At 51.9% G+C, this 62,616-nt stretch overlaps 6 protein-coding genes and 1 long non-coding RNA gene across 12 annotated transcripts; 5 read left to right on the top strand and 2 right to left on the bottom strand.

Annotated features, from left to right (window-relative positions):
- The first annotated feature begins 13,638 nt into the window (after positions 1 to 13,638).
- LOC123285472 (uncharacterized) lies at positions 13,639 to 19,838 on the top strand. Its single transcript, XR_006527205.2, has 3 exons — positions 13,639 to 13,747; positions 13,833 to 14,012; positions 16,592 to 19,838. It is a non-coding gene; the product is annotated as an uncharacterized lncRNA (long non-coding RNA).
- A 1,038-nt stretch (positions 19,839 to 20,876) lies between these two features.
- Positions 20,877 to 24,038, top strand: FAM110D (family with sequence similarity 110 member D). 2 transcript variants are annotated; one of them, XM_014855001.3, is made up of 2 exons: positions 20,877 to 21,011; positions 22,808 to 24,038. In XM_014855001.3, exon 2 carries the CDS (start codon positions 22,902 to 22,904, stop codon positions 23,718 to 23,720), a length of 819 nt encoding a protein of 272 aa, XP_014710487.2. In that variant the 5' UTR covers positions 20,877 to 21,011; positions 22,808 to 22,901; the 3' UTR covers positions 23,721 to 24,038. The 2 variants fall into 2 exon arrangements, with proteins under 2 accessions (XP_014710487.2, XP_044625268.2); XM_044769333.2 differs by lacking the exon at positions 20,877 to 21,011 and adding an exon at positions 22,558 to 22,689.
- A 1,122-nt stretch (positions 24,039 to 25,160) lies between these two features.
- C5H1orf232 (chromosome 5 C1orf232 homolog) lies at positions 25,161 to 28,872 on the bottom strand. 2 transcript variants are annotated; one of them, XM_014854999.3, is made up of 4 exons: positions 28,638 to 28,872; positions 27,234 to 27,317; positions 27,039 to 27,136; positions 25,161 to 25,545 (listed from the first exon to the last, which is right to left on the bottom strand). In XM_014854999.3, the coding sequence occupies exons 1-4, from the start codon at positions 28,719 to 28,721 to the stop codon at positions 25,245 to 25,247; spliced, it is 567 nt and encodes a 188-aa protein (XP_014710485.1). In that variant the 5' UTR covers positions 28,722 to 28,872; the 3' UTR covers positions 25,161 to 25,244. The 2 variants fall into 2 exon arrangements, with proteins under 2 accessions (XP_014710485.1, XP_014710484.1); XM_014854998.3 differs by lacking the exon at positions 28,638 to 28,872 and having other exon boundaries at positions 27,234 to 27,586.
- Positions 26,195 to 31,058, top strand: ZNF593 (zinc finger protein 593). Its single transcript, XM_014855000.3, has 4 exons — positions 26,195 to 26,238; positions 28,996 to 30,382; positions 30,605 to 30,667; positions 30,762 to 31,058. The coding sequence occupies exons 2-4, from the start codon at positions 30,102 to 30,104 to the stop codon at positions 30,901 to 30,903; spliced, it is 486 nt and encodes a 161-aa protein (XP_014710486.1). The 5' UTR covers positions 26,195 to 26,238; positions 28,996 to 30,101; the 3' UTR covers positions 30,904 to 31,058.
- A 162-nt stretch (positions 31,059 to 31,220) lies between these two features.
- Positions 31,221 to 31,661, bottom strand: ZNF593OS (ZNF593 opposite strand). Its single transcript, XM_070510648.1, has one exon. The coding sequence runs from the start codon at positions 31,515 to 31,517 to the stop codon at positions 31,371 to 31,373; it is 147 nt and encodes a 48-aa protein (XP_070366749.1). The 5' UTR covers positions 31,518 to 31,661; the 3' UTR covers positions 31,221 to 31,370.
- A 3,334-nt stretch (positions 31,662 to 34,995) lies between these two features.
- Positions 34,996 to 45,026, top strand: CNKSR1 (connector enhancer of kinase suppressor of Ras 1). Its single transcript, XM_014854995.3, has 21 exons — positions 34,996 to 35,146; positions 37,674 to 37,831; positions 37,936 to 38,117; positions 38,728 to 38,812; positions 39,213 to 39,254; positions 39,336 to 39,440; positions 40,049 to 40,108; positions 40,222 to 40,290; positions 40,601 to 40,702; positions 40,784 to 40,854; positions 40,929 to 41,023; positions 41,151 to 41,257; positions 41,334 to 41,364; positions 41,758 to 41,930; positions 42,808 to 42,881; positions 43,048 to 43,119; positions 43,384 to 43,457; positions 43,603 to 43,664; positions 43,748 to 43,847; positions 43,929 to 44,110; positions 44,339 to 45,026. The coding sequence occupies exons 1-21, from the start codon at positions 35,095 to 35,097 to the stop codon at positions 44,606 to 44,608; spliced, it is 2,166 nt and encodes a 721-aa protein (XP_014710481.1). The 5' UTR covers positions 34,996 to 35,094; the 3' UTR covers positions 44,609 to 45,026.
- Positions 45,027 to 45,154: 128 nt separating this feature from the next.
- On the top strand, positions 45,155 to 59,020 carry CATSPER4 (cation channel sperm associated 4). Of its 4 annotated transcripts, XM_014854996.3 has the most exons (12): positions 45,155 to 45,293; positions 45,476 to 45,855; positions 45,983 to 46,057; positions 46,533 to 46,676; positions 49,980 to 50,081; positions 54,419 to 54,516; positions 54,687 to 54,807; positions 55,010 to 55,143; positions 56,249 to 56,423; positions 57,200 to 57,411; positions 57,751 to 57,916; positions 58,557 to 58,754. In XM_014854996.3, the coding sequence occupies exons 2-12, from the start codon at positions 45,784 to 45,786 to the stop codon at positions 58,608 to 58,610; spliced, it is 1,353 nt and encodes a 450-aa protein (XP_014710482.1). In that variant the 5' UTR covers positions 45,155 to 45,293; positions 45,476 to 45,783; the 3' UTR covers positions 58,611 to 58,754. The 4 variants fall into 4 exon arrangements, with proteins under 4 accessions (XP_014710482.1, XP_070366747.1, XP_014710483.1 ...); XM_070510646.1 differs by lacking the exon at positions 54,687 to 54,807 and having other exon boundaries at positions 56,188 to 56,423; XM_014854997.3 differs by lacking the exon at positions 58,557 to 58,754 and having other exon boundaries at positions 57,200 to 57,420; positions 57,751 to 57,890.
- Positions 59,021 to 62,616: the final 3,596 nt, after the last annotated feature.

Raw genomic sequence — 62,616 nt, 5'->3', positions numbered from 1 at the left:
TTTCTTTTCTAAGTTTTATTATGTATGCCCTCTCCAGAATAAAGAAAGTACTGAGGATACAGTACACTTAGTGGTCCAATGGAACAGCAGATGGCAAAATGGGAGACAAAAAACATTAACTCTACGTGTGATCTAGCGACAAGGAATTGCAGCTGCTTCTGACTCTGCCACCTTCTGGTATCGCCTTTGTAAACAGACCACTTTTGCTTTCTATTTAGAGATTAGTTTTTTAAGAAAATTGAATCTTAAACTATAAATATTTGTATTTCCTAGCCTTTTCATAATCCTTTGCAGTTTACAAAGCGCCTTCACGTGGTTTTTACATATCTTTTCAGCGCATTTTACTTAAAATAGGGGCTGATTTCTTGATCAGGAAATTAATAGAAATAACACCAGTTCTTGAGGTAATGGTTTTACCCTAACACAGGGTTTTAGTGCCTAATCTCTGACACCAGTTGGAGTTTTCTCTAATAACAAAGCTTTATCTTTCTCACTGAAGTAATGACCCTTGGTTGTTTTGGTCTTTTCTTTAAATTCAAATGTTGCTCTCTTGGACGACCAATCAGATATGTCCTCTAAAGTGCAGCGTAATGACAGACAGTTGGTTTGCGGTTAGATAATAACTCCTACTTGAGAAAACCTACCAGCCACACCTCTTGAGGGCAAAGTGTGTCTTTTAAGGCAGTCCTTTCCCTTTTGCAATGATTTTTCACTGGTTAGAAGGGAATTGCAAAAAAAAAAAAAAAAAAAAAAAAGATGCCTGGGCTTTTGACTTCACTCTTTCATTTCCTTTTCAGCCCTGATATTTCAAGCTTAGCTTGCTCTGAGCAGAAGTTAGGCAACTTGAGATTACTGAAGGTATCGTGGCCTAGTGGCAGAAGCACAGGCTTTGGTGTAGCAGATCTCATGTTGAATACTAGCTTTCACAAATACCTACATAATTAATGTGTGGCATTGAGCAAATCACTTCATTCTGAGCCTCAGTTCCCATATCTGTAAAATGGAGATGACAGTATTTACATTTCGCGTTTTTCATAGGGTCAGAGGTAATACACACAAAGTGCCTGGCACACTTAAGTTCTCAAATAGTAGCTGCTGTTGTTATTGTATCCTGATTTGGATGATATGCTGAATGAAGGAACGGATTCCCGATGAGCCAGTCCTCAGCTATCCCTTTGATTCTTCTCTCTTTCAGGAGAATCTGATGAAGGCACTACATCCTTTTCTCAGGAAAATGTTCGCCTGTAATTTCAGGGGATTCATGGAAGCCCACATGGACCCCAAGTTAAGGGACCTGAGCCATAGGCTCCATTAAGTACCTCTGTGCTAAAGCTCCGAAGTCAAAAGTAGGCCATAGATGAGAAGAATCCTAGGGTACTTGTTTTGTTTCTTGATCTGGGTGCTACTTAGATGGGTGTGTTTACTTTGTGAAAGTTCATCAAGCTGGACTTACAATTTGTACACTTTTCTCTAGGTATTTATACTTCAATACAAATTTTACTTAAAAAAAAGAGCATTGGGGCTGGAGTCCCGCATGACAGCTGTTGTCAGAGGCACAGAGGGAAGGGACACAGACTTTGAAATCAGACATTTTTCTGTTACTAGCTGTGTGACTTTTATGAGTTCCCTAACCTCTCAAATCCACAGTTTCCCACATATATAAAATAGAAAAAATAATACCTGACTCCGAGCCCTGTGAAGATGAAGTGAGACGATACATGTTGAAATGCATGGCACACTCAACAAGTGACTGCTTCCCACTGTCTTCAGAGGACTCACAGGGAGTGACTCCAAGCTGCCTCTACAGCTGATTTACACCCCTGATAGACAGCAGGTTTGTTTGCTTTTTACTTAATTTAGCTTATATTTTTCCACAATTATTTGAAAAATATCTTTTTTTTCCTGCTTTTTTCTCCCCAATTTCTCCCAGTACATAGTTGTGTATTTTAGTTGTGGGTCCTTCTAGTTGTGGCATGTGGGATGCCACCTCAGCATGGCTTGGTGAGCAGTGCCTTGTCCGTGCCCAGGATCCAAACTGGCGAAACCCTGGGCCACCGAAGTGGAGTGTGCGAACTTAACCACTCTGCCATGGGGCCAGTTCCCGAAAAATATCTTATATTCCATGACTATGATATCCTGCCTGGCCCTTTGCCCTGTAGCCCTCCACAGGTATAGTTCTTAACTAGTAATCTCTGTAGTCCAGTTTTCTTTCCTCTTTCTGTTTGCTGATAACATGATTAACCATAATTCAGAATGTCTGCTATCTCTCTGACATAGACTACCCTGCCTGGAAATTTGGAGTACTAATAAGTACCAAATAATGGAATGACATGCCATCTCGCCTAGCTTCAGATACAAGGTCGAGAGAGTTAGTTAACCAGTGTGATTTGAGAGACGACGGTAGAAGCATAGCTGCAAGAGAGAGGGAGAAGAACATAGCAGCAGTGTTGAAAACTCGGATAACAAGAATGGAATTAGATTGCAGAGGTTCTCAACTCTGGCTGCACAGCAGAATTTTAACCTGGGGAGGTTAAAAAAACAAACGAACTGATGACTTCTGCTTCTGGCTATTATGGAGTAGCAGGGTCCAGATTTTCCCCATCCTGCCTTAACTAAAACGCCAGACTTTAGACAACTAGCAGTGCAGGACAGTGATCCCTGGGAGAAGAGAATCAAATGAGTGAGCCTTATGATTGCCCCCACTTACTTCCTGGAGAGAATCTTTCGGCTGCCAAACAGGGAAGGGGAGTCTAAACAGAGACCAGCAGTCTTCCTGCATTGAGGTGACAGAACACAGAGTTCAGGGAGGCCAAGCCAGCTAGAATTCAGGGGGCAAAATATAAGAAAGAGAGAGAGCTAAAGAAAGAAAGAGCTCCAGACATTTTCAGAGAGTTTTCTTCAAGACATTGGCTGAGCACAGATCAGTACATGCTTGAGATGAAACGACCTGAGAGCAGGAAAGACCATCCAAAAGGATCAGGCAGAACAACCCTCAGAGATCACACAGGGCCAAGAATAATTGATATTCTCACCAACCAAAATGGAAATGTAACTGAACTCACTGGGTTCGTCTCTTGCTGAGTGTAGAGCCGAAAATCACAATCAAGGCTAAAGTAGATGAAGAAAAGTTTTTCTGCTTGCACAAGCAATGGAAGACCCTGAGGATAGCTCCCAAAGCAGTGTTCCCACGGAGATTACTGCCAGCGGAGACTTTATACACAAGAGTGCAGAGGATAAGTTACAGCTGTGCAACAGCTGTGCTCAGTCAGGGTGCATGTGCAGCAGGTAAGCAGGCCATTACATAATGAGTTCAAGGTGCATGCCATTACATAACAGGTCCCTGGTAACTTTTGGACACTTGGAGCTGGAGCAATTTGTAGGCATCTTGCTGCCACCCTGTAAGTTTCACTGTAAGATGGCAACCTCTGCAAAAACAGGGACGTCAACTTCTGAGAAACAGGACATTTAGTTTCTCCTTATCTGGAAAACATTTGACAGTCCATGTTAGTTACTGATCAGATTCTCAGTAACCCTTTTCTTTGGCCAGCTCCAGGTCACAGAAAGACCTCCTAATATGTCACAGAAGTACATACATCAGCAGGGAGGCCAAATTATTCCTAGACTAAAGGTTATTCTGGACCTGCCTAACGCAGCTTAAAACTAAGTCTTGAAATGATTAGGTTTTTTCCTAAGCAACTTAATGTGCCAGAACCAAGCTCAAAATTACTTAAAGGAGTAGCAAAAAATTCCAGCCCTCAAAAATGTAAAATTCCTAATGTCTGCCATCCAATTAAAAAGTATTAGGCATGCAAAGAAGCAGGAAAATACAACCCATGATGAAGAGAAAAATCAATAGAAACAGACCTCAGAAATTACACAAGATGACAGAATAGTATACAAGGATGTTAAATACACTTCATATGTATATTTGAAAGTAGAGGAAAGCTTGAGCATGCTAGGGAGAGAAGATGTGTTGTCCTAAACGTAGGGCAACAATAACAACCACAAACCCTAAAGACACTCCAAAATGAACTCTGAGACTTGAAAAATGTAATTGCTGAGATGAAACAGATACAGAAATTAGACACTACAGAAGAAAAGATTAGGGACCGTGAAGACATATCAATAGAAACTATACAAAATGAAACAGAGGAAAAAAAAAAAAGACTGGAAAAAAAATGAACACAGCATTAGTGAGCTGTGAGAAATAAGTGGCCTATGTATAAGTGGAGTCCCAGAAGGAGAGGAGAGAGTTATATCTGAAGCAATAATGGTCAAATTTTTTCCCAAATTTGATGAAAATTATAAACTCATAGATCCAAGAAACTCAACAAGCCCAAGAACAAGAAAACTACACCAAGGTATATCAATTACTTTAAACGAATGATAAAAGAAACTCTTAAATGGAGCCAGATGAAAAAGACACATTGCATACAGAGGTAAAAAGATTTAAAAGGATGGCAGATTTGTTGGAAATAATGCAGGCAAGAAGACAGTGGAACAACATCTTTTAAATACTTATAGGAAAAAAATAGTCAATCTAGAATTTTACACTCAGAAAAAATATCCTTCAAAAATGAGGATGAAATAAAGACTTTTTTGGAAGTACAAAGGCTGCAAGAATTCATCACCAGCAGACTAGCACTACAAGAATGTTAAAAGCAGTTCTTCAGGGAGAAGGAAAATGATGGCAAATGGATCCAGGTTGACACAAAGGAATGAAGAGCATCAGAAATGGTAAATATCTGTGAAAATATAAAATACTTTTTTCCTTTAAAATAGGTAAGATAATAACAATGTTGTGGAGTTTACAATATATGCAGAACTAAAAGTAAGACAATAACACAAAAGCCAGGAGAGAGAACTATGCTGTTCTGTTCTTAAACTACAGGTGAAGTGGTTTAATATCATTTGAAGGAGACTATAATATGTTAAAGTTACATACTATAAACCCCAAAGCAACTACCAAAAACAAAACAAAACAAAAAGGCAACATAGAGATGGAGCTGATAAGCCAATAAAGGAGATAAAATGGAATCATAAAAAATACTCAATCCGGGGCCGGTCCTGTGGCCGAGTGGTTAAGTTCGCGCGCTCCGCTGCAGGCGGCCCAGTGTTTCGTTGGTTTGAATCCTGGGCGCGGACATGGCACTGCTCATCAAACCACACTGAGGCAGTGTCCCACATGCCACAAATAGAAGGACCCACCACGAAGAATATACAACTATGTACCGGGGAGCTTTGGGGAGAAAAAGGAAAAAATAAAATCTTTAAAAAAAATGAATAATCCAAAATAAGGCAGAAAAAATACAAAATAAGACCAATATCAACACAGTAGACTTAACAATGTGATTTACAATGGAGGCTTCGGAACAAACTATATCAGTTCCAACCTGCAGAGGAACTGGAGGCTGAAGGTATTAACCTGAACCTCCAGGAGGGCCTGGAGACTAACGGTCAGCAATGCAGGCAGGATGTGATGGAGCTCCCATTCAAACTCTGGACCCCGAGGCTCAGGTGATCTTCCCTGGTTGGCAATACTCCTTGTGTCTTGTCACACTTTGACACTGGTAAGACAATGTGTCACTGCGATGACAGAAGCTTTGCATTTGGACCTTTCCCAGGCTATGTCCTAAGTGTCTCTACCTTTGCTTACATTCTAATGGGTCTGGTTCTAATTTGCATCCTTTTGCTATAATAAAACTATAATCGTTAAGTATAGCACTTTCCTGTGTTCTGTGTGTTGTTCTAGCAAATCATTGAACCTGAGGGTGGTCATGTCACGGGAACTCCTGAATCTGGGGCTAGCTCCTCTGAAGTGAGGGTGGCCCCAGGACTCTCTAAAGTTGCAGGTGGTGTCTGAAGTGAGGGCAGTCTTATGGAGTGGTCCCTCAGACTGTGCAATTTGTCTAAACTTCCTTATAACTATTAAGTGATAAAAAGGCACAAACTATTGATAAATGCATCTTTAATGATATTGTAAAAGAAGCCATCCCCCTCCCCAAAAAGTACATACTATATGATTTCATTTTATGTTAATAAAATCTAGAACAAGTATGACGGAAAGCAGATCAGTGGTTGCCTGGGGATGGAGTGGGGTAGGTGGTAGGAAGATGGACTAACAAGGAGCATGGTGAAACTTTTGGGGAAGATGAGTATGTCCATGGATTTCATACATACATCAGAATTCACCAAACTATATACTTAAATCTATGCGTTTTATTTTACATCAGTTATACTTCAATAAAGCTGTTTAAATTTTTTAAAAACTGATGCCCAGGGTCCATCTCATATTAATTAAATGAGAGTTTCAGTACATAGGGCCCTCACATTAATATTTTTTAAGTATTAGTGATTGTAATGTGAAAACAGGGTAACATATTGCAATTGAAACAGAACTGGTCAGACTGTGGGATGGGTAGAAAGGTCATAGTGTGGCATCTTTTAAATGTGCTTCCCTCCTACCAACCAGCAGCATAGGCCCCATTTCAGCACCGCCCCCTATGCCCCCCAAACTCAAGGCCCTATTGTCACCCTCAGACTCCTTCTACCTCATGTTAGAATTCAGCTGTGTTTCTGAGAAACAGAAAGAAGAGATAATGCATTAAATCACTATCAGGTATTTTAGTCTAGGGCAGCGCTTCTTAAGCAGGAATCCAACAAAGGAATCCAGGATTGTCAGTGGACCTGCTAGAATTGTAAGCAAAATTTTACACGTATATGCATTTTTCCATGGAGACAGTTCATAACTTTTAGCAGATCCTTCAAGAGGTCTAAAAGACTAAGAATCACTATTCTAGTCACATGAGGAATCATCGCAGGAGAGCTTTGGGTGCAGGGTTAATGAGGTGGATATGGAAAGGAAAAGAATGGACACCAAAGGGACTGGGAAGCCAAGTCACAGATTAGCCCCAGGCAGTCTGGAGTTTACTGGCTGTCTCCTGAGAGGCAACCATTCTTGTCCAGGTCTACATGTCAGAACACCACACCACTACCTGTGTCTCTGGTGTTCTCCAGCTTGGCTCACAAACTAACTAGCCTGCCCCAGAGGCTGGATTGGGCCCTGCCTTTCCCAGTTAAGCAGACAGGATTTCCTGGGGCTAATGACATCTGGTGGACCCTCACCCCTCTGCTCTAATCATATCAATACCAGTGGCTGGGGGAGGACACTTGGTTCTTCCAGTCTTTCCCAAAGGAACGTCAGTGCCTGAGGGCTACAATGGGCTCTGGAGAAGAAAGTATTATTTGGGGTTAAATTATGTGTTTATCTATGCCTACCTTTCAGCCTAGGCCCAGTCCTTAGAGAAGGAACTTCCTGACTTCAGGATTTCTTTTAAGGACATAGCACCAAAAGGGTTCAACAGAGTGGTGTCATTGGCCTTCATAATAGTCACCTTCAGCACTAACTAGGTATAATTTCTAAGAGCCCTTCCAACTCTAAAATTCAACGATTCTACCCATGATGGAAAATTACTAATGAAAGGATTGTGAAAGTTACAAAGGAATGTCACACACCCCTGCACTTTTTTTTTTAAAGATTTTATTTTTCTTTTTTCTCCCCAAAGCCCCTCCATACATAGTTGTGTATTTTTAGTCGTGGGTCCTTCTAGTTGTGGCATGTGGGATGCCGCTTCAGCATGGCCTGATGAGCAGTGCCATGTCCACGCCCAGGATTCGAACCGGCGAAACCCTGGGCCACCGAAGCAGAGTGCGTGAACTTAACCACTCGGCCATAGGGCTGGCCCCTGCACTTTTGTTTTTGTTTGAAAAAACAAAACACACAATGTGACACCATAAATTTGCTCCAAGACACCAAGGTATAAGAAACATCACATTTCTTTATCCTTTTCAAACAGCCAAGATTAGAAGGAACTTCTCCAGAATCATCCATAAGACTTGGAGAGAGGCCTCTGGTCTTCACTCTGTCCACTGAGATGCTTATGGACCAAGTCCACATGGTCCAGCATTTCCTGTTCACAGAGTCCTCTTCACGCCCCATTCAAACCCTGTGACCTTAATCACATTCCATTCCTTCAGAAGTCTTGCTGCTGGGGGAGGGTGGGGGGGCGGAGTGTCACTGCTTGAGCTTAGTTCTCACAGAATCAGCCACCTGTCCATTCCTTCAGCCTCAGGAGATACTACCCTGGTTGAGGTGGGTAGGGTTGCTCATTCCCCCGTCTTTCGACACTCTGAGCCATTCCATTGCCCTTGAGACTTGGAAAGCATCGCTAGAGATAAAGAGTGTCACTACATATAATGATAGAGTTCAAGTCACCAGAGAGAGAGAGAGAACATTTCCAAATGGTATGCATCTAATAACGTAGCCTCAAAATGCGACAGAGAGAAATGGACAAATCCGCCATCCCATCGCAGGATTTTAACATACCTCTCTTAGTAATTGATAGAGCAAGTAAACAAACAAAAATTCAGTAGGACACGGGAGATTCAAACCATATATTTCATAAGCTCTGTATGTTATCTCTTCGTTTATCCCTACCGGCAGTACTCCACTGTCTTAATTACTGTAGAATTAAATAAATTAACCCTTAACATCATCCTTGGCACATAGCAATACTGCAGCAGAGTAACTTACTATGTGACCTCACTAAGTGGGGCCACTTCACCACTGAGTCCCAGTTAGTTACCCATTCTAAAAAGTGGCCATAAATAAATTATTTTTCCAAGTTGCTTTGCAAGCCAAATGAGAATAATGTATGCGAAGATATTTCATAAACTACAAGGAAAAATATAAATGAAGGAATTACTACTCTTACCGGCGAACTGGTATTACAAAGCACCGAGTGTGAAGGTCAATAACCATCAGAGTGGTCACCGAGTGGAACAGCAGCACTAAGGATGTCCAGGGAGCGCACAGTGACGCCAGGCAGCAGTACCCGCCCTTGGGCTATTGGAGCTCAGAAAAGAGAGCCCGCCGGCGAAGGCGAATCAGGAAGGCTTCTTGAAGGGTGAAGACTGCCCCCTGGTGGATGGATACCTTGCTCAGACAATCAGATTGGCGCTCTCCGCCGTCCTGGGGTAAACCACTCCCCAGTCTGCTCTCTACATCCCCACGGACTTGCTTCCTGTGGACGTTGTAGGGTAGGGTGGGGAAATTTGGAAATAAAATTATCGTGGTGGCCTATGCCTCGCAGGGCCAAGCTCACCTAATCTCAGTCTTGTTAGGCGTGGTCTCTAAGGGGTAAGCAACTGACCACAGATCCCACAGTGCCTCCCCAAACAACAGTTGGCCTAGGCTCCTATCTCCCTGTGACCAGTCTAGCGCTGGCAAGGTACTGGTTGGAACCCATGACTAAGGATCTAGGCCCTTTAGGACACAAAGATTTATTCCCACTCTCTCCTGAAGGCATTTACAAGTTATGAAGGCTCTGGAACCAGCGGGTGCTTAATATTGTTTGTTGAACAAATGCTGAAGGGAGGAGGTGGGAAACAGCATCTAAATTTCAAAGAGTAGAAAGAGATGTGTTGGAGGAACAGCTCAGAACCCCCTTCAGACAGCCGTGCTATCTCTGCAGGGAAGCTGGAACAGGAGGAATTGTTCCTGGGGGCTGAGCATGTCCAGAGAGTGACACGTTGCTGGTGTCACAGCTGGGTTCTCTGAAAGCAGACACTGAGACCGAGTTTGGGGCTCAAGCTGTTTATTAGAAAACAACTCGTATGAAAGAAGGGGCAAGGACCCAGGCTCAAGCAGAGGAAGAGGTTGAAGTACGACACAGACCTGGAGAATCTCCGCTCTACCACCCTGGCCTGGAGCTCTGGAGTGAGAATTGTCAGCCGGTGTCCTCCACTAGGCTGGAACAGCCAGACCTTTGTACACCACTGGAGGAGGCTCCAGTCACCAGAGACAGGCTGCCCTGGGGAGGGTGTGACTTCGGGTGAGGGGGCTCAGCCGCAGGCTGTCGGCACTTGCCACAGATGGGCAGGAAGCCCTGCCTTGAAAGTTGGTGTCTACCACAGAGCACCCTGGAGGGCTCAAATCCACTTCCCCACTCAAGCAGCAGCTCGTTCAGGAGTCCACTGGCCCTCCTCCTGAGGAGAAACTTAGGATATTAGTGGGAGGAACGATAGCCCCGCCCTGCAGCTGGTCTCAGGGCTGCCGTCAACACTCCTCGTCTCCCTCCTCCTTTATCCGTTCTAGACTCCCCGCACCCTCAGCTGCCACTGCTGCTGATCTCGGTGGCTCACGTGGTGGCATGATCCAGACCCTCATCCTCCAGGAGCCTGAGCTCTGGTCACCATGCCCTTCTCAGGCCAGGGTGGGATCACCTGATCATTTACAGTTACAACTGGGTCAGAGAGTACCAAGAAGCACCCAAGTAGATCACCTGGGATCCACACGTATTTCTCCTTGTCCCCGTCTTGTAACAGCAGCCTTATTTATAATCAGGGTCAAACTCCCCTGCTAGGACAGTGCCCCTCTTCTTGACTGCTAGTCCCTGGATACAAGGAGCTCCGAGCACCCAGGAGGCAGATGTAGCTTATGATTCAGTGCAACTCTTTTCGGCAAATATGGGCCCCTTTGAGGACCAGGACCTCTAACCCTGCAGAGCCCAGAGTGGCAGGGCTGGGAAGGACACGGTCTCCAGGGGTTATCAGAGTAGTGGGAAGTGGGGTCACGCCTGCTTCCACCCCTTGATTCCCATACTCCTCTATTCTTCCTCATGGGGACACCGTGCCACATAAAGGTCTTTGAGTCAGCCAGTGCATTGGAGGAAGTATTGCCCAGTAGACTCCCACTTTGTGTCAAAAGGCCAGACCTCTATACTCTCACCTCCCTCAATCACTAGATGTGGGCCACCCTGAGAAGAGCTTGACCTTGGGTAAGGGGCTCTCAGCAGGTGAGGCAGACCCTGAAGGAGGTAATGGCCATAGGCAGTGGGCTGACTGCACTGCCCACAGATGGGGGCAGCAAGCCCTCCCGTGAAGGTGCATTATGAGGAAAGGACCCAGATTACCCACATGCCCTGTGCTCGCCCAGGCCTTTTTTCTTAAACTTACTCTCCTCATGGTCCCAAGATGACCAGAATAGTTCTAAGAATCACTTCTAGACAGCTCATCTGGAGGAGGAAAGGGGCTGTTTCTTCCTGTGTCTCCTTGAGAGCAACGAAACATTTCCTAGGGCACCACAGCAGATTTCCCTCATGTTTCACTGGCCGGAAAAGGAAACTTATGGTCCTGGAAGGCCTTCTGGGGCCCGAAGTTTGTATCACTCTGGTCCAGGACCCACTCTCTCAGGAGACCCTCTCTAGCCCCCTCCGCAGTCTCCAGGGTCTCTTCAAAATTCACTCATGAAACAAATATACTGAGCACCCGCTAAGCACAGGGTGCTGTTCCAGGGACTTGGGATATATTTGTGAACAGAACAAAGATCCCTGCCTTCACTGAACTCACGTTCTAGCAGGGGACACATCTATGAGTGTAAATAAGTAAATTACTTAGTGCGTTAGAACTGATAAGCTAAAAAATCAGGAAGATGCAAAGAAAAAGTAGAGCAGGGTAAAAAGTTTCAGGAATGCTGCAGAAAGGGGCTGGCAGAATTAATAAATACAGCAGTCAGGGTAGATCTCATCAGGATGAGATCTGAACAGAGTCTTAAAGGAGGTGAAGGAGTTAGCAAAGCAGAGAACTAGAGGAAAGACATTGCAGGCAGAGGGTCAAAGGCCCTGAGGTGGAGCATGGTCAGTGTGTTCAAGGAACAGGCAAGGAGGCCAAATGTATTTGGGGCAAAGTGGGTGAGAAGAAGGATAGGGGATAAGATCAGACAGCTAACAGAGCCGGTCACGTAAAGCCTTGCAAGCCACTGAGGACTTTGGCTTTTACTTGAGTGAAACAGGGAGCCTTTTTCAGGGTTTTGAGCAGAGAAGTGATATGATTGACATATTTTTTTTTTTTTTTTTTTTTTTTTAAAAGATTTTATTTTTTCCTTTTTCTCCCCAAAGCCCCCCGGTACATAGTTGTGTATTCTTCGTTGTGGGTTCTTCTAGTTGTGGCATGTGGGACGCTGCCTCAGCGTGGTCTGACGAGCAGTGCCATGTCCGCGCCCAGGATTCGAACCAACGAAACACTGGGCCGCGTGCAGCGGAGCGCGCGAACTTAACCGCTCGGCCACGGGGCCAGCCCCATGATTGACATATTTTTAATGGATTGATCTAGCTGTTGTGTTGAGAATAGACTATCGGGGGATGAGGTTAGAAGAAGGAAGACTTATCTGAGATGGTTACAGTAATCCAGCGGAGAGATTCTCATGGTTTGGACCAGGGTGATAGGAATGGAGTGGAAGAGAAGTGATCTAAACCTGGATGTGTTCTGAAGACAGAGCCAACAGACATTGCTGATGGGTTAGAATGTGGAATGTGAAAGAGTGAGTCAAAGATTATTCCAAGGTTTTGGCCTGAGCAACTGGAAGGATGCTGAGATGAAGAAGGGGGTGAGAAAGGCCATGGTGGAAGGGATTCTGGGGGTCAGGAGATCAATCAGCAGTTTGGTTTCCGACATGCTGAATCTTGGGTTTCCAGATATTAGCATCGATTCAAAGCTAATGTCTAGTAATTCCTAAAAGGTCTGGGTTTTCTCCTCCCCCTTCCTTGGAGGAAGATTTACAGTATATGTTTGTGGCAGTGCTACAAGCTCCTCTCTTAAGGGGCCAGCCCAGTGGTGCAGGGGTTAAGTGTGCACATTCCGCTTCTTGGCGGCCCTGGGGTTCGCCGGTTCGGATCCCGGGTGCGGACATGGCACCACTTGGCAAAAAGCCATGCTGTGGTAGGTGTCCCACGTATAAAGTAGAGGAAGATGGGCATGGATGTTAGCTCAGGGGCAGTCTTCCTCAGCGAAAAGAGGAGGACTGGCGGTGGTTAGCTCAGGGCTGATCTTCCTCCAAAAAAAAAAAAAAAGTTCCTCTCCTAAGGAACCTGGCCTCCTATTCATGTCTGTGAACTGACTTAGATCTAGAAATTAGCCAAAAGGCTGAGATGCTCCACTGTAACAACAATTCATCTTAGGCTTCTGGCCATAAGATTTGGAGGTTTTTCTGTTATCTAACTCAATAATATTTAATAAGCTGCTCATCTATTTCATTCCTAGGGACACTCTGATCAAAGATCCCTCTAAGTTAAGACGTTCTGATTGTCACTGCAGCCCGCTGCACGTTACAGTGAAGGCCCCACCTTGACACTGGCAGTTCAGCCCTGCGCTTGGCCTCTCCTTCTCTAGGACCCTGTCGTCCCCAGTGAAGTCAGGGAGCCCATCTCAGTGCTCTCTCCTCCAATATACCCAAGCTCCAGAGGACATCCGCCATAAAGTTATGGTATGCTGATGCTATGTCTCAGTAATGCCAACACCTAGGGGAAGAACCACCCTCTGAGCCCTCTTGGAGAATGCACTCAGTGGGACTAGGGAGTATATACAATTTCATGTGATAACTCTTCCCCAACATTCCCATCTTCTTAGATGCTGGACACATTAACCAGGGAAACACTGACATCTCTACCTCACTGAATACAGGTCATGTTGAGTACTAGCTTCAGTCAACTGAACAAGTAAACTATTAGAGCTACTTTGAGCTAAAAGAGGTAACACATTAACTCTAGAATCTCTAGTACAGGCACTCATATCAATAAAATCAGTCTGATCCAGTGTTGTCTTCTTTCCTCCTTGACTCCACCTCAGATCTGCTAAATGAGCTTCTTCAAGGGTAGACGCTTGGCCCCTGTCTGGTTAACAAGCGCCCCAGGTAAATTTTATGCAGCCAACTGGAATCCATCCAGGGAAAGACATTTGGGAACTGCTGGTCTAATCTACTTTTCTCCTTTTAACAGATCAGAATCTAAAGCTGGAGAGAGAAAGTGACTTGCTCCAGACCGAGAATGAGTTTACGGCAAAGTAAGGACCAGGACTTTGGTCTCTCGACTCTTTATGGGAACTTCTCCTGCCCTTCCAGGCCTTCTGTGCAGCAGACTGACGCACTTGGTCAGCACACCTGAGAAATGAGTGCGGAGGTGAGTTGGGACGGTGAACAAACTGAGGCTGCACATGTTCAATGCTACAGACACTGTGATGCAGGTGGCCCCAGTTTTGGAGAGAACAATGTATTTCCTTCTGGTTTATTGTGGTTGTGATTGAAAAATCAACCCAATAAGGTCAAGCCAAAAGGAAATGTATGGGCTTACCCGGCTATAAAGACCACATATAGGGGCCAGCCCCGTGGCCGAGTGGTTAAGTTCACGCACTCCACTTCCGGCCCAGGGTTTCGCCGGTTCGGCTCCTGGGCGCGGACATGGCGCTGCTCATCAGGCCATGCTGAGGTGGCATCCCACACACCACAACTAGAAGGACCCACGACTAAAAATATACAACTATGTACTGGGGGGATTTGGGGAGAAAAAAGAAGAAGAAGAAAAAAAGAAGATTGGCAACAGTTGTTAGCTCGGGTGCCAATCTTTAAAAAAAAAAAAAGACCACATACAGGTTTGCTTCAGTCATGACTAGACACGGAGGCTCCGCTCATCAAGCCTCGTTGTCACTGTCTCCACTGTCTGTTGACTCAGGCCTCAGGCTGGCTCTGCGTTCCCAGGGTCTCGCACAGCGGGGAAGAGAGAGAAGCTTTGTCTCAGCAGTCCTAGGAAAAGTCACATTGGCTATAACTGAGTTACATGTCCATCTTTAAATGAAGTACTGGGGCCAGAGAAATGTGACAGGCTTTCTGACCCAGGCCTAGGTCAAATGCCCCACCCTGAGCCAGGCTCCCCACTCTGGGAGCCCAGGGATGGAGTGTGGGAGAAAGGGGGCCAAGACCAGGGCAAGACTGCCGAAAGAAAGACGAGTAATTGCTGAATGGCAAACCCCCAGAGGCTCACAGTGCTCAGAACGATGGGGAACTTGATGACAGCAGAGAACGTAACAAGTATAATCCAGTGGTAAGATTAAGGTGTTAGTTAAAATGCTATGGTGATATTAGGGATGGTGGTTACAATACCTACTTTTTGGGGTATCTGCCCAGCCCTCAACTTCCACCTTCTCTGGGAATTGCTTTCCTCACACACGAAAGGGTAGATCCCCACGGTCGGGTATGTTCAATGTGACATAACACCTCTGTGGCCATAGTTCAGTGCCTTAGAATTGGCTAGAGGGGTCCCTACACTTTAAAGGGTCTCCATATCAAAAGCACCCAAAAAGCCATTGATTGAAGCCCACACCGGCATCTCTCACTCGGGACCCACTGCTCAACACTGTACAGCGTAAGCCGTAACCCTCCACATCTGCTCTCAGACCTAACGCCATTCAGCCCCAGGGAAACAATTGCTTCTCCACACCTCTTGCCCTGTGTCCTTGAGACAAAAGGCCACTGCATTCACACGCCATGAAGGTTTGCGCTGCCGCTGACACTGCAGACAGCTTCTGTTTGGGGTGTGAAGAGACTTATGCACAAGGAAGTATTGTTTCCCAGCAAGTGCTGAGCATCCAATTTCTCATTGCACTTCATGTTCCAATGTGTAGTATGGCATCTGCAACAGTAGCAAATGATGGCTGAGGAAGCTTCTGCACTATTAAACCATGCATTTACTCTGAAATTTGTAAATCAAGGCTAGGCATAATATGCAAGAAGCATGGTGCCAATTCTTTACTGCCATGAACCTAGACATTGCTTTATGAGACAGGGAAAATAAGGGGCGGGGGGCGAAGCGGTTAAGTGCGCACATTCCACTTCAGCGGCCAGGGGTTCACCGGTTCGGATCCTGGGTACAGACATGGCACCACTTGGCAAAGCCATGCTGTGGTAGGCGTCCTGCTTATAAAGTAGAGGAAGATGGGCACGGATGTTAACTCAGGGCCAGTCTTCCTCAGCAAAAAGAAGAAGATTGGCAGCAGATGCTAGCTCAGGGCTAATCTTCCTCTAAAAAAAAAAAATGGGGAAAATGGTGATATAAGAGATAGAAATTTGTATGATGCCACTAAAATATACTGTAATATTATCTGTGTTAATGATAATTTATCATATATACCGCATTTAAATGTTTGAGCATGTTATATAACATCCACAGTTCATCTCTAAATTTATGTATTGCTGTAAAAATTTCATTTCCAATCCTATTTGCTACTACCTCAGCAGAGCAAAGTTTCACCAAATTGAAATATTAAAAAACTTAAAAAAAAGACTGAAGAAAGATTGTCTAGTTAGGCATTACTGTCAGTAGAATACAAATTATATGGAACTTTTAATTATAGCAACACAATTAGTAATGTTGCTGAAATCAAGGCAAGAAAATTAGGTTTTATGGAATAAAGATATAATTTATGAAATATTCACATCTTTGTTTCCTTACTCATTCAACATTGCCAGCCCTTTAACAAAAAACCCAAACTTGCTCAATGACAATTAAATTCAGTCGTCTTTGATATTTTGATGACTTTGTGTAAAAAAATCAAAACATATTGTTCAACACATCATTAGGAAGCTGTATTTGTCGAGGTAAGAGGATAGATTTCTGGCCACCACATGAGAAGCCTCTGTTTCTTTTCCGTGTGTCACCCTGTTTTACTTAGTCTACATTGGATGCTTTTTGTTCTTTGTACTCAGTCTAAAGCCACCTTGATGAAGACAATGGAGGAAGGTGGAGATGTGGATGACAGAGATTGGAGGGAGGAGTGCCATCGGGGCTGCCCTCACTCCAGCCCTTGCTTCGCTCCAGAAGACGAAATTCAGAGAGCCAGCGGCAAGCGAGGCAGGAAGGCCAGCGGGCGGTGAGGGCAGACTTGCTCTAGCCTGCCTGCGGTAGGATCCAGGCCGGCAGCGCTGCACAGTGGCTAGGAGCCCGCTCTGGAGTCCCAGCTCTTCCATCCGCAAGCTGTGTGCCGGGGGCTGAGTTACTTTGCCTCTCTCTGCCTGTTTCTTCACCCACTTCACAAAGGGTTTTGTACGAAGTAAGTGGGGTACCGAGCATAAAGCACTTAGCATAGTGCCTAGCACTTGGTAACACTCAGTAAATGTAGTCGGTTTTGTTATTCTAACACTAGGCTGTAAACTCTGTGAGAGCAGAAATCCTTTCTCTTATCCTCATTGTTCATTAGCAACATGGAGGTGCTCAGGAAAAAAGTTTCATGACACCTTTCTCTCCACGACCCCACCTCCTGCTCCTCACTCTGGCCACCCCCGCCCCTCCCCGCAGTGAGTCCTGGGTAGTGGGTGCCGGGCGCCTGGTTCCGCCCGGAGGCCACGCCCCTCAGAGGGTGAGCGGGAGCCAGGCTATTGTTGCGGCTGAGACTCTTTCCGAAATGGGAAGCCCTGAATTAGAGGACGGCTGCTCTAATCTCTGTGGGGGCTCACAGGCCTCGGAGCGGGCCCTCCCCCTGACGCCAGCGCTGAGCTCCCTCCCTCTCTCCTCCTCTCCTCCTCTCGCTGAACCCCAGACCCCTCACTGAGCCCCTGTCTCTTCTCTGAGCCTCCTTGAGCCCCATTCTCTCATCTGAGCCTGCCTTTTCTCAGGGTCCCCATCACCTCACTGAACTCGTCTCCTCACAGCACCCCTCCCTTCTCTGCACCCCATCTTCTCTCTCATGGCTCCCGAGCCTCTCTCTCCCTCTCTCTCTCCCTCTCCTTCTTTCCCTCTCCCTCTCTCTCCCTCCCTCTCTCTCTCTCTCTTGCCCACTCCCCCTCCACTCAGCAGCCCTTGCCCTAGCCTCTTGCCCTCACTGAGACCCTGGCTCCTGCTGTCCTCTTGGCCTATTGCGCTCACCATCCCTCCCCCAACACCCCCACCTTATCCCCTCCAACCTCCCACCCCCCACCTCCCATCCCACCCCCATCAGAAATCCCTTCCAGGCTCAGGTACCCCGTCCTCTTTGAAAGCTTCCCACCCAACCCCAGGCAGGACAGATGCCTCCACGTCCCCTGCTCTGTCCTGGCTGTCGCAGCAGCACTGCTCTCGTGTGAGTTGGGACCAGTGCTTCATGCCTCACTGCACCGCCCTCCCCGCCCCCAGCAGGCTGAGCTCCCTGAGACCAAAAACCAAGTCTGACCATCTGCTGACCCCATGGCACAGAGCAGAGTTCAAAATGACTTGTTGACGGCAGCTGAGAGTAAAACTGTGGGATTAGAAAGAAAAAAGATTTCGGGTAGAGGTGTCAGGAAGGTGTTGGTGGAGGCTGAGAGCCAAGAGGCAGATTCATCTAGCATGTATGAGCACCTTGGGGGACCAGCGCTTTCTCAGCCAGCACATCTTTCTGCCACACAAGAGCTGGGTCATATCATTCCCATTTTATACAGAAGGAACCTCAGAGAGGTTATGTTCTTGCTCGAGGCCACACAGCCAGCGAGTGGTAGACCAGGACTAGAATCAAAGGTGGGGCAAGGTGTGGCTGGCTGTGGTGGTGGGGTTGTAGCTGACTGGTAAGGGGGGGTGACACATTTTTCCTCTGTGACAACATGGTCTGCAGTCTGAGTCTGGATGTGAAGGGCCTCCTTGACCCGTCTCATTATTCCGGACACTGACCAGAGCTGTTCCCCCATCCTCCCACCACTGTCTCCTGGAAGGAGCTGGTTCTGACTCAGGCCCATTCCGATCGATCCTCAAGGTGATCCGGGAATGAGCTCAGAAATAGGAAGGAAACGTCTCTCAGATTTAGCCTCCCCCCTGCCTGAGGTCCTGGTTCTGAGGCCGGAAAGAACCACTTTAAAGATCTCCCTGGGGACATGACCAGAAAGACAGATGATCCGGTTCACAGCAAGTGTGGCCGAGAGACAGGCGGGGCAGGCCCCTGTAGCCCCACTTCATTACCTCCCCCAGCTCCTGCTGGCTCTTTCAGGGCGCTCTCACCCAGAAAGCCAATCCCATTTGACCTCTCCTCCCTGACCTTCTCTGCCGGTATGGTAGGGGTCTGTGTCCATTGGCATCGTGGGACAGGGTACTGTCACCCTTCAGACTGGGAGCTCCTGAGAGGAAGGCTCTTGGCCACCCCCCACTTCAGACTCCTAAGGGCAGAGCTGTGTCTCTCCCCTCTGACTTGGGGGCTCCCAGGGCTGGAGGCTGGGGCTGTGTCTCCCCCCTCTGACCCAGTGCTGCTCCTTCGGGGAGGTGGGGTCACTTCTAGTCACTCTCATCAGAGCAGGGGTGCCGCAGGCCAGCACCTGCGTTCCACTCTGAATCCACTTTTTCTGTGGCCCAGCATCTGTCCTTGGTCCCTAGAAAAGAGCCGAGAAGGGGGCCCCTGCCTGTCCTTCCACTCAACCTGGATGCTCCTTTAAGACCAAAGGGATGGGGGTTGTATGAAGAGTCAGACACAACAGCCCCATCCTCCCCCTCCTTCACAGGCCAGGTTTCCTGCCATTGACAGCATCCCAGCTGGGCCCTGCCCAGCCTCTGTGCTTAACCCCTTCGTGACCAGATCTCAGGCCTACCGGCCTGCACCCCCAATCTTCATCTAAAAAATTAGGAGAATGAAAGTACCTATTTCATTGCATTGTTTGAGGATTAAAAGTACTACTCATTGTGTAAAGTACTCAGAACAGCACTTTGCATCTATCAGTCTCTCAATAAAAGTTAGCTCTTGTTCCTAATTGTGTGAGCTTGGATCAGTCATTTCACCTCTCTGAGCCTCAGTCTCTTCAGCTGTCAAATGGGGAAAATAATAAAACCTAGTCCCCAAAGGTCATCCTGGGGACGAATTGTGGTAATATACATGAAAGCGTTTTGTAAAGTGCTGTAACAACACAAGAGGGAACTATCATGGGAAAAAAAAATGTTCCGTTTAACTAGGTAATAAAAATCTCTTACCAGGAGACAGGCCTTCTGATTTTCAAACTCGTTATCTTACTCGACAGGCAAACGGTGCAGGGGAAAGAGCGGATTTGGAGTCGGACTGTGGCAAGTCTTCCCCTGTCTGATTCTGTTTCCTTACCCATCGAGGGGGAGGGTCACCCCTGCTGGGCCCCCTGTCCAGGGTCCTTGGGAGGGACAAAGGAGATCTGAAAGCACAGATGTGAATGTGCTTTGCAAACGTTAAAAACTGCTAGAAGGGAGGGGAAGGGATTTGTGGAAGTGGCCAGCTAGTCGGGGGGGCAGGGACCCCTTGGCAGGGGCATTGGCCTTTGAGCTCTGGATGCTGTAGAGTTTACCTGCTGAGCAGCGGGGAGGAGTGCTCCCAATGCCAGCCCTGTGGGGCCAGGGCTCCCCCATGAGACATGAGGTATCCAAAAAATGCTGTGCCAGCTCTAGAAGCCCCCAAGTTGGAGCAGACGAGGAAGGAGGCCAGAGGACCCAGGCTGGGTCCCAGAATCATTCCTTCATCATCCTCTTCGCAGCCAATCCCATTTGCCGTCAGAGGACGTCGGGCAAAGGCACCTCCAATGGGCTCCCGGGTGACCCTCGTGCAGAGACATGCTGGGGCAGGCTCACCCTGCACATCTGCAGCACCACTGCCCCCACCCACCCTTAGGCTGCAGATTCCTGGCCTCACCCCTAGGGAGAAGAGGCTTGACACCATCCACACACCCAGACCACGACAGGTCTAAACCTGCCCTAGAGGGAAAAAAAGCACCGCAGCCAAGACCCTGCTCTGCCCTCCCATTGGAACCAAGAGGAGTCGCCCAGGCCCAGCAGAGGGGGCTGACCCCGGGGAAGAGCACATCTTCACCCCAAGCCTCTGGAGGAAACCTGGGAAACAGGAGACCTCGTTTGGGGTCCTGGCTGTGCCCCAAGCTCACTGTGCCTCCATGCAAATCACTTAGCCTGTCAGGGCCTGTGTGACCATCTGTAAGGTAGAGGAGCTGGACCTGGTGCGTAGGTCCTCGCCAGCGCTGAGACTGACCAGGAAGGAGTTAACGGAGGCCGGGCTCCGGGTCAGGAAGGTGAGGGTTAATCTGGGGGGTGGAGGCTCTCACAGCTTTTCCTGTGGAGAGTGAGGTTTGGCTGCCACCAAAGTTACTTCCAGTCCCTGCTGTCCCTCCTGCCCTTAGTCTGGCCCTGCCCCGGGACCCCTACATTCAGCCTCTCCACACAGAGGTGAGTACATCCTGAGCCCAGGGCTGGGGTGGGAGGGCACCCAGGGACAAAAGGGCAGGGAGCTGACACCAAGCCAGTAAGCACAGTCCCCCAGCCCAGTCCAGAGCCTTAGCCACAGTTTGGACCACTGACCCCAGGACTGGGAGAAGGGGTGGCAAGGGGAGGATGGAGGGTACAAGGATGTCTGCCAGGCTTCTAGGGTGCAACGTCTGTGGTTAGGCATCAAGGCCAGCCGAGAAGGCAAGGAAGAGGCAGTGGATGGCAGACTATTTTGGTCCCTGTGTTTAGGGACTTTTTATAGTCTCACTGCTCATGACTGAGAAGAGGAGGAGGGGACGGGAGGGTACTCATGAGGTCAGACAAGCACAGTGCCCTCCTGGGACCTTGGAATCTGACCCATCACCTGGTCTAGTCATTGGGAGCCAGGAAGGAGGGCACTGCCAGGCTCTCCGTAATGCCTGGGCTCCCAGTGACCAACTACCTCCAGGCTGACTTACTAGACACTAGATGGAGGGGTATGCATGTGTGTGTGTGTGTGTCTAAAGCTGAACTGGTTGCACTGGGGTAGGTAAGTTGGCAAGGTCTCTGCCCCAAGCCCTCATCATCGGGGCTTCCCTGACCCCATTCCTAGAAAATTCTGTTCCTTTGTTGCCTCCAGATCCGAAGTCTCCGAGGTCCCTGCAGCCCCCAGAACTGATGTGTCACTCTCAGCTGAATAGAGGATGGGGGGAGAAGGGGAAAGGGGTGGGTGGGGCATGCTGAGCCATGTGGGTGGCCCATCCTGTTACTGCCAAGGGAACTGTCAGCTCTTGATTTACAACCCCTCCTGGCCCCCTTCCCCAGCAGAAGGGAGGTGGAGGAGAAGGGTCACAGGGTCTTAGGATGAGAAGGGGGCAGGGACCCTGAGGGCAGATTTCTAGGAGTGTAGGTTACCAGGAAGAATTAGTGGAAGGAACTTTTTAGTGAGGCAAGGGGCCCATCTCTAATGGAAATTGCTTGGTTTTATAGCAGCAGGAATAGAGGCAAAACACCAGAGAAAGTTCTGATAGGCAAGCAAGAGATCCAATGTGAACTAGTTCTGGCCTGCAAGGCAAGAAACCCGGGTTCCAGTCCAGGCCCCTAACTCTCAGTAAGCCCTGGGCAGGCCCCCTCCTCTCTGGGCCAGTTTTCTCTTCTATGAAATGGAAAAGCAGAAGCAGACAAGGTGATGTTGACAGTGGGCAATCTGGAATTCCCTTGGCAGGGGCACAGAGGCGGGTGGCGGGCAGCTGGCTGACGTGACCTGGTGACCACCTCCCTCTCCTTCCCTGATGGCCCTGCTGGGCATGGGCAGGGCAGTTGGCTGCAATTACTGGAGGCTCCTACCCTGTGGTTATATCCCTGACCTCTGTGCTTGGGGGCGGGAAGGGTGGGCCCTGCTGGAGCCAGCCTGTGGCTGGGAAGCCTCCTTGTCTTGGACTCAAAGTTGCTGGGTTGGGAAGAGGTATTTTTTCCGGTTGAGGCCACTGTCGGGAATCGGGCCGGGACCAGCCCCATTTCCTTTTCCAAGTCCCCTGCTCTCTGATGCCTACTTGGCATGGCCCTTTGGCCAGATTGTGGCACCCTCAAAGGAGCATACGTTTCTGGGTGGCCAGGGAGCCCCTGTTGAATGTCTTTGAGGGATGAGGGGAAGGGCATGGTACCGGCTGACTTGGATGGGGGAGGGGTGGCTGGCTGATCCTATTCCCAGGAATGCCTGCATGAGAGGGGCAGGGACATCTCCTACTCTCCCCCTGACCATTCCTCTTTCCCTGCAGGCCCCAGGGAGCTCCAGCCAATTGCTCTCCACTCCTCAACTAGCTGCCTACCTCCAGTGGCTTATGGGGCACTGTCCTGACCAACTCTGCTAAGATGCTCCAGGCCTCTCCCTCCACCCCGTCCAGGGGACGGACCCCCAGCGCAGTGGAGAGGCTAGAGGCCGACAAAGCCAAGTATGTCAAGACGCATCAGGTGATAGCGCGACGCCAGGAGCCAGCTCTGCGCGGGGGTCCCGGGCCGCTTACGCCGCACCCCTGCAATGAGCTGGGGCCCCCTGAATCGCCCCGGACGCCCAGACCCGCCCGCCGAGGCAGCGGCAGGCGACTGCCAAGGCCTGACTCTCTCATCTTCTATCGCCAGAAGCGGGACTGCAAGGCTTCTGTGAACAAAGAGAACGCCAAGGGCCAGGGGCTGGTGCGGCGCCTCTTCCTAGGAGCCCCCCGAGACGCCGCCTCGAGCAGCCCGGCCCCACTGGAAAGACCTGCGGCTCCTGGGGGTTGGTCTGCGCCCCAAGATGCCCCGGAAGCGGCGGGAAAGAGGGCGCTGTGCCCCACGTGCTCGCTGCCCCTATCGGAGAAGGAGCGTTTCTTCAACTACTGCGGCCTGGAGCGCGCGCTGGTGGAGATGCTGGGCGCCGAGCGCTTCTCTCCGCAGAGTTGGGGGGCCGACGCCAGCCCCCAGCCTGGATCGTCGCTGCCGCCCGGATCCGGGGACACCAGCGACTGGACGTCCAGCGACGGCGGCACGGATCGCCCGAACGGTGCGGACGGCGGCGGCGGGGGCTCGGAAGCGGCGGGCTCGGCGCGGGATGGGCGCCCGCCTGTGTCGGTGGTGGAGCGCAACGCGCGCGTCATCCAGTGGTTGTATGGCTGCCAGCGCGCCCGCGGCCCGCCCCGCGAGTCCGAAGTGTGACATCGGCCGCTCCGGAGCGGGGTCCCGGGGAGTCCGGGGTCCGGGAAGGGGCAAGGGGTGAGCGCGGGACTGAACCTGGGCACACGCAGGGATACCCCGCCTTTGAAGCGCAAGGTGCCTTTAGGCAAGCCCTTCACTCTGGATCGCGGCTTCCCGAAGTGAACCGTGGGGGTATGGGACAAAATCTCGGAGGCCCTTCTCACCGCAGAACGCGGAAGGGGAGGTGGCCGCCTCGTGGCCCCTGTGGAGGCCGGGTCTGGGGATCGAAGACTGGGGTGGGAGATCAAAGAATCTGCTGAATAAAGCCAAAACTTTATTTAAAGGAGTCGTGAGGTTGGATTAGAGAGAAGTTGAGGAAGGGGGCGGGGCGGGTTTGCGTGGTTACACGCGAGGGTTTTGGAGTGTGGTTTCAGGCTGTGACCCTGGGCAAGCACTCAACCTCTCGGGACCGCAGCTGCACCTCTCGGCGATCAAAGTATTTTTGAAATGGTCGTAAAGCGCATGGCAAAAGTGTCCAGCATATAACGAGTGCTCAATAACCAATAGCTGCTAGGACCACTATCAAATTAGTACTCTCATTATTATGATCATCTCCTCCATCGACCCCCAGGTCGGTCCAAACCAGAGCTGGCGGCCCGGAATAGCGCGTTTGGGGAGTTCGGGTAGAGATCTGCTCCAGAAATTAGGGTCCACTGGTCCCTAAAAGGCCCCCATTCCTGGAGATTTGCTGCCCCCTTTTGGTTACTAGGTATGAAGGGCCTGAGACATGGAGGACCCAGAACTGAGGACAGTAAAAGAAGGGACCCTTCAAACCAGGATTTTGCCCATCCGTACCCTCAGTGCTCGCTTCGGCAGCACATATACCAACCCACACCCTCACATCCTGCCACTCTCTTCCTTTCCCTCAAAGACACACAAGGCCACCTGTCGTCCTCACATCATCGCACCTTTAAGTCTGTTCACGGTCCTCCTCCCTAGCCTGGGTGACCTTCCCTTTTCTCTCCACTCATCTTTCTAAGATTATGCACATTCATTCTCCCTCAGGAATTCCCGAATTCCCCAGTCGGGCTCACCTCCTCTGAGCCCCCAAATACAGCCCTATTTTTGTGCCTCAGCTTGTCGCCTTGTGTGGGACCTGCTGGTAGTCTGAGTTCTCTCGTTAGTCTCTGCCCTTCCCCTAGTACACCGACGGCGCAAGCGGCAGGACCCCAGGCAACGTCTGTCGAATTAAAAGAGGCTGGACAGGACGACGGGGCCAGTCCTCTGGGGTTCCCCAGGTGTGTGGAAAGTTGCACCTTACATCTAACAGTCTATCCTGACACCCGGGCTGTCTCTGGTCACTGTCTCCCTGTACGTTTGTGGGGGAAGGGAGGGAGGACCCCTCCAGATGGGCCCCGCCCTGAGTATGCCCACCCAAAAGCAGTCTTCCCCGCTGTCCACACAAAAGCACGCGGTCACACGGGGTGTCGGGCCAGGGTTTTTATGAGCGGAGGGGAGGAGCGGGCACGCAGTTCAGCCGGCCTGCTAGTCGCCCTTGGGCGCAGCCTTCACCCTCATCTCGGCCAGTTTGTGGGTGAGGAAGCCCCACTTGAAGCCGGTCGCAGCGTCGGCCTCCGGCGACTCGGGGCGTTCGGTGGCCTCCTCCGCGGCCTCGTTCGCAGCTTCGGGGTCCGGCTCCGGGGTGGGTTCGGCGCCGCGCAGCATGGACGCCGCCGCGGCCTGCTGCTGCTGCCACCTGCTGGCGAACGCGTCCCAAAAGCCGGGCCCGCGCGGCTCCGCCTCCACCGCCGCCGCAGCCTGCGAGGAGGGCCGCGCAGCCAGCGGGCTGCGGGAGAGTGGCGAGGTCAAGGGCCGGCCGAAAGGCCCCAGAGAGGACGAAGGAGAGGAGGCGGGGCCAAGGGACCAGTAGTAGGGCCAGGGGAGTCAAGGCGAGGTCAGGTGACCAGAGGGGCCCGGGAGAGAGGGGGCAGGGCCGGCCCTGGAGGCAACGTGAGGGCTCTGAGGCACTGGGAAAGGGGGCTGGGTGGGGCAGGGGATTAGGTGAGGGATCTGGGAAGAGGGGGCCGGGATCAGGATCCCTGGGGAGAGAGCTGGGGTCAGGGAAGGGACTCGGAGAGAAGGATGAGGCCAGAGGAGGGAAGCCTGAGACGCCAGGTCGGGAATCTAGGGGAGAAGCCCTGAAAGGGGCGGGGCCCAAGGATGCGTGGGAGGAGTAGGACACCAAGGGTGGGGGGGGGGATAGACCCCGGAGGGGGCGGGGTCAGGCTCTGGAGGCGGGGGTCCGGAAGAGAAGGCAAGCGTGGAGCCCTGGGGAAAGAGGCGGAGCACGGACGGGGATCAGGTTCTGGGATGGAGGACTAGGGGGACCAGAAAAATGGGGGAACACTCGGAAGAACGGTGGAGTGACCCCGAGGGAAGAAGGAGGGCCTGGATCAGAGGCTTAGGGGAGGGGGGCACTGGGGAGGAAGCAGGAAGATGTGGGGAGAACGGCAATCAAGGAGCGGTGAGGAGGCTTGAGGTAGGAGGTTTGAGGTGGGAGCCTTAGGGCTGAGGGAGAGTCCTTGGAGAGCTGGGAGGGAGCGGGGAATGGACGCCGGGAGAGAGAAAGGAAACCCTGGGGCAGGATCTGGATGGGTCAGGGGGGCCCTTGGGGAGAAGGAAACAGGGGAGTGTCAAAAAGGGGATGTGACTAGGCTGGAGGAAAGGGCAGAGATGGAGTGTGTGCCAGAGATAGAGCTAGGAGGAAAACTGAGGTCCTGGGTCCCACCCGCCAATCCCCCAGCATCAAAGACCTTCTAAGACAGTGTCCTAAACTACTGTGCCTTGGGTCTGGAGGGTGCTTGCTGAAAATATCGAGCCCACGTCTCAGCCCACACCTGCTGAATTAGAGTCTTTGAAGGAGAGTCTGGAAATGTGTGTTTGTCACAAGCTCCCTGGGAGGGTGAGGATTTAGACCAATATTTGGGAGCCACTGATCTGGACCACCCTCTGTTCCAGACACCTAAGGGTTCTCTCCTGGGCTCCCTGGTTCCCTGATTCTAGGGAGATGACCCCTCCCTCATGGATGGGGAGAGAGAGCCCATAATACCTTCTAGCACCTCAATCCCAACAGCTGGTAAATTCCTCCTGAGATCTAACATAATCTCCCAGATATGCTGATTTGGCCTCTTTCCTGCTGAGAGAAACAGAAACAGCCCGGGGGCTGGCCCTCCCTAACTCTCTGTGGTCAGAAAGACAGACAAATAGACCAGATGGAAAGGACATGGGAGAAGGGGGACCCCAGGCCCATCCCAGAACCCTCCACACACACATACATACTGGTCAGCACAGGGCTCCGGTGGTAGCAGTTTGTCCTCATCTTCTTTGTTAAACAGAGATGACATTGTCAGCCAACCTTTTACCCCGACCCCCTGAACCTGTGAGGGAGGGGCTTGGAGTGAGAGAGGGGCCCCAGCACCCCCAGCTGCCTCTGCCACGCTTCCCAGGGCTGGGGTGGAAGAAGGGAGAACTTACCCGGCGGGCCAGCTGTGACATGGGACTGAAGGCCTCTTCAGTGGGTTCCGCTGTCTCAGACTCCACTAAGGCTGGGTTCTCCCTCTGGGACACAAGACCCCCACCCAGCATGAGAGAGACCCCAGAGGAATGGGACCTCCCTCTCCTACTGCTAGCCTGGTACATACAGACCAGGCACCCCAAACCCCACAGAACTAAGCACATATCTAGTCCCCTTGCACTCTCCACAAACGCATACAGGTATTCCTCTACACAAAGCTACTAGCCACATCCATCACCCACATAGTAAATCCCTGCAGATGGCCTTAAGCACACATACCTGCCCACCCACAGACACCTCCAGATACACCCAATAACATGTGGACCAGGGCATGCACGCTGATGTAGGCACACACCTGTACATGACCATGCCTCCCCATGGCTACTGCTCTTCACCTGTACATCGAGGTTCATACTATGAGGAAACTACACAACGACACAGACACATACCATTCACACCTGTGCACTTACACAACTGCAGACAGCTGCACAGAGGCCCACCCATGGCACACAAAACCTCTTGACACATCCACAGACACCAAGAGACAGATGTGTACACACCCAAACACATGCACCATACAAACATAACACCTGCAAATGCCTGCACAGAGGTATGCTGGCATAGACTCCCGCCCAAAATGTACACACCTGAAAACACCTATACCCAGCTCACAGCTGCACACACACCTTCACGGAGATTCCACAGTCCTAATACTGACCCACAAGTACGTCTACACAAGCCCGGCCCTGGACACCCACCTGTCTAGACACACTTATTCACACACACGCCACAGAAGGACTTCCTGCCCCTGCCGCATCTATTTGCACAACTGCCACTTATCACGGCCTCCAGACCTAAGGCTGTTTCAGAGCCTTTTCAATCCTTTTGATGTCAGGACAAACACGGTCCAAGGATGGCTCTGATCTGATGGTGCTACAGTGACCCTCAGAGTACAAGGGCCACGTCCTCTACTTTGAATACTAGGGAGCTCACTTCCTCTCAAGGCAAGCCATCCTGCTTCTGCTCAGCTCTGCCCATTAAAAAGTTGTGTTGAGCTAAGTGTGCCACGTGTGGCTACTGCACACTGGTCCTAGAAGGATCTCTTCCATGTGGCAGCCCTTGAGATCTCTGGAGACAGCAACCACTCCTCTGGTGCCCTCAGGTCTTCTTTTCTTCCTCAGTGTTCTTGAATGTCCTGGCTTTCTGACACTGCACCATGCCATTTGTCATCCCTCAATGTGCCAATTGCTTCTGCACAAATGTGCCCTCTCTCTCTCTGAGCCTGTCCCTTGCCCTTCTTTGTACCTTACACTCATGCTGCCCCTCTGCCCAGGCCCCACTCAGCAAGCATGGTTGGTACCCACCTCCTCTGCCAGGTCCTCCTCAGAGTCCCCACTCAGGGTCTGTAGCACTTTGGACTTGTAAGCTTTCCAGAAGGCCTGGTTCATGGCTGTAGGGGAAACAGGCCTGGCATACAGGCATGTGAAGGCTGTGGCTCAGTGGGCACCCTGTGGTCTGGCTCCAGGAACTTGGTGAGGCCAAGAACTTGTCCCAGGATCGGGTGACTTCATTAAAGATGCACCAGCATCCCTAGCTGGCAGGGTGCCCAGCAAGTGAACCTGATCCAAAGGGGTCTGGGGTGGGGGTGGGACAGAGTAGGCTTCTGCTGCCTCAGCCCCTTGTCATATTGGCCAAGAATAACGAAGACATCTCTCTCCACAGAGGCCTCCTTCCTGGGCCTAGGAGTACTTGAATTTAATCTCTTGGAATGGCTTCAGAAAAATTCTCTTCCATTCACAAAGTCTATTTACAAAGTCCTTGTGACTGTAGCCAATACCAGCTGTGCCCTCAGCAGGGCCCCATCCTATGTCCCCACTCAGCCTCTAGGAACTGGAACAGGAAGTTCCCAAGGACCCCAGTCGGTGCCCCCGGCTTACATTTCACTGCTTTGTCGGGGCTGGAAACTGATTCCTCTCCCCAGGGACGCACGTGCCTGCCTCCTTCTTTCCTGGCAATAGATCCCAAAGAGCTGGAGCCCCTGAATTATTGCTGAGCTCCTCTGGAAGGCTCGAGGCTCTGGTAAATGGGGAATGGCTCACTGGTCCTCTCCCTACTCTGAGCACACAACACCCAGGCTGTATCTCTGCCTTTGTTGCCAGCCCATGCCTGAGAGTCCAGAACTCAGAGAAAGGGGACAAAGATGGGAGGTCCTTCGATGAGCACTTCCTCTTCTTGTGAGAGGAGCTGACCCCTCTTCTGTCTGGCAGAACGCCTGAGCACTGTCATCTTTGGGAGGAACACTGTTCCTCACAGATTTGGCCGGGCTCGGATAGACGATGGAGACCCGAGGGAATAACTGGGGAGCTGGGAGAAGTGGTGAGGGCTTTGTTAGGGATTTGGAGGTATCTTGGGAAGCCCTCTCCGGGACCAGGATCCCAAGCTGATTCACTCTCATTCATTTATTAATTGATTCACATCACAGGCATTTTTCAGTGCCTCCCAGAGATGCTTAAAGCATTCCCCCTCCGCCGTGGAGTGTGAGGTCTGGGAACGAGGAAGGGGTGACAGGGTCAGAGGATGGCGCTGAGATAGGCTGGGCCAGGCAGAGGGGGCAGGGCCACGGAACTAGCCGGAATACCCCCAGAGCAGCCACCACCCGGCCGCTCCTCAGAGGCGGCCTCACGCAGAAGGGTGAGGACGCCTCGACAGACCCCGCCCGAAACCCCGTCACTGACGTCAGCGGCCGCCTGGGGGCGCTCAAGGCGCGGCCCGCGCTAGTGACGTCATCAGAGGCGGTCTGCGGAGCCTGCTGTGCTGCCGGGTGTCGCATGACGTCACTGAGCAGTCCGGAAGCACCCGCACGTGTGCTCGCAGCTCGGCTCTGGGTCCTGGCGCCGCTGTCACCGGCCATGGGTCGTTCCCGCCGGACGGGCGCGCACCGAACGCACTCCCTGGCCCGCCAGATGAAGGCGAAGCGGCGGCGGCCGGACCTGGATGAGATTCACCGCGAGCTGCGGCCCCAGGTTTCCGCACGGCCCCGGCCAGACCCCGGCGCCGAGCCTGACCCCGACCTGCCAGGGGGCGGCCTGCATCGCTGTCTGGCCTGCGCGTGAGTCCTGGCCGGACCCGGCCTGAGGAGGAAAAGGGTCCGCGGTATGGGCGGAGGGTGTGAGTTCGGGCCCCGGGGCGCGCGGGATCTCCTCTCTTGGGACCCGTGGGTCTGCTGGCCTTCAGACCCGGAGCCTGGTGTCAGGGAACGAGCTAGGGTCAGGAGATAGGCGTACCTGAGAGGCATCACCTCCTCACTCTCCTCTTACCCCCATCCCTACAGGAGGTACTTCATCGATTCCGCCACCTTGAAGACCCACTTCCGATCCAAAGACCACAAGAAAAGGTATGAAGGAGTAAGGAGAGGATTGAGGGATGGGTGTCAGGCAGACAGGGCTCGCATCTGGTCGGCCCCCAACTCCTACTTTTCTTTCTCCCAGGCTAAAGCAGCTGAGCGTGGAGCCTTACAGTCAGGAAGAGGCCGAGAGGGCAGCGGGTATGGGCTCCTATGTGCCCCCCCAGCGGCTGGCAGTGCCCACAGAAGTGTCCACAGAGGTGCCTGAGATGGACACATCTACCTGACATGGCCTGAGGATGCAAAGCAGAGGAGCTGCCCATGGACAGTGGTGCAAGCGCTAGGCTGGAGAGACTGTGCCATCCGCTTTTGGCTCTGGGTTTGAGGAGTGGATGGCCCACTCTGGGTCCCCTCCCCCCAATAAAGGAACTGGATGAAGGGGGCTTGCCTCTGACTCTAACCTCCAGGCCACTCCCCCAAACTCTGCCCTGCGGGGGTTTCTTTACTATTCCTGTGTAAGGGGCCTAGGGTGTTTATTCCTCACTTGGCCTAGCTTTGGAACATGCATCCTTGCCTTTTCTTAGGGGTCCTGACATCTGAACTGGAGGCCCCAGACAGAGCCCAGGTGTGGGGCGGGGGGAGTAGGGTCAGGTTTATACTGTCCTGCTTCCCATGAGGGCAGGGATTGACCCCCAGAAAAGAAGTAGGCTCCTGAGATTGCAGCCCCCTCTGAGTCACCTACCCCTAGGGCCTGTTATGGGGCCTGTGGCGGCCGCTGCTGCCTCACCATCTTCCAGACAGCATAGCAGGAGCCGCCCAGCCCGAGGACAGCCAGCAGTGTAGCCACAACCCCAGCCAGTGGACTCCGGGGCTCTGCCTTTAGCTTCCCGGCCACCTGCATCTGGACGTGCAAGGAGAGTAGCACCTAAGGGGTCAGTCAAGACTTCTAGGAAGGTGGGGGGTGGGGGAAGGGGCCGAGAAAGTACAGCTGGGTGAAGGAGATACCAATGCCATTGCTGCCCCAGGGAGATTCCACCCCAATCCCTCTCGCTTCACTGCCCATCTGGGCCTTGGCCGCTCAGGCGGCAGGGAACGTGACGGCCTGGCTTTTGGGGTGTCAACCCAGCCATGGTAGGGAGATTAAGGGGTCGATGCCAAAAGCCATTGGTTAGGGGTACTTACCTGTAGCACCCGGAAGTAGCCAGGGGTCAGGCGTCGAAATTGCATGGTGGGCGTCGCTGGTCTCCCTAGCGGCCTTCGGGGTGGAAGCAGGAATGAAGACCAGTGGTGTTCATGGTACCAAGCAACGGAAATCAGCGCATAGAGGGTCCTGACCTCTCTTATGCGCTCAGAGGATGCTCACCAGCGTGTGCCCTCTCATCTGGCAGGGGGTGGGGCAACTGGATCTTTAAATCTGTCCCTCCCCCCGCCCGGCTGCCCGCCCTGCCAGCCTTAGGAGCAGCTGTCAGGAGAGATCAGCATCAGGCCTGAGCAGCACCTCCCCCACCCACCGGGGAGGCCAGGCTGGGTAGGCAGGAGAGGGCCTGCCTAGAAGCTCTCAGGAGTCTCAGGCCTGGACCAGGTACTGGGAGGGCCTCCCCAGCGCTGGTCCCAGCTGTATCCCCACCTCAGATGATTAGATGTTACCAATCAGCTCTCTGCAAAGGAGGGGGAGTGTGCTTTTTTCACTTGGTTTCTGTTACATCAACCACCCTTACCTTGGGGGAGGGCACATTTCACCCCTTTCCACAAGACGGAGTTCCTGCAGGGACTTCCTTACCCTCAGCTTGGGGACAATAATAAAAAGATTTGCATATACTGATTAAGAAGGCTGTCTCTGGTGTGCTAAAAAATAGTAGCTGACTGTGCTGGGCATTATTCTAAGCACTTTACGTGTATTATTTTATTTGGTATTGATTAGCTCATAAAAATGAAAAAAAAGCGTATTTGCAGAATAGTATGTACAGTATCCGCATATTTAAAAAATGGAAAAACACCCAGAAAACTTGCCGGATGCCGCCACTGGGGGATGGAACAAGGATATGCTGGGAAAAGGGCATGCCCTCCTTTCACTTAGTGACCTACTGTTGCCTTTGAAATTTTTACAGCAAATATGTAGAAAGAACTTTTGGAACTCATAAAACTACCTTTAAAATAGAAGCTGCCATTTACTGTCCCCCTACGTGGCTAGCTCTGCCAGGTGCGAGAGGCACAGAGTAAAGGCGCGGTTGTGCTTGTTAGGCCCCCGTCCTTTTAGGGCAGTAGCTGAGTACAAGTGGTGAGTTCTGGTCTGTTTCTCCTCTACAGGCTGGTGAATTCAGAGAGTGGCTGGCTGTCTTCTCACCTCTGTATCTTGTGCCAGCTCAGGGTATTTGTTTGATGAAATCAGGATGGCGGAGACAGATCTGTTTATTGGGCTTTCCCAGAGTGCCACAGGGAGGCTGTTGTAGGAAGAGGCAAAAACATTATAGGAGGCTGCAGCACGGAGGAGCGTTGGAGGGTCACACACAGTGCAGTGTGTGAGGACGTGAGGCAAAGGATGGAGCCAGAGAGGTGAGGGCCACGTTGCAAATTTGGAGCCTACTGGTTCACAAACAAAGGAGCAAGGCCTGCAGGGACCTGGTGAGCTGGAGTCCCCCTGAAGGAAGTAGCCTTCGATCTGCACTTGTGTTTGATGCCACGTGTGAAGGTGGGAGGGGGTCAGCAGAGCTGGCTGAATTCCAGAGAACTCAGTTTGTAGGTGAAGTTATTAAATGATGACAACTAAAACACATGCACTGCGCTGGCCATCTGTGGGCCAAATTCAGAATGTGGGTCTCTGGGTTAGAGGCAAGATTGTGACAGGCTTTGAAGACTGAGTATTGGGGTGCTGGTAGAGATTCTGAATTAGGTGACCGGGTCGGAGGTGCAGGCTCTGGAAAAGTCTCCTGGGCCCCTTCTCACAGAATTAAAGCAATAATAATTCAGATCTACCCCATGTTACAGATGTCAAAATGCTTAAAGGACCTCCTCACAGCACTAAGGTCTAGGTGTTCCTCTTTTAGAGAGGAAGAAACAGGTTCAGAAAGGTGTAGGGGTTGGGCTCAGTCACACAGCAAGTGGAACTGATTCTGTCCAGTTCCAAAGTCCTGGGAGTCCCCTGGCCTGGGATGATGATGACGAAGATAAAACACTTGGTGTGTTTCAGATATTGTCCTAAGAGGAAGGCTCTTAACCTGGGCCTCAGAATTCAGGGACCCGTAAACTTGGATGGGAAAAAATATATATATATATATTTACTTTCACTAACATCTAATGAAAATTTACCATTTCCTTTTTTATGGATTGAAGTATTAGCAGTATCTGTGGCTTTCTCACCAATAGGAATCACAGATATTTTTATATCAAATTGTAGTTATTGCAAGTACCTCAAAATATTATCTATACTCATAACTATTTCAAAATCGTGATAGTTATTAACCCACCACTACATCACACAGAGTTTCAGACACTTCTGCAACATAACTGCCTTCGATCGGGCACCTCCGTGTCCAGTAGAGAGTCAGTGACCAAATGGTGAATCCGCCTGTTCTCATGCAGTGACCCAGGCTTCTCCATTACTCGCCTGCATTTCCAATCTTCAGCTGTTTGCTGATCAATGTGTGAGAAGAGGTGATTCAAAGACCACCCCACAGTTCACTGTTCTTATTCAAGTTGCGTGACAATACACTGATGTCTCTAGAAAAGGAAAACTTAACTTTAACTTGCCAGTCTTGTTACATATTACTATATCATAAATTTTGTTTTTTAAAATATATTTTGATAATAATTGTCCCTTCTTGTAATCTTTGACATTTTGTTTTATGCTTTTAAAAGCACTATTCTGAGAAAGGGTCCATAGGTTTCACCAGACTGCCAGAAGGGTCTGTGCAAAAAAAGAAGGGCCTAAAAACCCCTGTTCTAAAGGTTTTAAAGCTACAGAGTCAAGTACTCTGCACAGCAGCCCATTTTACAGACAGGGAAACTGATGCACTGTGGGTAGGGTGAGCCCCTGGTCATACAGCTAAGAGCTGCACAGCTGGGATTTGCACCCAGCCTTCTGGCTCCCTGACCTCTGGGCTTTGCGGCTGTGCTCACTGCTCACCTTTGGGCCCCTTTGCAGGGAGCCTGAAGGTCAAGGTCTGGCCCTGAGATTTGAGGCCAGTTTGAGGCGGGATCTCAGACTGGTTCTGAGGTCACCTGGGTCACACACCAGTGGCACCGCCCTCAGAGTCAGGCTGCCCAACTGCCTAGGATGCCTGAAGACCAAGGTAGGAGGCGGACCAGCGGTGGGCCAATGGCTGTCCCAGCGCCTCACCTGGCCAGCCACATGGGTCCAGGTATGCCGGTGGCTCCGCCCAGGGCCCAGCCCAGCCCCTCCCCAGGCCTGGTCTCCGGGAGCGGAAATTCCTGCGCTGGCGGGAGGAGCGGGCGTCGATCCAAGCGGGCCGATCTCGGCTATGGAGCCTGTAGCGACCTGGACCCCTGGAAAGGTGGCAGCTTGGCTGAGAGGTGGGTAGGGCTGGGGCAGAGCTGGGCTTGAGGGGTACTGGGACGGGGAGAGGAAAAGGAAAAAGGACTTGCCGAGACTGTCAGTTGGTTAGTCAGTCAACAAGTATTTATAAACCTGGTACCGTGCTAGGCAGAAAGATCGACGAAATGACTCCGGCGGGGCTGAGGACCCAGAAGGGGTCTCCCATCGCCCCAGCATCCCAAGAGGCTGCGGGGAGGCGGTGGTTGTGTAAAGAAAACAGCGGTGGGGAGGGGGCGGGGGCCCACGCCCACTTTATCTCCTCCATCTTCCCTCCGCCCTAGGGTGCAGTGGGCTGTTATTAAACCCATTTTTCAGAAGCGGAAACTGGCGCACTGAGCCAGCAAGTGATTTGCTCAGGCTTTGCAGTAGGGCCGGCCCTGGTGTCTTTTCCCTTCTCCCCATCCTGAGGCTCCCAGTGAGAGAAGACAAGCCCCAGCCAGACTGAAGGAGTTGGCACAGCCCTACCCTAGGGGCCTCCAGGGTAGATGCTCCCCAGGCTCGGTGAGCCTAGAGGGGTGGCAAAGGCCCAGACTGCTGACAGACTCAAAGAAATGAGGACCTTCTGACAAGCAGCTGGGAGGGGGGAGGTGAGTCAGGACATCCCTCCTGGAGAGGGGAGCTGGAGTGGAGGGGGCAGCAGGAGTACACCGCCGGCAGGCTCAGGGTGACCACCCCCAGTAAAAGCAGCGATTCAGGGCTGGAGTCAGACTCCCAGGCTGGCTTCCAGGTCCAGCCCGTCCCCTCACCAGCTCTGTGACCATGGGTCTCAGTTTCCCTATCCACAATGAGAAAAGCAACTCTGAGCTTTTTTTTTTTTTTTTTTTTTTGAGGAAGATCAGTTCTGAGCTAACTGTTCCCAATCCTCTTCTTTTTGCTGAGGAAGCCTGGCCCTGAGCTAACATCCGTGCCCATCTTCCTCTACTTTATATGTGGGACACCTACCACAGCATGGCTTGCCAAGCAGTGCTGTGTCCACACCCGGGATCTGAACCGGCGAACCCCGGGCCGCCAAAGCAGAACGTGCGCACTTAACCGCTGTGCCACCGGGCCAGCCCAACTCTGAGCTCTTGAGGTGGACAAAATGAGACACTTGTGACAAGTGCCAGCATGTGTGGCTCAGTGTCAGGGTCTGTTGGGAGGGACGCAGCACAGCACTTTCACTGTAGGTGGAAAGGGAGTTGCTTGAGGGCCCGTAGCCATGGAGTGACAGGTTCATGAACTCCTAGTCCAGTGCTCTTAATGTCACACAGCGAATGAGGGAGAGCTACTGATCACACGCACATACCCCATGGAGGAACTTGGCCTGGAATGGGAGGAATTTCTTCAGAGTGAGCAAGCGAACTATTAATCTCTATTTGTATCAGTTTGCCCATCTGCAAAATGGGAATAACAGTGGTCTCTCCCTCCTAGATTTGGTGAGGATCAAACGTGTTAATATGTATGAAGCCCTTAAAATTCTGCCTAGCACATAGTAAGCATTCAATAGATATTTTTCTTGTTTTTGAGTGTCTCCCTTGTGCTGGGCATGGGCTGGCCTTAGAGATGAAGTTATTTCAGGCCCAGCCCTTGGAGAGCTCGTGAGCAAGTGGGAGAGGCGGAGGCCCAGGTGCAAGGGTTTGTGGAGGCAGAGGGTGCAGTGGGAGCAGGAGAGGCCTCCGACCTAGGCTGGGGAGTTGTGGAAGCCTTCCTGGAGGGAGCTGGATGAAAAAGGGAGTGAAGGAGCTGGAAGAGCAGTCCAGGCAGAAGGAATAGCGCATGTGAGGACCCTGAGGCAAAAGAGCCTTCCAGATGCTACAGGGAGTTAGTGCTCTGGATCTGAAGTGCTGAGTCTGGGGCCTGGGCCAAGAGAGGAGTCTGGACAGGCAGGCGGTGGCCTGATCATTCGGGGCCTTGTAGATGATGGTAAAGAGTCTGGCGATAATCATATGGTGGTTGTTGACGGACTACCATGAGCCAGGGAATGGGCCAAGTGCTTGATATGTGTCATGTCATTTAACACACAGATGATTAGAAGGTCGGTGCTTTTATTATCCCCATTTTACAGGTAAGGAAACTGAGGACAATTAAGTTACTTGCTCAAGTGCTAGCACTCCAGTCTCCCTGACTGCAAAGCCCCATGCTCTTATGCCCTGTATCGGTACTTCTCAGACTTCAGCAAGCATCAAATGCCTGCAGGATTTGTTAAAACAAACTGCTGGGCCCTTCCCCTGAGTTCTGATCCAGCAGGCATGGCATGGGGCCCAGAAGTTGTATTTCTAACAAGTTCTCCAGGGAGGTTGCTGCTGCTGCAGGTCTGGGCACCATCCTTTGAGAGCCACTGCCCTACACTCTCCTACATCTCAACTCAGTAGCCTCATCTGTGAAATGGGCAGAACACAGCCCGGGTCTCAGGGTTGTCATTAGTAACAAATGGGAGGGAAAAGGGCTTTGTGGGAGTGAAGAACTGGCCAAAAAGGCCATGACATTCCCTGGCTGCCCCTGTGCCAACGCCTCCTCTCCCTCCAGGCCTCGATGATTCCCTGCAGGACTATTACTTTGAAGACTGGGAGCTGCCTGGCAAGTACCTGCTCCAGCTCTGTCCCCGCAGCCTTGAGGCTCTAACTGTGTGGCCTCTGGGCCACCAGGAGCTCATCCTGGAAGGGGTGGAGCAGCTCCGGGCCCTGGTAAGTGAATGGTGGCCACACTGGCTGCAGCTTCCACCCCCTGGGGGTTGCTGATGGGGGGCTGGCCACTGGCAGGGAGGTGACCTGCCCCCTCTCTGGCACAGAGCTCCGGCCTACAGACAGAGAACCTGCAGAGCCTGACAGAGGGGCTGCTGGAGGGGACCCATGCCTTCCGGAGCTTAGTCCAAGGCCACCTGGGGGGCTGTGCCGAGCCCCCTGCCGATGTCCTCAGTGCAGCTGTGGACCTGGTACATGAGGCGCGTACCCTCCTCTTCTGGCTCAACAGGTACCTCAGGCTCCTCCCAGGGTCCAGGTGACGAGTGAGGGCACCCTTCTCATCCTTAGCCTTCTTCAGGGTCTGGGAGAGAAAAACAGAGCTTGGCTCTTGTTCAGATATGGCGGAGCAGGGCAAGGAGGGTAGCTGGTCTGTGCAGCTGCACTGGGATGCCTGGGTTCCCACCCCACCCCCAGCACATCATCATAACAGTCATATCAACAACACTGCATGGAGAGCTTCTCCACCCCCTTCACTGGCTGCTGCTGGTCCCACGGGTCCCAGCTCAAATGTCACCTCCTCAGGGAAGCCTTCCCTTTACACACTCTCAGAGCTCCTGACACTTCAGAGCAGTTGAAGTCAAATCATTATTGATGTAATTATGTGTTTGATGTCTGTCTCCTTACTGCCTAGGACAGGGCCTGGCTTGTATTAGCTGCTTGACAAATAAGTCCTGTGCTAAGCTCCTGAGAGGTGTCAATCATCTCCTTTACCCCAAAATAAAACCCATCAGAGCAGGTGTTATCCCCAAGTCTCAGATGAATAGTCAGCCCCAAGTGGTCCTGTGACTTGACTGTTAAGCACAGTCCCCTAACCACTGCTCCATCCTTCCCCCTGCCAGGTACCTCTTCTCCCACTTAAATGACTTCTCGGCCTGCCAGGAGATTGGGCAGTTGTGCGGGGAGCTGGGCCAGGCCTTGCAGGAGGTAGGAGAACCAGGGGCCGGGCTTGGCCCAGGCCGCAGAGACCAAGTCAGGCTAGAGCTTTTTATAACCTGTGAATCAGCACAGGATCGGGTGTGAGGGCAGGAAGAGGCAAGGGCAGGAAGAGAGGTGGCCCAGCCACTGGGTAGGGGGCAATGGGGGCAAGGGGTCTCCCGGTTGGCAGGGGAGCTCAGGAAGCTTGACTCTCAGGAGGGAGTGGAGCAGGGGAGGGCGTGTGTGGTGACTTCTGGGGGCCTGGTGTCAGGGGGACGAGACCTTGGGGCCAAATTCTTAGGCCATGGAGTTCTGGGAAGGGGGCCAGGGTACAGGAATCCCACCCTGCCGTCGGGAGAAGGCAGTACCCGGTACTCAGGGTAGGTCCCTGCTCTCTCTCTGCTTCCAGGACTGTGCAGCGGCTGAGAAGGAGAGCAAAGTCCTGAGGATTGTGAGTCTGTGGGGTGAGCAGGGAGTGGGGATGGAGGGTGGGATGGGGCTCAGGCTAGACGTCCTGCTCCCCCTCCCCCAGTGCAGCCATGTGGCTGGAATCTGCCACAACATCCTGAGCTACAGCCCCAAGGAGCTGCTGGAGCAGAGGGCCGTGCTAGAGCGAGTACAGCTGGACAATCCTTTGGTGAGCCTTGACTTCTCATCTCTCACCTCTGACCCCCCGGCAGCCTCTCCGGGGCCCTGAAATCTGGTTCTGGGATCCCACAGACTGCTGTACTGTTATGGCTGGAAAGCCCTTTTTGTACAAATGTTAAAGGTCCAGAGGACTTTCCTGGGGTCTCACCGTCATGAGACAGTGAGGAATGGAGCACCTCCTCCATTCCTGAGGGGCTGCCACTGGTATGGTCTCAGGTGACACATTCTAGCCCTGGGACACAGACCTGGCAGATTGGGGGAGATGGGAGGGGACATGAACTTTTCTGCTTTAACCTTTGCTCAGTTGGGAAGACCAGAGCCCCCAGCCCTGTGCCTGTCCCGGCCCTGTCCCTGCTCATCCCTTGGGGAGAGTTGCTGACAATCTCATACCTCAGAAGTCAGCAACCCCAGCTTCCCTCTGGCCCTTATCAGAGAGGAGTAGCAAACCCAAAGTCACACAGCAAGCTGGGCAATGCCAACTTGGGGCCAGCTCTGTTCCCAGTTCTGCCCGCCCAAGAATCCTGGTGCCCAGCAGGGGTGTGCCCACTCGCCCTGTTGCCCCCACACCCTCAGTGACTGCAGCCTCTGCCTTGGCAGGACCTGGAAATCCACACCACCACCAACTGCCTGCACTTTGTGTCTCAAGTGGGCACTCAGGTGAGGGCCCCACACCCTTTTCAGCCGCCCACCCCCAAGACCCTCTTGCCTGCCAGCCAAGCCAGCTTCAGGCCCAGGAGGGCGCACCCTCTGAGCCTCACTCCCCACACCAGGTCCCCACCGACTCCCAGCTGCAGATCCTGCCTGGAGACGAGATTGTCCAGATCAATGAGCAGGTGGTGGTGAGTGAGGAGGAGACGGACATGGTGGGAGTGAAGAGGGTGCTGAGTAGAACCCCGGGCCAGTGGGTAGGGAGGGCCCCTTGGGGAGACCAGGTTGTGGGTGCTGCCTTCTGTGAGATGAACGAGCTCACACGGGTCAGAGCAGCCTTGGTAGAGCCAAGGCAGAGGGGCTCATGGAGGCTTCCCGGAGGAGGAGGAGGTGAGGCAGAGCGGGAGGCTGAGAGAGGACTCCAAAGGCGAGAGCTCTTGGGTTGCTTCAGAGCCTCCTGCCCAGCTTGATCCAGCCCGGTGTCCCTGACCTATCCCCAAGGTGGGGTGGCCCCATAAGAATGTGGTGAGAGAGCTACTGCAGAAGTCGGCTGGAGTCACCTTAGTGCTGAAGAAGGTCCCCGTGCCGGAGACCCCCCCACAGGTACTGCCCCCCGACCCTGCCCGAACCTGCTTTCAGACCCCTGTCATCAGCTGCATCACCCTGTTTCTGGTTGTTCCCCAGACCTCTCCTCAAGCCCTGGGCTCCCCACAGCTGAGGATCTCATCGCTGGCTCTGGCCCCACTGTCTCCTAGGTAACAGGCTCTGTACTGGGTGCATCTTGGTGGGGGAGCCATGGGCTCATCTCATCTCCCTTTGCTCTCCCCAGGACCCCGTCCGAAGACGTCTTTGCCTTCAACTTGACCTCAGATCCAAGTCCTGGACCCAGCCCTGCCTGGACAGGCAGTTTCCAAGCCCCACCAGGTGGCGGGTTACCCGGGCAAAGCATGTGGGGTGCCTGGCTCTGACCCTCAGATGCTGACCCCCTCACTGACCTCTGGGCCTGGGGCTGGCCTCATGGGACCTCCTTTCTCTCCTCCCTCCCTGACAGACTCTTCCTCCCTTGACTCTGAGCCCCTGCTCATCCCCCCTGCATCCCCAGCCACACTCCTAGCAGGGGTTGCAGAGACTCCGAAGCCCCCAGAAGACCCTGACGAGGTAAGCTCAGGGCCTCAGCAAGGAGGAGTATGTGGCTCTCGACCCAGGCCTTCTCTAACCTCTGTGGTCCTTTCAGAGTCCTGTCCCTGGTCAGAAGAAATCAAAAGGTATGAGATGCATCTGACTGGTGAGGGTCCCCCAATATGAGGAGCTCTTAGAAGTCTTTAGAGTGCTGGGCAAGACCACCCCACACACACTTCATCCACAGCCTCTCCTGGAAACAGCTCTGTTTCTGGGGTCAGACAGATCTGTGCTCCCACCCTGAGCCTCTCTCTAGCTATGTGACTTGCGCAAACAGCTCATCCTCTGATCTTCCACTTCTTCATCTCTAAAATGGGAAGAATCATCGCCCTCAGAGATGATACTTGTAACATTCTGAGCACAAAGTATGAGTTCAAAACACCGGCTTGGAGATGCTCCTGAGGGGCACGGGAGCGAGGCTGGGGGTCTGGGACGCCTTGCCAGCCCCTCACCAACTGGGCCATGCTGTGCTGCTGCAGGTGTGGCGACGCGGCTGAGCCGCCGGCGGGTGTCATGCCGGGAGCTGGGCCAGCCAGACTGCGACGGCTGGCTCCTGCTGCGCAAGGTACCCGGCGGCTTCATGGGCCCACGCTGGCGCCGCTGCTGGTTTGTGCTTAAGGGACACAAGCTCTACTGGTACCGACAGCCCCAGGTGAGACCCCGTACACAAACACAGGTAAGCAAGTGAGTCAGAGCCACGGTTCTTGTCCCTCTTCCACCATCCACTCCCATCTGTGGTCACAGGCCCTCCTGAGCCCCAGTGTTCCCATCTGTAAAATGAGGGCACTCTTCAGAGAGGAATGAGCTAAAAGGTGTGTAAAAGCAGTCTGGAAAAGGTATCAGAGGCCATGTAGAGAGAATCAATTTTATTCTGCCCACCTTTCCTTCCTTTTCTGTCCATCCTGGTGATGGGACATTTGTTCAACTGTTTATTCATTCAACAAACATTCAGGTGCCTACTCTGTACTCAACTCCGGGCTGGGCACTGGGGATACCAGGAAGACTTGGACAGTTCTTGCTACTCCAGGCTGGTAGGGGACAGGATGAATACACACTTGTAGACAGTGTGAGCAACACGTGCTAGGATGAAGGAAAAGCCCAGGGGGTGGGTGGGAGCCCAGCAGAGGTGGCCAGTCCAGCCTGAGGAGTCACAAAGGCTTCCTGAGAAATCACTGCCTTGGGGTTAGTCAAATAGAAAAGGGAAGCAAGACGAGGAAGGGCAAGTGTTTGCAAAGCTCAGTGGTGTGAAGCAGCTTCATCTGTGTCTGTTGATGGAACAAATGCAGAGCAGGCTTCTCTTTTGTGGCTGTTTCTCTGGATATCTTTGGCTCCCCTTTCCTGGCTCAAAGGTACCCCTCGGTTACACCCTCTGCCCCAACCCCAGATTCCTGCCCTGAGCTCTGGGCACTGAGAGATTTCTGGCTAGAGAGCCCAGGAGATGCCCTCTTCCCGCCCCTGCCCTCAGGAGCCTGACCAGGCCTCGAGGCTTTTGGGGCCTCATGCTGACCTCCACACTGTGATTCCCCCAGGATGAGAAGGCTGAGGGCCTCATCAACGTCTCCAACTACAGTCTGGAAAGTGGACAGGATCAGAAGAAGAAATAGTTAAGTCCGGGAGTGTGACAGGCTAGGGGGCAGGGAGAGAAAGGGAGAGGTAAGGTGACAGGAGGGGCGGGGTGGGGGCAGCAGGTGGCTGGGATTCCCAGGCTAGCCTCTCTGCGTTCTGGATGGGCACACCCAGGCTGAGTGAGGCCCTCTGTTCCCTGGCAGTGTGTTCCAGCTCACCCATGACGTGTACAAACCCTTCATCTTCGCTGCTGATACCCTGGCAGATCTGAGCATGTGAGTGCCACCCCCCACCTCCCAGCTCCCACGTGAGTGCTTGGGAGCCTGGGCTCAGGAGCCTGGGTTCAAATCCCAGCTCTCTGATAGTGGTTTGTCAAGGCATTCACTTCTCTAAGCCTCAGTTTCATCATCTATAAAATGGGCTAATAAGAGTTCCTACCTCTCAGAGTTGCTCTGAGGATTGTTAGAAGATGATATAGGTGGAAAGTCCCTGGCAGACAGTAGATGGAAACTCTCTGAGACCCATCTGCCCCTCCACAGGTGGGTACGCCATCTCATTACCTGCATTTCCAAGTACCAGTCTCCAGGCCGGGCCCCCCTACCCCAAGAGGAAGGTGAGTGTCTCACAGGGCGGGATCTCACCTGAGCCTCTGCCTTTCCTGAGGTGGGAGCTGGGCACTCAAATGCCCTAGCCCACTCCTTGGCCTCCCAAAACCCCATGAAGCTTAGTGAGTTCCCCAACTGCTCCTGTAACCCCAGACTGCTACAGTGAGACAGAAGCAGAAGACCCTGACGACGAGGCTGGGTCCCGCTCAGCCTCGGTGAGTAGGGGACTGGTGGGGGGGTGAGCAGCAGAGCTTGGAGCTCAGACTGATACCCTCTTCTCCTTCCACCCTGCCTGCAGCCCAGCCTGGCCCACACTTGCAGTCCACTCCATGGAGACACATCACCTGCAGCCACCCCCACGCGGGGCAGCCCACGGACCTCCCTTGGCTCCCTGACAGGTGCTGTGCTGGGCTTGGGAGCTGTGATGGGGGGCTGCTGGCTGGGGCGGTACACCTTCATCCTGCTCCCCCCTCCCACAGACAGCAGTGAAGGGGCACTGGAAGGAATGGTACGGGGGCTGAGGCAGGGTGGCGTGTCCCTCCTGGGCCGGCTACAGCCCCTCACTCATGAACAATGGCGGAGCTCTTTCATGCGGCGCAACCGAGACCCCCAGCTCAATGAGCGAGTACACCGGGTGCGGGCGCTCCAGAGCACACTCAAGGTCAGCCGGAGGGCACTGGGCATGGCAAGGGACTGGCCCTCACCTCTGGGCTCAGCTGTGGACTGGGCCAAGTTCTGGGTTCCCAGAGCCAGGCTCTGGATCTAAAGATCAGGGCTGGACTGGGCCAGGTGCTGGGGTTCTAGGCACTGAACTCCAGAGTTAGCTCTTGGCTCAGGCTCCACCCTCTCCCCAGGTGATCATGGTCCCTTAGCCCTATTCCTCTCACAGGCAAAGCTGCAGGAGCTGCAGGCCCTGGAGGAAGTGCTAGGCGACCCCGAGCTGACTGGAGAGAAGTTCCGACAGTGGAAGGAACAGAACCAGGAGCTCTACTCAGAGGGCCTGGAGGCCTGGGGAGTGGTGCAGGCTGAGGGCAGCTCCCCAGTCCTGACCTCTGACTCCAGAGAACAGTCTTCCCACCCCCTGCCCTCTGACCCTGAGGAGCACTCCCATCTCTGCCCCCTGACCCCAGAGAGCAACCTCCAACCTCCTGACCTCTGACCCTGGCCAGTACCCTAGCTCTTGACCTCTGGTCTTGAGGACCACCTCAGTCCCCAGCCTCTGACATGTCTAGGGCAGAGCATCCCTGGATTCTGCTCAAGGTTGAAATAGTGCTAGTCCATGTCACCCCAAGCTGATCCCCTCTGCCCGCGCTGCCACCATTTCTGCTCCTCTCTCCCTGGAGTGGGGCGAAGTGAAGTGAGCTTTGTGCCACCCTTTCCTCCCTCGCCAAGGAAGGAGCAGGAGGCTGGGCTGAAAGAAACTCTCTCCCACCCCATCCTCTGACCCATGGGAGCACAGACCTGCCGCCCTCAGTCCCTTGGCACTTCTCCCTTCCCCAAACCAGTCTGTACAGGCATTCTTCACTTTACACAAGAGACACTTTTCAACCAAATAAAGTCAGTTTCTCTAACATGAATCTACGCGTGCCTTTGATTCCCATATTAGAATCAGGAATCTGCTCCCCAGGGGGACTGGGATGAAAAGCTGTCAGATGGGAGTGAACGCTCTCGATAATCAGCCCACTGCGAGGTCCATTGGCCTGGGCCCTGCACCTGAAGCTCCACGCCTGCCAGGATGATGGATGCTGATCCATGGCTAGTGAGGGCTTCTATTCATGCACATCTCTCCCCAGCCCTTTGGAGACCAGAGGATGCTCTCCTGCCCCATGCCCAGGGGGAACAAAGTAAGAAATAGAGACCAGCCTTTCACTTTATAGATGGGTAACATACCTTGCATGGAAGGGCAGGGTGAGCAGCCCTGGAGACTGGGGTGGTGGGATGGGGCAGTCGGTAGGGTGGGTACAGGTTGTGATCTGCCAGGAGGAGGGGCTTGGAAGGAAACACCTTTCTCCTCTTCCCTCCTTAGCCTTGTCTCACCTTCAACTCCTGGACCCAGAGCAGAGACACGCTCCTGTGTCTCCATCCATGCTGCACAGGAGACGACCTGCTCCCATCAGCCTCTGACTTCTGACCCCAGCCCAGCCCTTTCCTGTCCCTAGCTTCCTCTGTGGGGTGCAGAAGGGGGTCAGTGGGAGGAGCTTTTCTTGGGATTGGAATTCCTTGGTGGAATGCAGACAGTTTAAGGTCACAGAGGCCTCTATGATATCACCACGAGAGGGAGCAAGACCGCTTGGAATGAAGTTTCTTTGAAAAGTGGTAGGAGACTGAGCAACGATGACCGAGAACCAGAAGATCTGGTGGCAGTATTGGACTGACATCACCAATATCAAGCCTTTGAATGTCATGGTAGGTGGCCCCTGCCTGGTATCACCACTCGAGCTGAGCATCCCAGAGTGTGGGGAGGCACAGGAGGACTGTACTGGGTCTGGAGGGGCACTGGCTGCATTGCTGGACCCTCTGCTCACCCTTGCAGAGGGTCCCTCACGAGCCCTACGTACGACCAGAGGAGCAGGTGCTCATCAACCGCCGAGACATCACTCCTACGAAGGTAAGAATGAGGTGGGGCTACAGGGATCCTCGCCCCACAGTGACCCTTCTGCTGCTGTGCCCATGGGGCAACAGGCCCTCATAATCACTCTGCCCCTTCTGACTTCTAAACGTCCCCCAACAGGACCCTCCCCAGCAGTGAGCCCTGCAGTGACTCCCTGTGATATGTTACTAACCGCCTGGCAGAGCCCCCCACAGGAACCCCTATATAATGACACTCACCAGCAGAGACTCCAAAAGTCTCCCTTGCAAAGAGCCCCACAAAGATCCCCCAGCAGTGATGCACTTTTAGTGGCCATTTAGGTAGTGACCTCTACACTGATGCCCCATTCCATGATTCCCTCTCAGGCAACTTCTCCACCCAGAGTGCCCCCCTCCCCCCAGGGATGGGACCCCCATTCACCAAGAGCAAACATCCAGGCAGAGGCCTCGTACAGTGACACCTGCCTAAAGGACGATCCCCCGCCCTCCCCTAGGATGCCTGGGACATGCAGGAGTTCATCACGCGCATGTATATCAAGCAGCTGCTCCGACACCCGGCCTTCCAGCTGCTGCTGGCCACGCTGCTGCTGGTCAACGCCATCACCATTGCGCTCCGCACCAACTCCTTCCTTGGCCAGGTGGGACATCAGCCTGACCTCTGCCCCCACTGATCGAAGTCGAGGGCCTTGGGCAAGGTACTTCCCTCTCTGGGCCTCAGGCTCCTCATCTGTCCATGATGGTTGGATTGGATGCTCTTCAAGGGCCTATCAGCTCTGACCTTCCAGGGGTCTAGAGATCATGGAAGACTTCATGGTGGAAGGGCCCAGCTTTGAGGAATGCATTGGATTTGTAGAGGACGGGCAGGAGAAAAATGGTGTGAGCAGAGGCAGGCAAATGGGCACCTCGTGGGGAAGGTATTCCATTTTACCCAGTAGTTGCTAGGCAAGAATCACACTGGGCCAGGTACCGTGTTCAGTGCCAGGCGTCCAGGTATGAACACAACAGACCAAGTTCTGTCTCAGCCAGACACAAACATGTCATTACAAATGCCTGTGTGTCACACAGAGTACATGGGAGCTCCAAGGAGGCATTGAACCTAATCTGGGTGGTCAGGGCGGACTTCCTGGAGAAAGGGACACTGAAGCTGAGAGAAAAGAATGAGTAGGAGTTGGCCAGGCACAGAGAGGTGGGGAAGAGTATTTTGGGCAGACGAACAGCATTTGAGTGAGTTCTGTATGTCCAACTTGAAGTCTAGTATGACTTTGGTCTTATCCTTGATGTTGTCTCTCATAAGGAGTAAACTACATACATGAATTGTGCTATTTAAAATCAATATTTTAAAAACGTCTGGGATGGCGGCTGATGCATTCAGAGAGGTGGTCAGCAGCCAGATCACACGGGGTCTTTAAGTTATGTTAAGGAGGATGGCCTTTATCCTATGTCATTGGAAATCCAGGGAAAGGTTTAAAGTATGGAAGTGACAAGACTGGACACATGTTTTAGAAAACTTAAACTGCATGTAAGACAGAGGCCAAGAGTAGGGGAAGAGTGGCCAGGCAGGGCCATGTTGCGCACGCTCAGGTAAAAGATGATCAGACTTGGACCAGGACGATGGCAGTGGGTGAAAAGAGGTCACATTCACTTGAAGCTCTCTAGAGTCAGATCCATAGCCTTCTTGAGTGATTCTCTTTATAGTGAACACTCAGTAATCACTTATTGTGTGCTCCATTGTTTAATATACGTCATCATCTCACGCATGTAGAGAAAGGGAGAACAAGAAGTTACGTTTCTGGCTTGAGCAACTGTGTGGAGATGGTGCTGTTGTAGGGACATGGGGATGAAGGAGGAAGAGCAGGTTTAGGGGGATGATGAGGTCAGTTTGAGTTGTGTAGTGTTTGATGTGCCCATGCAGTATCCACATAGCGATGTCAAGTGGGGAGTTGGCGGTCAAATCTGAAATGTTGCAGAGAGCTCTGAGATGGAGATGGCCCTGTGAGAGTTGCCAGCATCTAGGTGGTTGGTTGCTGAAGCTAAAGGAATGGATGAGGTTGCCTGGGGAGAGAACACTGAGTGAGAAGAGAAGAGGACCAAGACAGAACTCTGAGGAGAGCCTTCAAGTAAAGGGCGGGAAACAGAGGAGGAGATGCAAAGTGAGACTGAGGAGGCATGTCAGAGGAGTGGGAGGGAACCGAGAAGAGTGTCTTATCAAGGGAGCAGGCACAGGATCAGATGTAGCCAAGAGATGAGGCAGGATAAGGACATTGAAGCATCCTCTGGATTTTTAGAATCGGCATTTCAGCCACCTTTGTATGAGAGGTTCCCGGTTCGCCGTAAGAGCACTGTGGAAAGCGAGTTCTTTCTCAGTTTCCTAAAGAGCTGGAAGCAAAACGGTTTGTGGCTTGTGTCCCCATTGAGGGATGGAGGCATCTCGTGACTTGACAAGAGCTGCCTCCGATGTGGTGGAGGCAGAAGCCCAATCGCCAAGGTTTGCAGAATGAGTAGACTGCAGGGCACACTGCAACCCAACAATGGACCATGAAATTAGTTCAGAGTGCAGATACCAGCATTTTGATATGAAAAAAGAGTGAAATAGAAATAGTGTGTGTGTGCATATGTGTGTGTGAGAGAGAGAGGGGAGAAATAACATTATGGTATAAAATAAAATATAAAATATATTTCTTACTATGGGTCCCAGTCAAAATGCTAAAAGCCCCGGTATAGGATATATGTCCATGAAGGTCAAACCCTAGAGGCCTGTGAATGCCAGACTGGTTTTAAACCTTACCCTGCAGGCCATAGGGAGCCATGGAAGGCTTGTGGGTGGGGAAGGCAACTCTGGTTTAGCCACAGATGCCCATGAATTGGAGAAGGCAGGAGACTATTTAGGAAGCTCTTTGAAAATAGTGAAGAGGGCCTGTTGCCTCCAGTGGCCATCAGGGCACAGCTGAGGGGACAGATGAGGGGAAAGAAAGCTCTTTCTTATTATAAGCAGACATCCCTGGTCCAATGACAGCCCTCTGGGAATTTAGAATGAGCAGGGATCTCATAAACCTTAACTTCCCACCTGGGTTTAAGAAGCTCTGCCCAGCCTCACATAGGCTGGTGGCTGGGGTGGTGGCAAGGTGTGGGTAGCAAGAGGCCCCCATGTATGGCAGCGAGCCTTGGGGCACTGAGTCTATTGTCCATGCAGTTGAAGAAAGGCAGGAGTCAAGGTGACTTCAGTAACTGCCAGGTTGGAGTCGGGGGGCCGAGAGATGCTAATGGGGTCACAGACTATAGCAGTGTCACAGCTTAATGGAAGCTAAGGGAGTACCATCTAGGTTAGGTGAAATTGAGTTGGGTTTTGGGCAGATTCAAGTCATTCATCTGTCAATCCATCCACCCAAAGTCCATGTCCTGGAGCCATGAATGGGGAGATAACCAGGGGTCTGGTCAGGCCTGACCGGGGGGATTCAGAGAGCTGGAGCAGCAGGAGTGGTTGGGACCCTCAGAGAAGACAGGCTGGAGCTTGGTGTCCTCCATCTCAGGGGCCACGGCTTTTCCTCCCAGTCCTGGAGCTTGTTCTACCCCTCCCCCACCTCCTTTTTCCAAATATCCCTATTCTAGAGGTTAGGAGCCAAGGTTTGTAGTCAGACAACAGTCTTTATCAACTAACTGTCTGACCGTGGGCACCCCTCTGATTCTTCATCTATAAAATAGGAGTAAAACCTATTTTGTAGGACAGTGGTGATGGTAGGATGAAATGGTGCGTGTGTGGTGTTAGCCCAGTGCCTGGCATGTACATGGCAGGTGTGCTCTAAGGGAGCAACAGAGATGCTGAAGATGAAGAACAGCGGGAATATGGGCCTTCCCTCCCTGGCACACGTCCTCTCTCCCTGGCCTCGCCCGGGCCCTGCTCCACTGACCTCTCTGTCCCTCTCTTTTCTCTGTCTTCCATGTAGAAACACTATGAGTTGTTCTCTACCATAGATGACATTGTGCTGACCATCCTTATCTGTGAGCTTTTCCTCGGCTGGTTAAATGGCTTCTGGATTTTCTGGAAGGTGAGATCTTGGGCCCTCCCCACCACGGCCCCTACTCCTCCTTAGGGACTGCACCCCATCCAGTCCCCGCCCTTGTGCTCTTGGCCTTGCAAACTGAGGGGTTTGTGTGTGCACGTGTGTGTGCGCGTAGAGATAGAGACTGACTACTTCTGAGATGTCTGTGATGCAACAGAACGTAACTGGTACTCGAAGTGCAGCCTCCCTGGTTCCAGTTCCTGCTCCAGCCTTCCCCACTTCTGTGATCTTGGGAAAACCTTGATTTCTTTATCTGAAAAATGGGATTGAGAGTATCTACCTTAATTTATTGGGTTCAAGAGCAGGGGGTCTACAAATTTTTTCTGTAAAGGGCCAGAATATTATTTTAAGCTTTGTGGGCCATACAGTCTCCATTGCAGACACTCACCTCCGCTGTGGGAGCACAAAAGCAGCTGTAGATAGCACACAGACGAATGAGCATGGCTGTGTTCCAAATAAACTGTATTCATGGACATTGAAATTTGAACCTCATGTAATTTTCATGTCACAAAAATATTCTTCTTCTTTTGATTTATTCCCTACAATCTTTTTTTTTTTAGATTGGCACCTGAGCTAACATCTTTTTTTCTTCTTCTTCTCCCCAAAGCCCCAAGCCCCTCCCCCCGCCCCCATCCTGTGCATAGTTGTACCTTCTAGTTGTAGGTCCTTCTGGCTCTGCTGTGGGGGACGCAGCCTCAGCATGGCTCAATGAACAGCACTAGGTCTGCCCAGGATCTGAACCTGCAAAACTCTGGGACGCTGAAGCAGAGCGCATGAACTTAACCACTCGACCACCGGGCCAGCCCCCTACAACCTTATAAAAATATAAAAATCATTCCTAGTCTGAGGGTCCTACAAAAAAAAAGGGCTGCTGGCCAGATCTGGCCCCCAGGCTGTAGTGTGCTGACCCCTGTTCTGGAGAGTATCAAAGAGTTGTTTGGGTGGGAATGGGTCTTAAAGTTACATTAAATGAGACAAAGACTAAAACTCTTTGTTTGAATAGGACTTCTGGAGTCAAGGGATTTATTTTGTACAAGAAGAGGCTTTGAAAAAAAAAAAAATCTATTAAAAAAAAACCTGGGCCGGCGCGGTGGCACAGCGGTTGAGTGCACACGTTCCACTTCAGTGGCCCGGGGTTTACCAGTTTGGATCCCGGATGCAGACATGGCACTGCTTGGCAAGCCATGCTGTGGTAGGCGTCCCACATAGAAAGTAGAGGAAGATGGGCACGGATGTTAGCTCAGGGCAAGTCTTCCTCAGCAAAAAGAGGAGGATTGGTAGCAGATGTTAGCTCAGGGCTAATCTTCCTCAAAAACAAACAACAAGAACCACAACAAACCTTCATAAAAACAAAGTATTATTTAAATACCATTACCAGGACAACCGATTAGAGTTACAAGCTTTCCAGGGGTTACAGGTTTCACTTCATAGAACAAAGAATGTAGAACCTAGAACAAAAATTCTGAGATCTGGATGTCTTAAAAACTGCTTTGTGCAGACAACACTTGCAAGGATGTTTATTAACAAATTAGACTGGGATGGTGCATATTTACATGTCTCCACACTCAAGAAGAAAGTAGGTACCATGATTTTTATGAACATTTCAATATACCACTTTATCAGAACTAGCTCCAGGATGCCAGCAGACATCTGTTCCCTAAGAAGGAACATTCCTCCTTCATATCTTCCTGAGATTCCTTTCAGCAGCAGTTAGAAGGGCCTGCATTTTCAAGGGACCTGCACTTTCAAGGTTAAGCCCCAGAGTTCCTTTAGCACAACAGAACTGAAGCAAGCCTAAGAATCTCGTGTTCCTCCAAGGCACTCTGCTTGTCCGCTAAACCAGGGTTTCTCAACCTTAACACTTGACATTTTGGCCTGGATAATCTTTTGTTGTGGGGGACTGTCCTTCGAATTGTAGGATGTTTAGCAGCATTCCTGGCCTCTACCCACTAGATTCCATTAGGACCTTCATAGTTGTGACAACCAAGAGTGTCCCCAGACATTGCCAAATGTCCCCTGGAGGGCAAAATTACCCCTGGCTGAGCACTAATGTCCCAAAACCTAACCTTCATGTGGGGCCAGGCTCCCAAGGCCAAAAGCCGGGGCTTATTAGAGGCTGCTTCTGCCTCCTCCTCCCCCACCCCCATCCCTTCCCCAGTCCTGGGGCACAAAGCCTGCTCTTTGTTGAATGGATGTGGGGGAGGGGAGGGGACGGAAAGGGAAAATGCTGAGAAGGGAGGAAAGTCTGTAAATTAATACCTTAAATATTACCCAGCCACACAGAGATCCCCGAAGTTTTGTGCTCAGCTCTCCCTTTTCTACTGCCCTCACGTGGCTCCACCCTCCTCCTCATCTCCACAGCCTATTTATCACTATTTCACCACCTAAATATTTCTCAAATTTCTTGCCGCCTCTGCATCTCTGCCACCCCTGTTCTAGCTCTTGCTGTGTCTTCTCTCACCAGGATGTTTATATGGCTTCCTGTGTCCCCCACCTGCCATCAAAGTAACCTTCCCCAGGCACAAGACAATGCATCCTTAAAAAACTCCAGTGGCTCCCTGTTGTTTATAGGATTAGGTCTAAATGCCTTATTGTGCTTAACTAAGGCCTTCCATGATGTGATCCTTGCTTATTTTTGCAGCCTCATCACTCCTGGCCTTACCCTTTGTGTTCCAGCTACACCAAACAGCTTGTAGTTGCATTCACACACACACACACGCACGCACGCACGCACGCACGCACTGCTGTTCTCACCTCTATACCCTCGACCATGCTGACCCCTAGTCTACTCTAGCTGCCTGCCACTTATTCACTTGCTTTAGTTCTCTTTGCAGCTTAAGACTCATTCAGATGTCTTCTCTTCCAGGAAGTCTTCCTGTCTCTCCCGGGCTCCGTTAGGTGTTGCTCTGTGTCTCCCTAATACTGTGTGCTTCTCTCTCTCATGTGCAGTTAAAGTTCACTGTTTATCCACCTCCCTCAAAATAGTCTGTGAGCCCAGCAGGGCAGAAATCCTGTATCCTCAGGATCCAGTTCAGGATCTGGCATACAGTAGGAGCTTAGTACTGGCTGGATAGAGAGACGGATCTGCAGACAGGCAGACTCATATCCCCGTGTGTATGTGTAGACACAGACTCTCTGAAGTGGGGCACCAGGAGGGCTTGTGTTTATTGGACTGCCCAACAAATTTAAGAACACTTTTTCCATTAAAAAGTTTCCTTTTTAAGTATTTAATTGCAGGTACATATTGGTCAAAACTATATTGAAAGGTACACACAGAATTCTTGCTTCCACTCCTGTCGCCTTCATCCCTTCCCCTCCCCCTACTCTCTCTAGGTAATCTTTGTGTATTTATAGTCTCTTGTTTATCCTCCTAGTGTTTATTTTGCAATCATAAGCAAATATGTATATATTTTTAGTCCTCCCTTTCCTAACAGTGGCTTCCTACAACCACTGTTCTGCACTTTGCTTTTGTCACTTAATGGATGCTGGCAACCTTTCTGTGTCGCTGCATGGAGGTCTTTCTCATTTTCCTTTTTAAGGCTACACAATACTCTATTGAATGAATGTGCCGTAGTTTATTCAACCAGTGTCCAATTGCTCCACACTTGGTTGCTTTCAACCTTAAACAAATGTCATTTTGTACTTGCACCAGAGTTTCTGTGGGTCAGATTTCTAGAAGTAGGCTCACTGGTCAAAAAGTCAATGCATCTATTGTTTCTTAGATAGAGTAAATTCCCCTCTTTAGTGGTTATGCTTCAATTTATCATACATGTGAGCTTCCTTCCCCCATCCCAACTCCTATATGAGTTTGTCTTATTGGACAAAGGGCCTGTAAAAATTTGCCTGTCTCTCTCTCTTGTACAGTATGAGCTTGTTCACCTCTGAGCTGGCTACTTAAGCAGTGTTCCTTAATGTTTTCATTAGTATTTTCATTTTATTATTATTTGTAGTGTGTATCACACAAAGGCTGGAGCATCCAAACACTCTCAGACCACCTAACTGTAGGGCAAGGCCATTATCAGCAGTGCATTAGCCAAGGTAGGCCCCGGCTTAGGAACTAGCTGAGTATATGTGGGAGTCTCCACTGTGTGTCTGCAAGACTGCACTTGGCTGTTGACACATGTATGAGACAGCGAGTGCATGTGTGTTTGGTGGCATGTTTAGGTGGGCAGCAGGATGAGTAACAGCAGGGGATGGCAGATGACTGGCCGTGCTCTGAGAGGAATATTGAGCCCCCATCCCTGGGGTGTGGGGAGGGCAGACCCAGGATGTTCCCATGGGCTGGGCCTGACAGACCCTGCTGGGGCTGGCCCACCCCCCAGGACGGCTGGAACATCCTCAACTTCATTATCATCTTTATCTTGCTCGTGGGGTTCTTCATTAATAAACTCAGTGTCATCGCTGTCACCTACACCCTCAGGTGAGCTGGGGACTCTGGAGAAAAGAGGGGGACCTGTCTGGACCCTGGGAAAGAGATGGAGGGATTGTTACTGGGTGGGGATCAGCTCTGCCTATCTGGGCAGGTGAGGGGGCAGTGAGGAGGAGGATCTGGGAAGGGCTGAGGGGCACCCCTGAGAGGCTCTGCCACAGGGTGCTTCGTCTGGTGCATGTGTGCATGGCGGTGGAGCCCCTGGCCCGGATCATCCGCGTCATCCTGCAGTCGGTACCCGACATGGCCAATATCATGGCTCTCATCCTCTTCTTCATGCTGGTCAGTGCCCCCCCTCACCCTCACAGGCCCCTTCCCTGAACAGGCCCCTGGGTGACTGGGGATACAAGAGTGTCTGGAGAAGAGAAGCCTATGGGCCTGAATCCCTGTGATTCCCTTGGCAGCGTTCATTTGCGTGGTATTTGCATGTCCTGTCTCCAAGGCCCTTGCGTGAAGTCCGGGTGGTCTTCGGTCTCTCTGGCAGGTCTTCTCTGTGTTTGGGGTCACTCTCTTCGGTGCTTTCGTGCCTATGCATTTCCAGAACATGCAGGTTGCCCTGTACACCCTCTTCATCTGCATCACCCAGGATGGCTGGGTGGACATCTACAATAACTTTCAGTGAGTGCCTGTGGGACTTCCAGGCCCCCAGACTGGCCCAGCCCAGCAGGGCAGCGGCTTGGGTTCCCACGGGGCAAGACACTGACTGGGGAGGGAGAAGGGCTCTCAGCGGGAGTTCGGCTCCAGGGCTTGGGATGAGGATGGCTCAGCAGGAGGGGGGTGCCCGGGGCTTTAAACTGGGGGAGAAGGAGACCCCTGGGGCTGGGGCCTCTGGGTTTGTGGTCTGCTTGAAGCCTTGTCCTCCTTGAAACTCCACTCTTCAAAGTCCATCCCCCCACCCCCCGCAGGCCTGTTCATGATTTCTCCCATCATGCTAAACAGCTGGGTAATGAGGCCTTGGGCAAGGGAGCCGGTCTGCAGTTGCACCTGGGTTCCAGGGCAACCTCCCAGCCCACACTGGAGCTCACCAAACTGCCTGGACTCCTGGGAACTTAGGGTCTCATTTAATTCATTCTTAGACCCACTGCCCAAGGTCATTTTTTACCTCTTTCCCATTAAGTCTAAAGCCTATTTGTTTCTAGTCCATTCCAGGGAGTGGATCCCCCTGACTGATTATTTTTAATCCCCTTCATGTGAGAGTAGAGAGATTTCTTTTTATTCCCTTCGTGCCAGATGGTAAAGGGCTTCTGCAGTCATTATCCATCATGATGTAGGCAGTGGAAAAATCATAAAGTGTGCAATAAAGGTGGGCTGCGCTTTCAAGTCTGCTCCACTACACTAGCCATGCAACCTTGGGCAAGTTACTTCATCTCTCTTCCGAGCCTCACAACTAGAATATACAACTATGTACTCAGGGCGAATCTTTCCTAGCAAAAAAAAAGAAAAACATGAATAAAGAGTATCACCAATAGATTAAACTTCATAATGCTGATGTACAAATCCCCACCTTGAGGGCTGGCTTGAGGACTGCCACTGCTGGCAGTACAGCAGGTGCTCAGGAAAGAGCAGCTGCTGTGACAGTTAGGAGTTAGGTATTAGATCTGCACAACAGCAGGGAAGAGCAGAAGTCCCAGTAGGCCTTGAGATAATTTCCCCATTTCATAGATGAGGAAACTGAGGCCCAAAGGGCCAGGGAGGTGATGGGACCCCTGCCTGCCATCTCCAGGATGGAGACGAGGGAGTACGCAATGGAGATTGGGGGTGCCATCTACTTTGCCATCTTCATCACAATTGGTGCCTTCATTGGTGTCAACCTCTTGGTTGTCGTGGTGACCACCAATCTGGAGCAAATGATGAAGGCAGGAGAGCTGGGCCAACAGCATCAAGTAACTTTCAGTAAGGTGAGTGGGATGGGGAGGGCAGAAGGGAGGAGAGGGAGTGTGTGCATGAGTGCTGACTTGAGCATATGTGTATGTGTGTGTGTGCTTGCACACTCAAGGGCCTGGAGAAAGCCAAGCCTGAGACCGGGAGGCAGCATCCCCCACCTTGAGTGCCAACTCACCAATTGGAGCTTCTGAGGGAGGGTGGATTTCCTAGATGTCTTGTTTCTATGGCAACTCAAAGCTGAGCAGCTGGGTGACCACAGGGCATGTAACCTATCGAAGCCTCAATTTCTTCTTCCGTAAAATGAGAATAATAATAGCACTTACCTCAAAGGGCTATTATGAGAATTACACGGGTAAATGAACCATCCTGGCACATACTAAGAACAACAAATGTTAGCTACAGTACCATTCATTGGGGGTAGAACTTCCAAAAGAGTAGGGGTGGGGAGGGAGGAGTACTTCCCAAAGTGTTGAGGGCTGTGGGCTGTGACTTGAGAGTAGACAGAGCTTTAGAAGCTTGCTGGATAGGAGTTATCAGGAGTGAAATGAGGGGAGGAGGGGCTGAGTTTTGAAAAGGACTGAGAATTTCCAAAGAGGTGGGAGAAGGGCTTGTGCATTTGAAGTTGAGCTCCCACAGCAAGGTAGAGAGGCTAAGATTGGTTGGAGTTAAATGAGGGGCATTAGAACCCCGGTGTCCTAAGACATTCATCCTCCCTGAAGCCAAGCAGGAAGCGGCTGGAGGAGGGGTGCCGGCTGAGCTGTCCATCCCCTCTCTGTGTCCCCATTCCCAGACAGGCGACGAGGAGAAGGACGGGAATAACGAGCTGCCACTGGTGCACTGTGTGGTCGCCCGTTTGGAAATGTCTGGCCTCCCCCAGGAGCCGCTTATGGGGGGCCCCCTGCCGAACCTCTCGGAAAACACATGTGATAACTTTTGCTTGGTGCTCGAGGCAATACAGGAGAACTTGATGCAGTACAAGGAGATCCGAGAGGAGCTCAACACGTAGGGCGGGTACTGGGGGTACCGCCGAGTCCCGTGAGTCAGGGCTGAGCGGAGCCTCAGATTCTTCTGGCCTCACACCCTCACCATTTTATAATGCGGGGCCCAGACAGGTTAAGTGACTCGCTCAAGGTCCCCCAGCCTGTTGGTGGAGGAGCTGGAATCCAGACCTCCCGGGTCTTCCCATCTCACACTACGGAGCGCACAGCTCAGCCTGGGTCTCTAGTACAGTCAAGCGGGAGGGTGAAGAGGGGCGGACAGCAGGGAAGAGGTGGGAGGGCTACCCCATTCCCCTCCCCCTGTGCCCCGTCCCCTGGAACGCACTCACCCCTCCGCCTTCAGGATAGTGGACGAAGTACGCTCCATCCGCTTCAACCAGGAGCAGGAGGAGGAGCTGCTGCAAAAGCACTTGTCGCTGAGCCTGTCCATGGACAGCGGGTCCTCCCTGGACATCCGTGAAGTGACTTTCCAGCAAGACTTGATCACCGCACTCGTCACCAGGGAAAAGGTGCAGCTTCCGTCTCCTACCCAATCAGTGCTCACTCCGCCACCCAGCCTACCCCAGCCCGGCCTAGCTTCCGCCGCATTCGTCAAGGTTTCTGTCAATTCCGAGATCTGGTCCGACCCCTAGATTCCCACGCACCCCAGCGGTCGCGGCCAATGCGGTTAGGTTCCACCATTTCCTTCTCCGAGAGGCCCCGCCCCCTCCTGTCAGGTTCCGCCCATTGAGTCGCTTCTGTTTCTGGCTCTCTCAAACCTACGCTTTCTCAGTGTGGCGTGAGCCAGCTCAGTTCCTGTTTAGTGGCAGATACTTAGGCTCACTGGTGGCAGAAGACCCCTGGGTCCTGTCTAGGGTGCATAAGAGCAGCCTCCTCCTGAGGGAGGAAGCTTCTAAGGAGAAAAATGCACGCTCACATTCGTGTCTGCTTCCCACACCATCTGACCGGAGTAGAATGACCCGGAGCCTTGTGAATGTCCACAGCCTGGGCTCCCAAACTCTGGAGGATACTATGCAGACTAAAGTTAGACATATGAAGGTCTTCCCCGAGAGGCCTGGATAGGCAGCTGTTGAAGCTGGAGGAGGGCAGTAAGGGAGAGTCTGCCATGTCAGGGTAGGCGGATTGACAAGAAGACCTCTTGGTTTGCAGGTTCAGGAATCCAACACAAATGTACTCCTTAACAAACACAAGGCCAGCCGCTGAAAGGGCAGGATGGGAGCCAAGGGACCTGTGCACACACACGCAGCCGCTGCATCTTCCTGCATCCCTAGCATGACTTGGCACAGCCTGGCCTGAGCCTGTCCTCTCCCTTATGCCTGGGCAGATGCCTGGGGCTGTGAAGCGGAAGGCCTCTCTAGGGCTTGTGCCTGCAAGGTCCAGAAGAGCCAGGATGGAGAAGGATGCTGGATGAGTGTGGGAGCCCTGCAGCAAGGATGAGCACAGAAGTGGGGTACTGGCCAAGGCAGCGAGGATTTGTCCTAAGGATGGGCATTCCTGGCCTCCTGCTCTAGGCCAGAGCTAGAAGGGGCCTAAGTGGGCCCAAGCACCAAGAGGAGAAAGGTGAGGCCAGTGGGGCCGGGCATCTGTGTGTTGATAATAAAGTTTTGTGTTGAGATCAATGTGTCTGACTGGTGCATCTCCAGACCCTTGGGGCAACCTTGCCCCAGGTCTGATAGGCAAGACTGATCTTGCGCCTCAAAAGCCTGTTTGTCTTGGAAAGTCAGTGACTGTTCTCCAGGGCTTCCAGTCTAATGGGAGAGAGAATCTGCACCCTGAAAATTTCTGTCTTAATGGTAGAGATATAATTCCTGTCCTTAGGGTCCTAAATTTTGGGGGTGAAAGTCTGGTCCTCATAGTTGGGATCCCCTGTCTGATGAAGGAGATAGCCCTACCCTCTCCTCTCTCTCTCTCTCTGAAGGTGGAGGAGACTGGTCCTAATTCTGAGGAGCCCTAGTCTGATGGGCTTGATTGACCAAGTCATGCAGTTACAGGCAGCTCCATCCGGGCAATGGAGAATGAGTGGGCAAAGGGTGGGTCCTGGCAGGCTCTCTGGAGGAGAGGTGCACTGGAAGAAGCTTGCTGGAAGACAGCAGGAGGAGTTTGTGGGTCAGGTGAATGAAATCTGGTGGGGAACTTGAGACCTGGGAGGACTCTTTGGGACCCTCACACCAAAGGCCATTGAGAGCCACAGAAGGTTCCTGAGCTAGGCAATGCAGAATATGAGAAAGCTATGGCAGTCAAGGGCAATAGGAAGAGCCTCCTTGGAGGACAGGAGACCTGGATTCTCATCCTTGGGCAAGTCACTGGACCTCATTTTCCCCATCAGTGCGATGGAGAGATGATAAGATTGATCTCCAGCTCTAAAATAACATGGCCAGCTCTCAGGCCGGGAGCTGGGAGACAGATGAGATCAGCCATGTTGCTGAGACTCAGGTTCCCTGGTGTTGGGTGGGAAAGGCTGGAAGGTGCAGAGTTCTGCCCAGCAGTTCAGCAAAGGCTAGAAAGTAGGGTCCTTGGGGATATTCACCAGTTGGAACGGGAATCCCCAGAGGCCCACTGATTGCAGCTGATGGGAAACTCCACCCTCCATCCTCCTCCCGTCAGCATTGGTTCCAGCCCTGAAAAGCCCCCTGGGGCCTGCTAGGAACGAACCTGGACAACGGGGGACAAGGTGGTATACTCAGCGGGCAAGTGAGAGGTGACACCAGTGCTAGCAGCGCCTCACTGTCTTCAGCTGCTGTCTGTTCCCCTGTTCTGGCCAGGACTCCTTCCCACTGCCCTCCAGGACCATCAACTAGCCGAGCTATGGGCAGCCAGTGGCTTTTGCTGCTGCTATTTGTTGGGGATGGAGCCCTCAATCTGCCTGGTGAGTAGCCACATATACCTTTCCCATCTATCCTTCTCTGGAGGCTCTCATAGCCCCACTTCTGGCTGGTCAGAGAGGGGAGGAAGGGGGTAGAAGATTAGATAGTGTCCCCAGGAAGATCTGATAACATGAGCACAGCCATCGCCCACCCCACCCCTAAATTGTCTGAAAGGCTTGGGGCACCAATAAGTTTGGAGGTAGGAGCATGACAGATGACCTCCAAGGGACTTCAGGCTTTGCCCATCCGTACTCTTCCGGGATGCTCTTTGTCTGTCTACTCCCTCCATTTTGTCTGTCATCTCAGCTGTCTCCGCCTTTCTGTCTGTCCTTTCCATCTGGGCCAGGCCAACAGCTTAGGGTTTCAACAGGCTAGTTCCCACCCAAGGTGGCCCAGAACTGAGGGCCCAAGGGCTTGGACCTCCGCTGTCCTCCTCTCCCCTACTCCAGCAAAGAGCAACCGCCACCTCTAATGCCTCACTGAGCCTGAAGTCAGAGTGCAGTGCTGGATCCTGAGCTCCTAGGAGAGTATGGGGGAAGATACTGGGAGATGGCAAGAAATTGCCTGTCTCATCTCTCCCATAAGTCCATGACTTTTTCCAGGGACAGAAGTTTCCTTGGCAAAGCACCCAGGAAGCAGATACCAATTTTGATGAGAGAAGCAGAAGGGGATAATCATTACCAAGAGCAGATTCTACTTATTGAGCACCTACTATATGCTAAGCCCTGTGCTAAGTGCTTCACGTGCATTATCTCATTTAATCCTCATGACCATCTGTGAAGTGGGTACTATCATCATCCCCGTTTTACAGTTGAGGAAGCTGAGGCTCAGAGTCATGAAGTGCTTTGTCCCCCATCACAGAGCTGGGATTCTATCTCAGATCTGACTTCAGAGCCCAGGCCACACACCTCATTGCTTCTGAAAGGAGCTGTTGTGTCCAGAATATCTCAATATCATAAAAATATCAAATTCTCACCAAATCTGTAATTGTGGCACACTTTTCAATCAAAATCCCAATAGGATATTTTGTAGAACTTGATAAATGGGTTCCAATATATGTAAGGAAGAACAAAAGGCCAACAATAGCCAAAATAATTTTGAAGAGCAAGATGGGAGACTCACCCTAACAAATACTGAGATTTACATTAAAGTAAATCTGGTGTTGGTGCAGAGAAGTGAACCAATGGAATGGAAAAGCATGGAAATTGGTCTGGATACATAATGACAGGTAGCATGATGAATCAGTGGGGAAAGGATGGACTTTTCCATAAGGGGGCAGGGACAACTGGTTAACTACATGGAAAAAACACAAAATCACATCCAATGGAAACATCTCTCCTTGCAAATAAAAATTTGAGATGCTGTAACAAGACATCTGTTCATTTCAGCCGGTACTTTTGTTGCAAACCCACCCATGTATCACCAGAGTTTAGAGGACTCCTGGGATATTGAGCCCAAGTCCCTCACTGTGCTGAGGGGGACATGGAGGCACCGAGAGAGGTGGGGCCTCTCTCCTGGACAGCTCTCCTGCCCTACTGTGACCCCTTAACTCTGCCCAAGGCTAGAAGAAAGTAGCATATGGAAGGAGCAGGTGCCAGACAGGGGCAGGGGTAGGGACAAAGGTCAGTGCCTCTTCAGAGCTAGCTTATGGGAAGGAGGAGCTCACCACCTGGGCTGGGTCACCTTGAGTTTCCTGAATTAGTTCTTTGATAACTGCCAAAAATGCAAGGACAGGGCATCAGGTGATGGACCTATTTCTGCCCATTGCCCAGGGGAAAGAGAAAGATTTCCAGGATCCAGCTCAGTGTACCTGATTTGAACCTTTCTCTCTGGAGAGAATGGCTGGCTCGGTCATGAGAATGAAGCTGTTTTTGCGAGGCTGTGCAGTGCAGCAGGGAAGACATTGGGCTCTGGGGTCTCATGGACCACGTACCAAATGCAGTGGCACCACTTCCTGGCTGTGTGACCTTGCACAGGTGTCTTCGCCTGTCTGAGCCTCAGTTTCTTCATCTGATAAATAAAAATAATTATCTTTACTTCAGGTTGGATGTGAGGATTCAATGCGCCATTGCTTATGGGTTGGAGTGGCACCTTACTCAGACAAGGTGAAAATCGAACGATGACAAACTATCCTTGACTGCTACTGCACTAAATGAAGTACTTGGCTTGCAGTTGGGGGTCATTTTCTACAAAAAAGCTGTATATCTTTAAATATGAGAATCATATTCAATGCAGTAGGAAACTTACACCAAAAAAAGCATCAAGAAACCAGAGACTGTTACCGAAAGTTCAGTCTCTGAATCCGGTGCCAATCCAAATAACAAGAACAGAGTCTTGGGTGAAAA

The sequence above is a fragment of the Equus asinus genome, chromosome 5, assembly GCF_041296235.1.
Source record: "Equus asinus isolate D_3611 breed Donkey chromosome 5, EquAss-T2T_v2, whole genome shotgun sequence".
NCBI lineage: Eukaryota > Metazoa > Chordata > Mammalia > Perissodactyla > Equidae > Equus > Equus asinus.
The sequence above is the reverse complement of the archived record's forward strand: the minus strand, read 5'-3'. Positions and strand labels throughout refer to the sequence as shown.

Bases quoted from the DNA above. Each gene is read 5' to 3' on its own strand.
- FAM110D (XM_014855001.3), top strand. From the start codon at position 22,902: ATGCTCCAGGCCTCTCCCTCCACCCCGTCCAGGGGACGGACCCCCAGC.
- C5H1orf232 (XM_014854998.3), bottom strand. From the start codon at position 27,437: ATGTGCTTAGTTCTGTGGGGTTTGGGGTGCCTGGTCTGTATGTACCAG. The intron at 27,137-27,233 runs GTAAGTTCTCCC...CCTCCCTCACAG, and splicing joins TGTCACAGCTGGCCCGCCGG to GTTCAGGGGGTCGGGGTAAA. The intron at 25,546-27,038 runs GTATGTATGTGT...ACTCTCCCGCAG, and splicing joins CCGGAGCCCTGTGCTGACCA to CCCGCTGGCTGCGCGGCCCT.
- ZNF593 (XM_014855000.3), top strand. From the start codon at position 30,102: ATGACGTCACTGAGCAGTCCGGAAGCACCCGCACGTGTGCTCGCAGCT. The intron at 30,383-30,604 runs GTGAGTCCTGGC...CCATCCCTACAG, and splicing joins CATCGCTGTCTGGCCTGCGC to GAGGTACTTCATCGATTCCG. The intron at 30,668-30,761 runs GTATGAAGGAGT...TCTTTCTCCCAG, and splicing joins TCCAAAGACCACAAGAAAAG to GCTAAAGCAGCTGAGCGTGG.
- ZNF593OS (XM_070510648.1), bottom strand. From the start codon at position 31,517: ATGCAGGTGGCCGGGAAGCTAAAGGCAGAGCCCCGGAGTCCACTGGCT.
- CNKSR1 (XM_014854995.3), top strand. From the start codon at position 35,095: ATGGAGCCTGTAGCGACCTGGACCCCTGGAAAGGTGGCAGCTTGGCTG. The intron at 43,458-43,602 runs GTGAGTGTCTCA...CTGTAACCCCAG, and splicing joins CCCCCTACCCCAAGAGGAAG to ACTGCTACAGTGAGACAGAA. The intron at 43,665-43,747 runs GTGAGTAGGGGA...CCCTGCCTGCAG, and splicing joins CTGGGTCCCGCTCAGCCTCG to CCCAGCCTGGCCCACACTTG.
- CATSPER4 (XM_014854996.3), top strand. From the start codon at position 45,784: ATGACCGAGAACCAGAAGATCTGGTGGCAGTATTGGACTGACATCACC. The intron at 46,677-49,979 runs GTGGGACATCAG...TCTTCCATGTAG, and splicing joins CCAACTCCTTCCTTGGCCAG to AAACACTATGAGTTGTTCTC. The intron at 57,412-57,750 runs GTAGGGCGGGTA...CTCCGCCTTCAG, and splicing joins ATCCGAGAGGAGCTCAACAC to GATAGTGGACGAAGTACGCT.